The sequence below is a fragment of the Macrosteles quadrilineatus genome, unplaced genomic scaffold, assembly GCF_028750875.1.
Source record: "Macrosteles quadrilineatus isolate MER2022 unplaced genomic scaffold, UCM_ALF_1.0 Scaffold_8__2_contigs__length_117827958, whole genome shotgun sequence".
NCBI lineage: Eukaryota > Metazoa > Arthropoda > Insecta > Hemiptera > Cicadellidae > Macrosteles > Macrosteles quadrilineatus.
Genome location: NW_026542601.1, coordinates 105,637,518 through 105,709,606, shown reverse-complemented (window position 1 = coordinate 105,709,606; position 72,089 = coordinate 105,637,518). Strand labels below are relative to the sequence as shown.

The window sequence follows — 72,089 nt, the reverse complement described above, 5'->3', positions numbered from 1 at the left end:
TACGTTCAATTCTTCTGTAGAGGATGACAGATTAATTAAATTATACATAGTAAAATACTAGGATGTTCAAATTATTTTTTTAAAGCAATCTTTGTAATCTTCGATTTGTTTTAGAGCAATATAATTTCTTTTAACTAACAGCTGGTTAAAATATAAACTATGGAACTATGAGGTTATTTTATTTACTCTTATTTTGTCATTAATTATAGGAAATAAGTAAGATTAGTAGAGATAATTAGACCACAGTTTAAAATACTGTAGTTTAGACCTAAATTAATTAAACCACAGTACAAATCGAGGCTCTGTACACGAGTCTTAATGAAAAAGGATAAATGCAAATTATTTTACTGCTCTACTTTTCAAGGAAAGAATAGAAAAATAACAATGTTTACATGTTTTAATTCTTCATGGTAGCTTTTTGTTTACAATTAATGTTTGTCTGCTTTAACTTTGTATGGATTAGGCCCGGAAATATTTATGTCATAAAAAGAAGATCAAGAATAATCAGCAATCACGATTTTAAATTAACACCACAACCTCAGCCGGGTTTTATACAAAGATAAACAGATGGATGACATAGATTGAACACAACGTCAACATTGACCTAGGATACTGCAATTAGACAAACCATCCTTTTATGAAATCGTGTTCAGTTGTGGTTACGTTTGGGGGTGCCTATATCAGCGCCCCCAAACGTGAAAATATCACTTTTATTTCAACTATGAATATATTACCGTTTATTTATATTCCTGCCATGTGACCAGGGGCCCATTTCATAATAAAGTACAAACTAATATTATTAGTGAATCAGCTGATCGCCCAATGCAAATCTAATGGAAATTACAAGTTACAAGTTGTAACTTGTAACTTGTAGTTTATTATGAAATGGGCCCCTGTTCTTTTTTTTTTCAAATGAATGTTATTTGAACCAAACAGCTGTTTCAAAACAAACTGTTATTGTTTTTACTTTTCTTTGTTTACATTTATTTATTTAGCAATTAATGCAGTGAAATTGATATAAAGGATAGGTGTGACGATTAGTTTTGATGTTAGGACACCAAAGTTAAACTATGTTTACTGTGAATTTTATTGGATATTATCGTTTTATTTTAGGTCGTTTCTATTCAGACCTACTGGAAATTGTGTATAGTAGTTGTATTGTGGGGATAATAACTATGGAAGAGGCAGGTATGCTATGGAAGGTGGTATCGTTGACTAGGTCTATACACTTCTCAATTTACTATTTGTATTAATAGTCAAAGCTATTACTCTCTCTACTGAAGGCTACTTATAATCAGCGTGTGGCTGTGCGAATCGGCTGCAAATCTCACTTCAACGCTTTTCACATCGTAAAAATGTCAGAATTGCTGTTTTATTGTAAAATTATCGGATTTAAAATGCATATCGTATAGGCCTATGATGGAATAAAACCATATTTTGGTCACACAACATTTGTTTACAAGATGATTTTTCACATTAAAACTGCAAGAAACTTCGTCTTTATATGTGTAAACTAGCTGATCTGAATTGTACACGGTTTTAACTGACTACTGAATTCCCGTACGTAGGACGGGCTAACACCTCGTTATAATAAATATAATTCAAGGCATCATAAGGCATGAAACCCACCTTTTATTCCACCATGGAATGTTATGTACGATGGTTTTGGTATGGTTTTAAAGAAATTTGCATTGAAATATCATCGCTGTTATCTCTTGTTCTTTGAAAATGTTTAGTTCTAACGTAGGCCTATTATTTCAATGTAAGCAAGAACAATCAATTTAATACTATCCCAAATCTTCAGAATTCAACTCGAAATATAGTGAATTTGAAAACTTTGCTTACGTGTAAATTAAAGACACATTTGGCATACGTAATTGAAAAAAAATCATTACTTTGGGATGGGAAATACATTACTACTAGACATTGTCTAATTCATATTATTGTCAACATTGTAAAGTGTCATCTAAAATATAGGCCTAAGTATTAAATTCAATTAAGGATTCACCTATGCCTGCTGCTAATCACAAATCGTTCTAAGTTATCATTGTTGCAACTAACTTCAAATTTAGATTTAACTTCACGTAAAAGTTGCAGGACAACTTGTGATTTTAGTCATTCTTTAAATAATTAAAGGGTTAAGTCGTATGACAAGTTTTAAAAAGTAAAAGGTATTGTAGTAAACAATATCAAATACTTAGACTGAGCTGTAAGTAACAATTATTACATCAAGATCCGAGGAAAGCTTCATTCTCAACTGTTGGAGCCAAGATCTGAAACTTTGTGTCCAATTACTTTCTGCTCAACAAGTTCCTGTAACTTGCCACTTCCTTGACTGACCTTCAGAGTTCAAGTATTGTGGTCTTTATGAATATCCCATAATCGATAGCTACCAAAACTATATAAACTTTAACAAAACCAATATTTAAACACCTAATACAATTAACAAAATTGCCGGCTTAATTTGCTATGCTATGGGAAACGACATAGTTTACAGTGACAAACGTTTTGTTAAAACTATCATCTCAGGTTCACGTGAAAAATAGTTCCTTATTGGTTGGTAAAACTCGATTCATCACAGCATAACATAAAGTACACATATTTATGTACACATGGCTAAACATAATATGAGTATCATAATTTTGTCCAGGGATAATTTGTGTGTAGTTATTTAAGGTGACATTTTTTTACTCTTCAGGGAACGGGGAAATATAATTTGTATTCGGAAATCGCAGGTGTCTAGATGGAATGAGTTATGAAATAAAGGCACATGTTACAAGTATAATACCCGCGAATGAAGAGACTATTTCAAAATAAGTTTACAATTAGTTCAATTCAAAATATCTAATACATCAATTTTTTGTTATACGACAGAACTGCTTGGACATCTGTATGGTTTCTATTCCGCTTTTATATAGCAAAGAAATTTAAGATACAATTTTAGAAATCTGTGGAATTTTTACACAAGTTAAAATATACCATCTAATCAACATAACAATATTTGACATATAGTTTGATAAAGATAAACCATCCACAACCAAATATTCTACTTACAGGTTCGATCTATTGTTGTAGGAACTGAAACACAATTTGGAGGGAAATTGAAAGTAAGGAGGGAAATTGGAAGGGTAGGTTTGACGTAGTGTTTGTGGAAGGACCGGGGTGTATTGTACTTCCCAACCCCTTCCTTATCTGGCCTGACAATTGATAGCATATTGATATAGGGTGTTGAAATTGTGCAGTATATACCCAAATACATTAAGAGTGTAAGTATTAACAAATAGTTAAATATTTGATTGTATTCTTGTTGTATAAGTGGTTGTTTTTTTCTCATTTTCACCATTAGGAAATAACATCACATAACTTGTGCCCATAACACCCATAAAAGAAATATTTCAAGTTACGTGCAGCCAAACTATAATTAAGTAATGTATTTTTAACCCATTAGGTCATGGAATCGACATATTATCTATTTTAAATTATAAATAGCCATTATTGTGTATCTCCTGTTTCGTTTGTTTTCCCCCACAGTAACAATGATAGTGTTTTATGGGACTTAATCTTTTTAAAGGAAAGACCTTTTCTTCAGGTTCACAACTCTTATTAACCAAGTCAAAGATGATTATCAGACTGCAAGCAGCCTTTTCCAAGACATGTCTTCCATCAGCGCAAATTAATTCAATTGACTCACTGAAGGAGAAAAGCTTTTATCACGAGCATTCACTTCTTCTCTTTGATTTGTATTGTTACCTTTTTCTTGTAGTGTAACAGTATAAAATATGTAATAATGAACTTAAATAAAACTTAAACTGAATTATATTAAGCACTATCATTGTTTAAATCAATTTTATACATAAGACTTTTTATAAAAAATAATGCCACAAAGGATGGAAAATATTCCTCTCAGTTTTTACCTTGAGGTCTGTCACACATAATAGGGTAACCGCCTCCACATACATACAGTTTCAAAAATATTTAGTAAACATATTATTGAGAATTACGTTCTATCACAGTAAATATAGATGGACAAATGTTTTGATTGAGGTGCTAGTAAATAGCAAACATGCGTAGAAAATGCATAATACTATGTTCGTACAACGAATTTGTAAGAAATATAATATATTCTTCTGTGAATGCCCTAAATCTAACATTTAATGTGATCCATGGTTAGGTACCTTTATTTTTAGAATTGTGTAAGTGAATAAGTTGTTTTTTGGGGGGGATGGTTAGATTCAGACCATTATTATTTGGGTTTATGAGCCTAAGACAACCATTTTTTGTGATTTAAGAAAGACATCAAAATATATTACCTGCTAGTAAAAAACCCAATGAAGGTATATTAGGTAATTACATATCACTATGAACCGAATTCTTACAAAATAAACACCGTCACAGATACTTTAAGAGATTTTACAAATTAAGAAATGTTGTCTAAAATGAGTTTTCAAATTACCAAACACTAACTCAGTGAAACAAAAACTAAGCTTGAACACTGGCAATGTCAGTATAATTCTTTTACGTTAAAATGTGAATAAGATTGTATTTAAAGAAGTTAATTGCCTATAGATTGAGGGTCGTTATGTTTAAGAGCGTTGAGACACTTTCAGTTAAACAGCTTCAACTCAAACTTTACTAAGAATATAATTTCGAACTTTTAATTATTACGATCCAAATCAGCATCAACTCAGAAAACAGCTGCTACTTCTCTTGCTGCCATAATTTAAATTTATATGACAAGTCTAATCATTACAGCCAACTTAGAACGGCTTTGCTTCTTTTTTTACGAAACTGACATTCTTTTAATTCATGCACATGAATTTGTTGGTAAGTGAGCCTAAACTAGGACTATCTTTTTAGTAATAATAGACCTATAAAGTGGACATTGAACATATTTGTATTCTGTTCGTTTGTATTTATAACATACCGGTACTATATATTTCCAATAAGTAAGTTGTACAATAAAGGTGATCTAATTGAAGGGAATCCATTTAACTATTATTTCATAGCTTGGAGGGGCATATTAAAATACAAGTTATGTGCGTTTTACATTTAAATACAAGTAGAAATAAATATAGACTTTTATTTTATTCAGTAAAACTAAGATGATTTTGCCCAATGGCACCAATAATACTTTTTGACTTCCAGCATAGTAGGCCTACTTATATTCTTGCTCAAAAGAAACTTAGAAATTAAGGAAATGTCAATAGATGGTCTAAAAAAAGTCATGAATTAAATAACCTTAAATTAAACAGGTGAAAGTCATTGCACAAACTTTTGACACATTTACAAAGGTTCTAACTGGCAAAAGAAACTTTGGAGCTTTTCAGTAAAAATCCTTTTTTCGCTGCCTACTTACATTTTAAAACACAATATTGCGAATGGATAAATGGTAAAGCGCTAAAAGGATTGAATTAAAAAGAGCATTAAACGTGTATACAGAGAACGACTATTGGTTGCTGTTGAGATGAAGGCAAACAATTTGATAGCTGAAAACATACAACAGATTGCAGCACAAACAACAAACACGATCGTGTTGTCTGCCCTTCATTGCTTGATTTAGAGCTTCAAATTAATTATCTGTGTTATAGGGTAAGCCGTGTGACTTTATTTGTTGCCTGAAAAAACTTACAATAGTTTTGTAAACAGAGTATTTGTAACAAAATGATAAATTTAAATCTTAATAGATTCACACAATCTTAAAAGATGGAATAATGGCTTTCCATGTGTCGTGTACAGAAAGAAAATTATTGGTACCCCTCTTAAGTTTTATCTTCAGAAATTTTAATGCCTCCTTATATACTTATTGTTATTCTTCATGTGATCTCTTTTGTACGTCCTAAGTATCCTTTCAGTCTAACTTTCAGTGAAGTAAAATAAAGTATTCATGAATTCTGAGCACAAATATCTAAAAGTGTTGAAAACAATTAATTTAGAAACTAGTTATCAGATTGGGATACAGGAATAATGTCCTATTAGGCTATAAAAATAAAACTATTGTAATGTGTTGTTTACACTAATCTTGTTTGACATGCTGTTTCGTCATTTGGTATGATGGTTTGGATTTTTTAGGAGAGATGCGACTATAAGACTTTCCAGGAGACGACGTGCTCCGGATAAGGAGTGTGAGGTTGTTCCTCTGGACCACTCTTCCTGTCGTAGGTCCAACTGGGTGAAGGAATTTTTGCAACCACTGGGACATTACCCACCCAAGGGAAACACCACGGGAGCACTCTTATCTACAGTGGCTTTAGAAGTTCCTTGCGGTTCTTCTAGACTATACCACAGTAACAGAATGAGAGTGACGCGAACTGTCTTAACAGTAGGACAAAACTTCGCGATCTGAAGTTTCCAATATCATGGTTTGGATCAAAAACATTTTTCCCTTTTCTTCGTGAGGTGCTTTTGGCTCTGCGATTGAACCCAGACAGAACATTTGGATGTGGTCTTCCCGGTCCGATGGCTTGACATGGCCTCGATCTTTTCAACCAATCAAAGGACAGGCCTACACAAGCTAAAAAAAGTCTTGTAGTGGTTTTACAATGTTATGAAACAACAATGCTATGTTTTAACAATCACTATCAAAATCATTGACTACCTCAATTACTAATAAAACATTACCTTAAAGGGTTTTCAAACGCTGATTTTTTTTCAAAGTTTGCGATAATTATCTATTACTTATTTACTACGCAAGCAGGTTTTTTGTGACAATTACTCCTCCGAAACTACTGAACCGATTGACATGTTTTTGGTGTCATTGGAAAGAGCGTAACGTGAAGTTGTGCAGGAAACTTTTATTTTAGGTAAATAATTAGAGAGTGAGGCCCTGGGGCCCTTTAATGTTTCGTATCTATGCACAAGATTCAAGGAAAAAAATTTATAAAACTCCAGCTGTTGTCAGAAAGTGAGAAGAAGAACATATGTTAATTGTAAACAGTCAATAAGTTTGCTAATTTAATAGTTTGCTACAAACATTTACTGACTTGGTTGAAATGAAATATTTACTATTTAAATTTGGGTTAGCGTAAATATTACAATGGGAAAAACGAGAAAGATTGGATAAATCTATAAGTATAAAAGAGGATGTTTGTATATATATATATATATATATATATTTGTTTGGCAGTGATAAACTCAGACACCGCTGAACCGATTGCCACGAAACTTGGTACATACGTGTAGAATTTCATGGAATAGGTTTATACACCATCAATTTCGTGATCCGTCCAATCGGCTCCGCCCCAGTGGCTCTGGAGTTTCCCATGTTAACCTTATGAGAAATGGAATTAATGAATCTTAACAGCTGTTTCAATTAAACAAGTTGGTTCTGATACTATGATGTTCAATAGCATTAAAGTTACAAGGATTACCAACAGGGTGCAGCACTATTATTTATTTTACATTTATGACAACAGCTAATTTGCAACCAAAAGGTGAGTGAGCATAGCGAACGAACTTCAACCTGGAGGCGAGTTAGCGTAGTGAACGAGCTAACCTGAAGGCAAGTGAGCGTAGCGAATGAGCTAACCTGAAGGCAAGTGAGCGCAACGAACGAGCTCCAACCTAAAGGTGAGTGAGCGTAGCGAACGAGCTCCAACCTGGAGGCGAGTTAGCGTAGTGAACGAGCTAACCTGAAGGCAAGTGAGCGTAGCGAATGAGCTAACCTGAAGGCAAGTGAGCGCAACGAACGAGCTCCAACCTAAAGGTGATTGAGCGTAGCGAACGAGCTCCAACCTAAAGGTGAGTGAGCGTAGCGAACGAACTTCAACCAGGACGTGATTGAGCCATGCGAACGAGATCATCTTGAAAATTAAGAAGTTAAACGGGGCAAAGCCCGCGGGTTACAGCTAGTTATATACTAAAAATAAAACTGAATTAACACTGTGCTGCATTTCTAAGAAATCATTGAAAGAGCCAATTTGCAAACTTTGGAAATATAGGAACATTTTTACATAACATTTTTATTGATAATCGATATTATGGACAATCTAATGCGGCTATAAGCAAGGCTGTTTGTAGAAAACACTAAAATACAAGACCAGCTTTTGAAAAATATAAAAAAATATATAAGAAATGTTGATTGTATGTACTGTTATGTACATCTTTGAGTATTTCTATAACCTTTGAGTCGAACCTTTTAAAGTCATCAGAAATTATGACTGTTATTTGTTTTAAAATAACGCCTGTAATACTTAGAAATCGCTCGAATTTGAGCAACAGGGACACTAGTTTAGAATAAATTGTCAATAACATTGAATAAAATGAATTATTAATTATTAAAGGATGTGCTATTCTTCGCTATAAAGTAAGTTTTTCTGTGTTGTATATTGTATGTATATTGTATCAACATGAAATACAATTTTACTTGTTTTAGGCTGTGGCATTGTCAAAGATAGTTAAATAAAGCATAATTAGTCAAACTCCATCTGCAATATACAATATTGAATCAATCAAAGTACACACAAACACAAAAGTGAAACACGAACATCACAGAGGAGTAGAATTCTCCTAATACCAATGTTGAGGTTGACAGTGGTATTATGCTCGATAAGTTAACATACAGGTACAACGGATGGTTTTGGAACAAATTTAACGTCAAATTAAACCAATTCCGTACAAATATGGAGACAAAATGTCAGACAATATCGTAGAAATATTTCTTACGTTCATCATGTTAAACTGGCAAAAATATAACTACTGTTTTGTTATATTAATTTTAATTTTCTATTCACTTTTACCATTGTTTTGCCTTCCTTTTTTACAGAATTATATGGTTAGCATGAAATGAATCAGCATTAGACCATTTCTCATCTCAGTTGTAGCCAGAAACTTTTAAACATTTTAAAGGATATTTTTCAAAGCACCGGTAACAAAATGCGTGTATTGAAGCGTATAATACTTCTTCTCTATCTTGCCTTCCACAGCGACTATCTATTCCATTTATCTTTACCTCAAGGCCTGGACGTCAACGTGTTTGAGCTATGTATCGGAGGAAATTGACAGTAAAGAGGGAAATGGTAAAGGATTGTTGGTAAAGAGTTGAGGAAATATATTCCTCCTTCCCTTATACAATCTCCTCTTGCTGTCCAAACGGACATACATAAGTCCCGATGCGGGTATAAACAAAGTAAATAATGCCACTGTCTGTTCTCAAATAACTCAAATATAATTTTATGACTTAGTAAATCTGTTTTATATTTAACGCGTTGATATAAATAAAAACTCCAATAATTTTCAGAATGTATAACATCATCTTTACTAGCACCTTAGTGGGATTCTAAAAAATACTATTATACTAGGGGAAACCCGTCGAAATCGACGGTTACTTTCAAGGCTTACGTTAATTCGTCTAACTGCGTTAAATTTGGTGAAATATACATATTTTAAGCATTTAGAATTCTTTAAAGAGTAATAAGTGTAAAAACAATAATGATATTAATTGCGTTAGTTTCCGTCTCTGGTTGATCATTCAATGATTAAAATATTTCCCATACCGTACGTCATCGGAGTTATTATTAGTATGTTATATGAAATCTCTTCCTTATCCTTTGGAAGAACATTTATATAGTATTAAAATTGTATTCGTGGGTCTTTTGTAGTTAAACACTTCTGAGATTTCATCAGTGTAATATGATTTTATTTGAAAAGAAAATTTTTTGGGACGAAATATTCTAACTTCAAAGGGAGGTGTATCCATTACAGTGTAAGATTGATTTTTCCTTCGTCACGTGGCGTCAGTTCATATCGTACTTCTGTGCCAATGAATGAACCCTCAAGCATCGTTTTGAGAAATTGACTGTGGGGTTACTGTTAAAGCTGGAATTCCTTGAAATGGGTCTCAGCCTTATCAATAACATAAAGTTGTCAAAATAATCTCTCTACGGAATGTTTAAAGGCTTCTGGGGCAGAGCCCTAAGTGATTTTGCTTAGTTTTTCTTTTGATAACTCATCTACAGACCAAGACCTTTCTTTGGACACCCCTACCAAGTTCCTACACCCAGCCGATCTCTCAAATTAGTGGGGACAAAGTTTCCAATTAAATATTTCAATTCCCCCATGTTAACCTTATGGGAGAAAATCCAACTTTGATGGCCTGTGGGGCAAAGCCCGAGGATTTTTATTACAGGGATTGGTGAAAGGGGGCGTCTACACAAAAAATACTTTATTTTGACACGTTGTTTGTAAAAATCCGTCCATTATTAACGGAGGAGTAGTGTTTTGTAGAAATCACCTTCACGTATTACATATAAGGATATCAAAAAAGTTAATTGTAACGTTTTATAACTTTATACTTAATACATCCTGTCTTCGAAGACACTATAGTGAACTCAATAGACATAAATAAGCATTTTAAAAATCCCTTGTGCTCTGTTATATGTGTGTTATAAAATATGGCAATAGTTTTATTTTATAACAAGACTAGCTGTACCCGCGGGCTTTGCCCCGTTTTACTTCATAAGTGAGCTCGTTCGCATGGCTCAATCACGTCCTGGTTGAAGTTCGTTCGCTACGCTCACTCACCTTTAGAATGGAGCTCGTTCGCTGCGCTCACTTGCCTTCAGGTTAGCTCGTTCGCTACGCTAACTCGCCTCCAGGATGAAGTTCCTTCGCTACGCTCACTCACCTTTTGGTTGCAAATTAGCTGTTGTCATAGATAAAAAAAAAAATAATAGTGCTGCACCCTGTTGGTAATCCTTGTAAGTTTTTAATGCTTTTGCATATCATAGAATCAACTTTTTAGTTGAAACAGCTGACTAAATTATTTATTCCCTTTTAATATGAATACTCATAAGGTTGACATGGGGAACTATAGAGCCACTGGGGCGGAGCCCGAAAGGATTTTTGAGATAAGAATATGCCTATATGTTTATCGGGAATGTGAGCTATGATCATGCCAAATTTCAGCAAAATCCGTCCAGTGGTTAATGCGTTTACTTGTTACAAACATACATCCATACATACATCCATACATCCAAACTTTCTCATTTATAATATTAGTAGGATTAGAAAGTGAGTCATTACATATTTGAGACCATGTTTGAAGTAAGAGATTAACTATCGAGCACTTTAAATGGTCAAGAATATGTAAGGCCCAACTTTCACTCGTGTTTTGAACGTTACTTTTCGCTACAATACAAAGATTACCTACTTTCTTGAACATTACAAAACTAATAGAAAATGTATTTTAATCGGTATATTTGCCTTTTTTACAGAAAGAGGCAATGAATTTTTCGTATAGAGACTTAGAAACAGATGTACATAATATATTTTCTGTCTAGAGACTTTAGATAAGGATGCCTTGCGTTTTTTGTCTGAGTCCAAAAAATTAAAAAAAAATCCGAAAAGAACTAATTGCATTTACAAATTATTGAACAAAAATAATTATCTTTGTTAACTTGAATACAACGTACACGTCTTTGCACTTAAATGTAAGTGTAGGTAGAATTAAGTGATTTATATTTCATTTTTAATTATTTTCTTATGTTAAATTACTATAATATCATTAAAACACAGCTCTCAATGCAATACCACTGGCATGAACCTTAATGTTTGTGGTTCCAAGTTGAATTCCCCACAATTAACTTTGAGGTTCGTATTTCTCTATTGTGGTGTTCTCCTATTTCTTGGTTGATTAAATTGATTGCAACAGGAATGTCATTGGTTGAGCTTTGAAACCCTTTGACTCAAATTGATCCTAGAGTAAGAATGTTGCATTTATGTAACGGTGTATATTTAAAGGTTAACCTGGCAAATGTAGTCTTTGTAATAATATTATAAGTGTATGTATTTATTTTCTTAAGCCTTACTCTATTTCTGTACGGTATAATTATAACGACACTGATCGTTATGTTTGAAACCCGTGTAGACAACTTTATTATTTATTGAAAACTTAATAATTTGTATATATAGTTACTGAAAGCTTTACCCCAACTTCATAGATGATAAAATACACAATACATCAATTCTTCAACTACGAAATATTTATTTGTGTTACCAGTGCGCAAAGTAGCACTTTGCTGCACTTGTGAGAAATATTTACTCACGAGACGCTGGTGAATTTCTTAGTTTTTCGCAAAGACACTTTGCACCCGCGTTACACACAATATTTTTCCTGCAGTTACTAAAAGTATATAAATGATGGGTAAGTATACAGGAAAATTACGCATTTTCACAAATTAACATATCCAAGAATCCAAGACTAAATGAAATTGTCTCTCAAACAAATAAAAACCTAAATGAAATTTTACAAACATAATGAATCAAAATCTGACATTTATTTTTCCTTTGTAATGTCTTTTCTTCTTTTGTTAACAGTCAACAAAAGGTTATAGGTTAATTTAAGTCCAAAGCCAGTTAATAGATTTACTAGTGTTGCCAGCTTGTTTTTAAGCCTACACGTATTACGTGCCTAATACATGCACACTATTTTGTGTGGTTTGGTTGTAATACTGGAGTGCGGAAAGTAAAATGAGTGCGAGAAAATTAAATGAGCGCGGGAAATAAAGTAAATGCAGGAATCAGCTACAGTACTTTGTATGTGCATCAGTGCAAGAAATTTCGCTTTGCCATGTACTTTTAGAAAATAGCAATTAGCTACAAAAACCGATAACGAGAAAAATAATGTTTTCCATATGTTTAGATTTGTTTATTTTAAAAATAGATTTCAGACAAAACTGTTATAATTAGTCACAACACAAAAATAATTATTTTAAGGGATGATCGGGAATTTTGAAATTGGATTTACGGTCAATATTATACATTTATCCATGTTTTTTGTTGTTGTTTGCATTATGTTCTAAGTAATTTAAGTTTAGTAGTGCTATAAAATAAAATAAAATCTATCTGGGTGAGAAGTTGAAGCTGATTCCGATCGTGATATAATTAAAAGTTTGAAATTAAATTCTTAGTCAAGTTGAAGTTTAAGTAGACTATGAAAAAGTCTTTAATTAAACATAACATTTTTTTACTATAGCCAATTCACTTCTTTAAAGTGTTGTAGTCTACTTCTTGTTATTCGGTGGATACTTAAAAATTCATACCTAAAAAAATAAATACAAAAGTATATAAGTAAGTAATATATCCGTATGCAATATATTAGTATTTAGACAAGATGTGTGGTTTTTAGAAGTAGATTTTTTGAACCTAAAATTCAGTTAAAAGTAATATAATTTGGCCCTTTTCTTATTTAGAAAACTTGTACCCGATTTACCTTAAAATATGGTAGTTTAGTAAAAATAAATAGCAAAAAGGTAAAAATATTAATATTACACAAATGTGATACTTTACATAATATAAAGTGGTTTAAATACCTGCATAAAAGTTATCCACAATGTTGCTCACGGCTAAATACAGAACTGACACTCAGATATTCTTAATCTATATGGGATTTACTTTTAATGTTTTGATGTCTTACAAGTGCAATGGTGAAAATAGATTTATTAACAATGATTCACTTATGGTGCTAAATACAATTAAATTGTATCCAGGACATCAACTGCTGTCTTAATGATGTGCAAACTCTACAATAGAACAATGTGATGTGACAGCTTTTCTATGGTTAGAGTCAGGTGTCACCAAAGCTATTGTAACCAGAGGGGTTGGCAGGTTCATTGTTTGTTTAGGTTTAGATGATTTTTACTCCTCTAGACTACAGACAAATCGGTCCTATCACTTTTGTAGCTGGCATGCCATTTGCGACCTACAACGCGTATAAATACATATATTAAAGTAGTTTGAACACAGACAACAATGAAAACTAATCGAAATTATTATAAAATGGTCTAGTAAAATAACTTTGGCAATGTCATTGCATACATTCTTATTGTATAATGTTTGTATTTATACAAATGTTAGCTTTACAATTTATCAAACACATTATAGATTGAGGCTCAATTTAGTCAGTTGAGTTCATATTTGTTTCAGTTTTAAATACGATTTCATTAAAGGTATACAACACCACACATACTAAAGCTGATTGTCTTGTTTGCAGTAAACATATTTTTAAAATATGTCTTATTGTAAAAGACAATTGAAAATACACTTTACCTATTCACTAAAGATTCAATTACTTCACACTTTATCGCATTACCTGTACCAAGTCATTCCCGAACAAAGTAAAAGTTTAAAAAACAATCAATCACAAAATAGACTATTAACGTGCGTTGCAGCATTGTTGATAGATTGAGAAACACTCGAATGTTTGATGAATAGATAGAATTGTAAACAACCATTAGCATTTATCAAAAGAAGGTGAATTATTCATCAGATTTTTGTAATGTATAAATTCAATTTTTTTTTTACCAACCGAAATCTTATAGCATTTATTTAGTTTAGTTACCACAGTTATTCAGTAAGAGGCCCAATCAAATCAGTATCTCAAGCAGGTTTAGTTACTCAACAGCTGCTTAGACAATGTGTAGACAACAATGTTGACTCACGTTATATTGTCTGATCTTTGAAGTGTGAATGAACACGTTACAAACTTGACTTGGTCCTTTGTCATACGTAACTGCTAGACTACTCTACTGGATTTTAGCATAGCATTCACGTCTAATATACAAAACTTACTTGCCTTTTATATGCTGTTGATATTGCAAATTGCAATGTTTGATTAAATATTAATTTGTAAATCAATCGAAAGTAAATATAATAATAATTTGTTTATTGTAGTCGATCAAATACATTGTATTACAAACGATACATATCTTAATATTTGTGAAAAACACAATGTTACATTTTGTCAGGTTGAAAATATTTCTAATATATTTTTACACTAGTGACTGATTTTTTCCCGCGTTATTTCCTGGAATATAGACATTCCAGAGTTCATGAAATCGTCGATAGAGTACAGCACTTTGGACACGAAAAGGAGCTTTAACCGAGATTTTGTAATTGGTTTTTTGTTTCGGCATGTTTGATGCTGGCAGAAAGTTTGTTGATGATTGTTATACCATTCTGCGATGGCAAAGCTCAAACGCCACACTTATATGCTGCAGTCCGGTAACCATCCCTGCCCCTTCCTGTGATGATTCAAACATAAACATTTGAAGATTTCTTTTATTTGATTTTTACGAATGGTGGTTGCAAAAATAGACTGAACACTGAAAGTAAACAAGGGGGTTTTAAAATTATCGAACTTTCTTTTGATTCGTCTAAAGAATGCATTGGTCTTTTCTGAATTAATAAATTATGTATTTGGCTTTTAAATAAGAGTGAATAGTATCAATCTGCAATGTTCTACAAATTTGCAAGTATGAGTCATAAGGATGAATTGTATCATGAGGAGTTTTATTAAATGTACAGTATATGGTATACACCTATATTATTATATTATTTTATGTAATCATACTTTCACTCAAGTTATATCACGGGTGTTTTCAAGTTTTAGAACTCATTACATTCACGTAGCACGTCCAAGTATAACTTACATTTCACGGTACGTTCACCACTGGGAGTGCTTCATCTTACACTGGACTTACTACATTTTACTCCTCATTTTTTTATCTTTATTTTATATCACTGGGTGCTTGAAGGTGTCTGTAGAATTTATAACCTTACAATATTTTTTTGTGAAATGTGAAAAACAAATGTATAAACGTGATCATAGACACCATTGTACCACAATTAATTTAAGTTGTTTGGATAAACTATCCAAAAGTTTGTGTACACATTTTAATAAAGGGTTATTGCATTCATCCTACCTTAGAATTCTGGTTGATTAATTTCTTTGTGTAATTGATTTGAAAAATCCACAAATGTACACAATGATGTGCTTCGCGTTAAAATTATGTACACAACGAGAAGGAAAGGGAAATAATGTGTTGGTTACATTACGAGAATCTCGTGTTATTCCTGTAATTTATTACGCACATCAGTTGATGAGGCAACCTTATTGTCTCTCTTTTATCAAAATGTCCTTTGTTTTTCATATTTCGTCACGCTACAAGCAACTACATTAGGGCTAAGACAAACCAGATATATAACAAAAACTTATAGTAATTCACCAAAAATGTGTCTGAAATAAACATTTATAATTGTGTTTTTAGATATTTATTACGTGATTGAGGATTTATGCCTATTCAAATTTATCTACTTAATTATTTTTACGAAAATATATTGAAATATATTTGGTGTTACAAATTTAGAAGTCATGCCTTAGTAACAATGTGCAGACATCGTTGAATTTGTCGTTGTGAATAGACTATTGAGTTTTTTGATGATAATCACGCATAATTAATTTTTGATCAGCAGAAAGATTGACATTACGACCACACATAATGAAATGAAAGATGTTTATCATTTGGTGTAAACATATTCTAGTCAATCACGTTCTGTTTATGATCTAGTTCAAGAAATGTTATTATAAATAAATAAAGAAACTTTGCTTTGCTAAATTATATTAATTCCTCCGCTATTTACAAATCAAAAAGTAATAAATTAAATCAATTTTCCCCAGATGTTGTCTATGTGTGTTAAAGGATTGAATATTTATTAATGTTTATACCTTGATGTGAGTTACAAGTAACATAGTTAAAGTCCATACAAGTATTTATTTTTGGATACAACTTAAAATATACTCCTTGGTTTGGATAGAGATGTTAAGATTAGATCTTGAATAAAAAGAACAAGTTTATTAATGGAACAAAGTTTCAAATGTGTCACTGTTGTGATCTCAGAACAACCCTTGTAAGTGATCACAACAGCGACACATTTTAACATTTTGTTTAATTAATAAACCTGTTTTTTTTTTCAAACTCAAAAGGAATACTCAATTTTCCGCCCATTTACAATTAAATAACGTTTCAAAGGAGGACATTCTCCGAAGGCTATGTTGAACCAAGCAGAGATATTTATTGACCATTTTTATTTACCATCTAGTTGGAGCGCGTTTTACTAACTATATTATACAGACGTCCTCTTTGGTAAATCAGATACAAAACTGATTCTTTGCATCTGTAAATGTCATGAAAATCAACCGCCTACATTTACTCTGAAGGTATGGTGCATAACGTAACATATATAAAAGGATATGCATATATACAATAGTATAATATAATATAATACAGTACTCATGTTAGATAACCAATAAAACAAATAAATGATTCAACAACTAATAGTCATTTAGAAATAGGCAATTAAATTTTAAAGTGTCATCAAAGTGAAGATTGCGGGGAAGTTTTTAGTTAAGATGTTTTTTAATAAATTATAATATCCAGACGGATTAAGTTTGGAAACTACTATCCCATTAAGAACATCTTACGTACTTAAGATAGTCAGTCATAGTAAACTAGTGGAGCTGTAAGTTAACAATTACATCAAGATCCGAGGAAAGCTTCATTCTCAACTGTTGAAGCCAAGATCTGAAACTTTGTGTCCAATTACTTTCTGCTCAACAAGTTTTAACAACTAGTCACTTCCTTGACTGACCTTAGAGTTATTGTGTTATGGGCTCGATGCTAATTCCAAGATGTTGTATGTCAAATAAAACAATCCAATCAGATACAATAACTCGTCCTCTAGTTATATAACCAAACAGTAAAGCATACATCATTTAATTAACCCTTAAATAATACAAAGAAAATTAGTAATACGCATTATTATTGATTATCAGGACAAAAATTCAACCTTCATTTAACCTTTTTTTGTTACAGGAGGGTTCAATGTAACTCACATTGAAACATAATATTCATTGTTTTGTTGTATATATTACATAATTAAAGATACAGCTTACATTTCCTCTATATATAATATTCCATATTACCTATTTATTTAAACTTACTAGCAAAGAATCCTTTGACTACATTTAAAATATTTATTGTAGTGTTCAATAATAAAGACACCTTATTTCACAAAGATTTTATTGAAATTATGATACAAAGACAACCTTATTTTACCCGGGTCAAAGTGATTTAAATAAGGGATGGTCAATGAAATTCCATCTTCAATATACAAGTTGAATCTACCAAAGTACAGACAACCACAAAAGTTAAACACGAACATCACAGAGGAGTAGGGTTCTGATTTATAATACCAATGTTGAGGTTGATGACAGTGTTGTCATGCCCGAGTATTAAGTAACATAGATGGTTGAGAGGAGCAATATTTAAAGACAATTTGGTACAAACATGTCACGTTTATCAATATTATCTTCACCTGGATTAAAATATGAATAAGCTGTAATTTTTCGAGACATGTTTTAATATTAGGTTCTTTGGTTTTATACCGACCACACCGATATATTGACTTCCAAATAAGATTTTAATTAATTTAAATAACAAAATCTTAACATAACCTAACCTAACCTAAGGTTTTATCAACGCCAGATTAAGTGTGGTCGGTATAATACTAAAGTACTAAAAATATTATATAGGACTTTCTAACAACTTTTACCATTGTGCTACAACCTACTTTACAGCACACACTGTACTAGAACATCTGACTACAGAAGTTTGATCATAAATTAAGTAAAATAACAGAGCAAAAATAATAAATTAAAGTCCATATGTAATACAAATATTTTATGTATTGTATTTTATTTTGGCAGATATTAGTTTATATATACTGACTAATTTAAATAATATGTTTATTAGTGTTCGTAAATTAAATGTCCAACTGGGAGAAAAGTAGCAGCTGCATTCTGTGTTTGAGCTGATTCGGATCGTAATAATTAAAAGTTCGAAATTACATTCTTAGACGAGTTGAAGTTTAAGTGGATCTTGAAACAGTCTTTAATTAAACATGAGGCCTTCATAAACTCTGTGAGTGAACTTCATTTTTATCTAGTGTTATTTACTAAGTGAAAATAAAATCATACTACAGCGTGTCTTTTTTCAATATCAAATTAGTACTCGAATTTGGAAAACCTATTACATCTTATGGGTTGATTCATAAACATATTCTTAGCTATTTTGCTATGCTATTATAAGTTATGTTTTGTGTACGTGCAAAAATACTTTCAATGTAACATTCATGTAGCTTTTTGAACACAAAATCACTTACACTAATCTTCGGTTTAACGTTAACACTTCTTATCAACAGTTGTTACCTACTTTGATTTTAACCATTGATTGCTGAAGCTTAGTGCTGTCAAACGAACGGGTCGTTAAAATAGCTTTGTTACTGACGTTAGATAAATCATTATCTAGGACTATATTTTAAAATTCTAATGATCTAGGTTAGCGACTAGCGAGGTAATTTTTGAAAAAAAAAACCATTTCCAATTTGCAAAGTTACAGACATTGCTAAGAATCTAACAGGCAACTTACAACTAATACATATGAATGTTTTCCAAAATTTTTTTTTTTTTTTTTTTTTTTTTTTTTTTTCTGGAGGAAAAAATTTTATTACAATAGAAATTTTACAAAAAAGAGTAGAGAACTGTAAAATTAGAAATTAACAATTAATTTTTAAACAAAAAAATTTGGAATCCCAGCTCCATCTTCAAATTCTCTCGCTGACCGCCATTTCTTTCTTGTTCTCCTCAAACACATACTGGTTGACCTTAAAACAGCACAAATTGTTCTTGATCTTATCCAACTTATTACTAAACTGTATGGTTTTTTCCACTTCTCTGATAGTTTTTCAGCCATAACCCTTAAAAACATTTGGAACTCATTCCCAAAAATTCCGTCGACACTTGTAACAAGAGGAGTAAACGATGCATGTCGTTGTTCACAAGCTTTAGTATATTTTCGTTTTTTTTCTTCTTCAGCTTTCTTAATAACTTGTTGATGAGGGATGGAGACATAAGATGGAGCATCAGTGTCAACGACACGAACATCAAACAATGCCTCCATCTGAGTCTCCCATACGCCTCTACAAGCTAGATCAGCTTTTAGTGCAGGTTCGTTGAGATGACTGCCTTCTGCTATCAAGGGCTCTTTAATGCAGTTTCCCCAAGCTTGTTCCATCATGCTACCTATTGTGTCTCTTACTTCATTGTGTCTTTTTATTATCAGACCTCCATTTCGACATTTTAGAGCATGCTCTGTATTGAACTCGTTTCCGCATCCTTCACATTTTAATGGGAGGTTTATTGGTGTTTTCCCATAACGTAGAGCAAGGGCATCTCTAAATTCTTGTGGGGACATGTCCAGATTAAGTTTCTTCAGAGGCAAGCATGATAGCCAGCATCCATGTTTTGCTCTAGGTCCTGCATTGCGCATAATAATTTTCTGCCGTTTTTCTGAGAAAGTTTCCAAATGCTGACTGAATAATTCTTCTTCCATGGATTTCTTTACTTCTTTACATGACTTAATCGATAAATTTAGGGCATATTCATGTGAATCAAAACAAAATTTAGTTTTCTCTTTTAAACAAGATGTAAGAATTTTGCATCCATCTTGAGATGATTTAAACATATAATTTGACTGCTTTGTTGGGTCTATTATTCCTATTCCTCCCTTTTTTACTGGTAAATGTAGAATCTCACATTCCTCATTGCTTACTTCTGAACAAAATAGATTTGGAAAAAAAGATGTCCTAATTGCTTGTTGTATAGGTAAATACGTTTCAGATTTAGTTTCAACTACCCTTTGAAAAAAAGTCCATTCCATTTGTGAAGATTTAGTCACTACAGTGTAGGCAGATTGTGGATATTTCTTTGCAATATTTGCCAGATTGTCAATGTTTTGGGTCCATAAACCAATTTTTTCAGAAATGTGTTTATTTTTTTCCTCTTCAGAACCTATATATCCACCAAGAAATTGGCTACCCTTACAAATTTTCATACCTGATATTTTCTTTTTAAATTGTTTGGAAATATTATCATGATTAAAAATTAATTTTGTTTTATTAACTTGAGGAAAGTACCCATATTTTGGACCTAATTTTGAGAGCTTTTCCCACCATTCCACAACATCATCAAGGGAGCCTTGACAAGAAGAGTCATCTGCATACCAAACTTGAGATGTGTTTGGCATTCTTTTTAGTTCTTGTATTAATGGAAGTGTTGCCAGACCGTATAAAATCATTGATAGTGGATCTCCTTGGGTAACTCCTTCTTGACTATATAATCTTTGATTACTTCCTTGTAAAATTAAATCTGAACTACATTGGTAAGTATTATAAATGAATCTTGCAGCCCTTGGCCATTGGACTCTTGCTTGCCATAAAGCATGAATTCTGTTTATTTTGTTGAAGGCATTATCTGCGTCTACCAGGATCATACACCATTCTTTGTTGGTATTACTATGTTCACTATATTGCTTTCGCATGAAATGTATTCCTCCTTCTATACCAGATTTTAGACCTCCACAAAGTTGATCTGTACCTAATGCTTGTTTTGCATCATCGCCAAAAGCTAAAATAATGCATTTGGCCAGAATGCGTCTGAGACATTCTCCTATTCCAATGGGCCTCACACCTGGACATTTGTCAATTGCAATAAGTCTATTTGCCATCAGAGCTCTTATAGTGTGCCATGGTACTACTTCTCCATTTAATTTCATCGCCAAGGTGGCTATGGCTGTTCTTAAATAAGTACTCTTTTGTCCATGACGCAATAAGAAATCTGTCCAATTTTCGGATGAACTTCCTCCTGGACCTCCACTACCATGAAGTTTTCTTGCTATCTTTTCTACATGTTCTGCTGTTATTTCTGCATTTTCAAGCTTTGGAATTTGGTCCATGCCATCTGGTAATTTAAGCAAATTAATGTCAGGAATTATAGCATTTGGGTGTTTTTCTTTCAATACATCATAAACAGTGTACGAGGTATTATCAATAGTTTCTTCTGGATTAAGTAAACCACCTATATTCTTTTTATTTATCTGTCTTGAGGCTTCCTTTATTTTACCTTTTTGAACTAATTTATTAAAATAAGAGTCTTTTAACTGTTCATATTCGTCAGAGTCAAGCTCATATTTTGTTTTCTTTAAAGATTTATCACATCGAATGGCCTCATTAATGAGTTTGTCAAATTGATTATTCTGCCATTCATCTAGTCTTCTTTCAATTAATCTTCTTATATCCTTAGCTTTTTTAATCATTTTGTCTCTTTGAAGGATAATTGCTATAAAACAAATCACTCTCTCAGATATCTCTTTTCCTTTTGCCAACAGTAATATTTCATCTGCAAGTATTTGAATAAAGTTGTTTCCTATTGATCCATTTGGTAACTCATATTGCATCCTTTTCAGTGAAATAATCTTTTCCCATCTATCATTCCATTCAGATGATTTATGATTTTGGGCTTGTGGTTGGTCATTTCCAAAAGATTTTATTAAGACATCAAGAGGATGTTTGTCAAATGATTTTCTATTAGAAGACTTGTTAGGATCATAGTTTGTTATTGATGAGTGTTTTTTCTTAAAGTGTTGTTGGAGCCTATTATTATTTTTGAAACTTGTATTGCATTCAGTACACCTATATAGATCATCTGTCAAATCTTCTATGATATTAACGTTATCCTCTTTGATGGCCCATGCTTTGGATTTTGCTAAAAGTAGATCAAAGTGTCCTGAAGTTGGATTACCAGACAATAATAAATTTACCACTGGTACTGATATCTGTTTGCCATTTTGAGAGGAAATTACAATGGGAGGTTGTCTCATAGCCATTGTTCTTGTGCATTTTTGTGGTTGTATGGGTTGTAGGTAAATGTGAAAACTAACTTGATATAGTTGGGCCAAAGCAAAACATTCCACAGACGTGGCAAAAGTGCCATTTTCTCCCATCAATTTTATGTATTCATCTTTTTCTGAGGATCCAAATTCATCTAATATAAACATTTTAGCTGATTCCCAGTGTTGATCTAAATATCTAACAGTTTCATTTCTTAATTTAGTAAAGCTATTCTGATTGCCAAATAAGAATACACTTACAGCACGAAATAAGCAGTTTCCATCTTTTTCAACCTTGAAGATTGTAAAATATTGTGCAGGAATCATTCTTGGTTACTTCTGTTTATAGGTTAGGATAAAATATTTCTTTCATTTTTATCCATATTCTTCTTAAAGATAAAGTAATTTACATGATTCAAATTTAGAAATATTATGTTTAGTAAAATAAATATACTATAGAGCTAATAACAAACTGATAATTAATAAATTTCTTAAAATAATTTAGAGTGAAAAAATTTCAATGTTTTGTTTATCACAGTACAGATGATACTACTTAAAATTGATAACAATTTAAAAGGATAACATGGAGTGTATGGATTTGTAGAGGATATCCAATTAACGCAGCCAGTGACCTTGCTTAGACAGTGGACATGATTACCCCAGGACAGGATTAGGATAGTATCCCTCAGGACAATTCTCCTGTAGGGCCTCAGGACTTATGGGAGTCCCACTAAAGCCTCTACTCTAATTAGGTCCCTCGTGGTTACTCATTCCTTCTAACCTTAAAATGTATATTTTTACCTTTTACACGAATGATGGAATTCAACGACGGTCATTTAAGCATATTTTACACTTTTTAATGAACTATACCGTATCAATTTGTAATAAGTATCTACAGAGAAAAGTATAACACCTGATAAAATATATAAGAAATATTTATGGTCCGAAAATTGTCCTAAAGTTTTTCCAACATATTTGTAGGTTAGTATTTATGTTATAATCAAAATAATAATAATAAGAAAATAATCAATAATCAAAATAAGCGTCAGTTTTTGCAAGTAGGAGTTAAATTAGGTCCTAAGTACTGTATATTTTTGTCAAAATATTTTTTTGGCTTATTTGGGATTATAACTTATTTCACAAAAACAGGTAGAGGTTGTTTTTGTGTATGGAAAACCTACATGCATCTTTGGGATTCGTTATCAATGTGATTCTTGTACAAAATTAACGATTTTTGTAGTTTTCAACCCACTTACAGGCTTTTAACGAATAAATCAAGGAGTTTCATAATGTCTAAGTATTGTACAGTAATATTTTGTGTATATTAGATGCACCAGGTGTATAAGTTTGAATGCATGGGAAAATAAACTTGAAAACTGCATTGCCTGGATTCAGCTCTCTAAGTAAAAGTCAAGAAATTAGTTAAAAAAATAACAGTGACCAACCCAACCCGAATGTCCAAGACAGATTTGTCGATACTGTAAGTCATCCTGATGAGACACTTTTGTTTTGTCTCCTCAAACTAAGTTCAAACGCAAATCTCTGTCTTAAACAGAGTATTTATTGAAAATAAAACCACCCAGTCATCATTAGCGTATTTTAAACAACGCTTTGACGATGTTTCCCATGAATTTCTCAGAGAAGAGTGAAAATGAAATCTATATAATTAATACGCCACATGAAACTTTGTCGGTTGAACTCCTCCGACATTTCATAACCGATTTTATCCCTTGACGTCTCATTGGAAAGAGCGTGTCGTGTAGATTTGCAAACTGACCTTACATTTTTGAAAAAATCCCTTGGGCTCTGCTCCAATGGCTGTTTAAGTCTCCATGTTATCCTTATGAAGAACATAATTGTTTACATTTTGATCAGCTGTATAATTTATTTGCTGTTATGCATTTTTCAATTCAAAGTCTTTTAAACTCATTGGATATTATGATGACTTTGATTTGTTTTTAAATAACTACTTTTCTTCTTTGCAATTGCTTGATTTCGAGCAACGTGTTTACTAGTAATTGATTAAAACCACATTCACCAATATACTGTAGAACATAAAATGGGGGAAAATATTTACTGAAACTCCCTAACTTTTGTATCTCTACGTTGTATCACGAGGTGTTCAAAAATTTCGGAACTCATTACATTCACGTATCACGTCTGAGTATAACTTACATTTCACGGTACGTTCACCACTGGGAGTGCTTAATCTTACACTGGACTCACTACATTTTACCTCATTACTTAATATTACGTTGTACGGCAGGGCTTAAAAAAGTAATTAATTCCCTATCATTGTTGTCAAATATGAAATCAACAACTAAATACAGCACACAACCACCAAATAAATTAACTACTATAAACTAATTAACCATAAAACTAAATTAATTAAATTACCTAACTAATTATTTAACTAAATTAACTATACATATAACTATCTAACTTGGTCATTAATCAACTATAGACATATTTTGTGGAAAGTAACATCATAAGCTTCATGTTTGAGTTTAACCTGACTTAAATCATAAATTTCACTATTATATAGTCTACGAATATTTAAGTTAAACCTCATATATATGTCATTATATATTTAAAGCATTATAGAAGTAGTATTGTAGCAGTTTGAATGCAAACTTGTCATTGTTAGAATGTAAAATCTTAACTATTTAAAAATCTGATTTACCAATAGTAATTTTTTAAGGTATATTAAAAAAAAATTGGAATATTTTTAAATATTTAAATTAATAAATTTTAAAAATATTTTTAAACATTTAAAAATTTATTTAAAAATACTAGGTCGCGTGTATGCTTGCTAATAGAAAATAATAATGTAATCAATATTGACATATTTTTGACATTTCTAAAGTTTGTTTACGACATAAAATATGAAACATTCTTAATACTAAATACCCCCGCTGCAGCAAACCTGCCGACTAAGCGAATTTCCCTTTGTCTGAATTGATTTTCAGTTAAATAAATTTTAATAACATTAGGTTTAACGAGTACCTAGGTTTGCTGCTACAAGGAAACTAATAAAGTGTGTTTTTGAGTAAAATATTGATTGCTTAGTACAAAATAAATAAATTTGCCAAATTGGATAAAAAAATATCCATAAACAAGCAAACTACAACATTTGACAATATTCTCCATAAGAATAACATGGTAATTTTAAATTTACAATTTTTTTAATTTTCTCGGTAACTAATAATCGAACAAAAATACTTTTATATACAAAATTATTTGTTTTTTTAAGCTCTCTAAAAAGGTCTTAAGAGGAATCGGGAAATTTTGTGTTTTGAGGGTTAAAAGTGAGAAAAACCAATTTTTACCCCATAACACCCCCCGTAAAGCCCCGTTCCCATGGTCCGATCGTGCTGGTTCGCGAACTCATTCAAGTTTATCCCACTTTACACCTTTAAACCAAATTTCATCAAAATCGGACAAAAATTACTCAAGTTATCGCGTTCACGGACGTATATATATATATAAATCTATATATTCTATATATATATACATATATAAAAATTTGAACGAATGGTGTTTTTGGCCTCTGGGGCCATCAAAATGAAAAAGTAAATCGGTCTCGGGTCTAGGTCTTACCGTGCCACCTACGGTAATAGCTACTTCCCTATAGGGAAATTCGCTAAAACCTAAATAACTGACAATCCAAATTAAAAACTATATTTGGGACTAAAGGCAAGGTGGTAGCGGATTTTTATCCCCCTGGAATTTTACCCACTTGGCAAACGTGACGTCACAAACCAGGGGGTAAAATTCCGGCCGCGAACTTTTGAGTTTCGCGACATCAGCTCGATGGATTAAACGCGGAATTAAACATATATTTTCACAGTTGTGAATTTAATCAGAACACATCAAATTATAAAAACCTGAAGTAGATTTTAACCCCCGGAATTTTACCCCCGGAATTTTACCCCCCGGAATTTTACCTCCGGAATTTTACCCCCTGGCGAGACATATAAATTAGTGAGAATGATTAATTATCTTCATTCTCTTTTAATTTAAAAGTAAGCATTTTATTATTAAGTAGCCTATCTTAATTTATTTGTAACATCAACTAATCGAACAGGTTTTTTATTTTAATTTTGAGAATCGAGTATCAGGATTCGATCTTTGAAGCCAACTGTTGATTAATATGACGTATAAACAAACATCAGAATGGTAATTAATTTGAAGATTTCTTTAACGATTTATTATACAACCGTGGTAAAACAATGTTTTTCATTTGTATTGTGACAATAACAAAATATGCCTTATTGTTTCTTTACGAATAAATGTTCACTCAATTATCATTTAAATGAGCTACTCAGTTTATTTTACATACTTATTAACCAACAGTTGGCCCTAAACGCAAATCCCGAACTTCAAAATTAAACAGCGAATTCTGTTTACTTAGTTGAGATTACAAAATAAATAAATAAAGATAGGCGACTAAATAATGAAATGACAATGAATTAAAAACAGAAATAAGAAAATCTATCATTCAATTTCTAAAATTGGCCAGGGGGTAAAATTCCGGGGTTAAAAATCCGGGGGTATAATTCCGGGGGGTAAAAATCCGGAGGTAAAATTCCGGGGGTAAAAATCCGGGGTTAAAAATCCGGCCCGTACATCTTCAGTGGTCTAAACGCTAGTTATATGGACAGGGGGTAAAATTCCGGTTTTTATCGCTAATCTAATTAATCACGCTCTGGCTATTTTCATTAGACTTCCAAATCCACGGGGGTAAAATTCCGGCCGCGAACAAACTTTTGGCCACTCAGCTTACTACGTCATAGTGACGTCAGCTTTGCCCAGGGGGTAAAATTCCAGGGGGATAAAATTCCGGCGACCCAAGACAAGATACGCTACCCCAGCAGTATTAGCAAATATTGTTTTCTTATTCTTCACAGGTCACTTGTGGCAAACAAGTTGGCCAAGTTGTAAGTTAACAATTACATCAAGATCCGAGGAAATCTTCATTCTCAACTGTTGAAGCCAAGATCTGAAACTTTGTGTCCAATTTCTTTATGTTCAACAAGTTTCTGTAACTTGTCACTTCCTTTTGAGTTATTGTTTCGTGAACTAAATAACAACAATCAGTGATTGAGAATTGAGATATTCACAGAGTAGACGGTTTGTTTCATATAGTTTGAGTATTGTTTAGTTTGTCATGGTTAGCTTTGAGGAATACGTTTTATTTTATAAACATAGTGGTTTACAATAGAAGTATATTTATGTTGTATAATAAAATACCCTCTATCTGTCCTAATGTCCGACATAGTCGTACTTTATGACTTTAAGTACGTATATAAATTAATATTTTTGGGGGTTCTGCTATAGTTATAATACCCCCGCCGCAGCAAACCTGCCGACTAAGCGAATTTCCATCTGTCGAATTGATTTTCAGTTAAATATATTTTAATAACATTAGGTTTAACGGGTACCTAGGTTTGCTGCTACAAGGAAACTAATAGTGTGTTTTTGAGTAAAATATTGATAGCTTAGTGCAAAAAAAAAAAAATTTCCAAGTTTGATCAAAATATATCCATAAACAAGCAAACTACAACATTTGACAATATTCTCCATAAGAATAACATGGGAATTTTAAATTTACAATTTTTTTAATTTTCTCCGTTACTAATAATCGAACAAAAATACTTTTACATACTAAACTATTTGTTTTTTTAAGCTCTTTAAAAAGGTCTAAAGAGAAATCGGGAAAATTTGTGTTTTGAGGGTCAAAAGTGAGAAAAACCAATTTTTACCCCATAAAACCCCCCGTAAAGCCCCGTTCCCATGGTCCGATCGTGCTGGTTTGCGAACTCATTCAATATTATCCCGCTTTACACCTTTAAACCAAATTTCATCAAAATCGGACAAAAATTACTCAAGTTATCGCGTTCACGGACGTATATATATAAGTCTATATATATATATACATATATAAAAATTTGAACGAATGGTGTTTTTGGCCTCTGGGGACATCAAAATGAAAAAGTAAATCGGTCCCGGGTCTAGGTCTTACCGTGCCACCTACGGTAATAGCTACTTCCCTATAGGGAAATTCGCTAAAAGTAGGGTACTATCTTTCTCTAAAAAAGTCTATTGATACTTTATTGATATCTAGATAAAAATATCAAACCTGGCATGTTTGGAAACATATAAATTTGTATGAAACACTAAGGTTGGCAAAACTGGTTTTGCAAATGTATTTTAATTGGGATTATTTTCCATTATTATAAACTCCCATGTGTAGGTTGGTATCTTAGGAATTCGGTAATACTATGGTTACCATGGACATTTGGTAAGATATTTTCCAAAAGAATATATTTGTAACGTCTCATATGTAGGGCACATTGACCTAAGGGCTCAAACTTTCAGTTTGCTCCATAATCAATTGGCGCGAAAAGAAAAATGCATTTGGAAACATTACTCTATTGATTACAAAAGAGTGATTTATCGAGCCGGGTTCAACTTTGTTGAAAGAAAATGTTCTTCTTAGTCTTGTATATTCTCAAAGGTTATTTGTTACATTTCCTATCAAACCAAATTACTTAATGCAATATTAGTTTCTTAGTTTTATGGATTTTAAGTTTCTAAAAATTCTAGTTTTTTATATACTTTAATCTTTCCTAATCATATCTTTGATATTTCTAAATGGTGAGGTATAACAGTATGTTATTTTTTTATAGCATTGATACATAAAATATTACATTTAGTGAGGGTGCCTAAAGCAATCTATTATTAATTAAAATATAAATGATTAAAACAACAAGTTCCAAATATGCATGCATGTTCATGTACTAATTGTTGTCATCAAAGTATTATCTGTAGCCTGGTGATGGGTTGAGAACCTAAATCTTGAAAATAGTTTTTTACTGTTGTAATAGTATTTACATAGAGGAAAATCTTGGTATAATGTTACCAAGTTTTTGAAGATAAAGCTCTCTCCGGGGTTAACGCAGCACAAGTTATATTTGGACGTTAGAATGGAATGAGTTCTGGAATTCGGGGACACAGCTTAATTGTGATAGAGTGCGTTGTCCAGGGCAGAATTTGTCAATTAGATTTAAATTAGTTTTGAAAATATTTCTTACTTACCACAACTTATAATTACAATCTTGTTACTTTTCATTGTTCTTTTACGTGTTGGATTCAGTTGATAACAGTTAATATTTCTTTGGCAAATTATTGTGAATTAAACGATAACTTAAATAACCCATATGACAGTGGCTATTACTTTTTAACATTTACTAAAAATTACACTATTTTTCTCAAAATATTACAAAAGTCCACATTGACATTTAATCTAAATTGCACAGTGAATATATAATGTTTATTTACACAACGAAGGCATTAGAATCGCATTTTTCTTACAGGTAATATATTGAACCTGTTGTAGACATTGAAACACAATTGAAGAAGGAAATCGAAAGTAAGGAGGGAAATTGGAAGGGTAGTTTTGACTTAGTGTTTGTGGTGGCACTTCTCAACCCCTTCCTTATCTGGTCTGACAATTGATAGCCTTATCATTGATATAGGGTGTTGAAATCGTAACTAATATGCCTGTTCACAAAGGAGCATTTCATAACAGATTTAGCAGTTCATGATGTTCGTGTTCCTTATAAATTTGGTATTGTGATATTTTCTTAACTTAAATAGTGTTGAGGAGTTATTCAGTAAGTTATTCTGTATAGCCCATTATAGTATTTTCAGTTTAACCCATGAAATTTTGTATCTGTATGTCCAATCCATTCGTAATTCCTTTTGACGTACTGTACAGTCATGTATTATTTCCAAACAAATTTTATCTTCCCTTGCTATCATACCAAACATTAATGAGTTTGATTATATTATGAAAAATAATAAGTTAATCTCCATTACAAAGGATTATATGCATGGCACTGTCAGAAAATGTCTTAGAAATAAGGTTTTAACTAAAGATAAATTAAACAACATGAATGAAATCTGTTTCTTTATAGACACGAATTTAACATGTAGTTTTAAAATTAAGAACAGGTTGAAACAACATATTCCTTAGGGTTACATATTAATATACAGTCTGGATTTTTGAAAAAAAAATTCAAAGAATAACCTATTTGGATAAATATGAATATATATTTGGACGTAAACGAATATTTTTACAAACGACCAAGGCAATCTTTAACAGCACCCTACCGCAGGAGCTGACTTTTTAAGTTATGTGTAAAAACATTATATGCTTAAGCTATATCACAATGTAAATGAAATTTAAATACCGTTACAAAACCTTTAAAACTTTCACAATGCTACAATTTATGTCCTGCCAATGCCTACCTATAATGGGTTTTCATGTGATGTTGAATTTTCTGGATGTAAAACCATTTCTGCAAAGATGATCAGACTTTTAGAGTTGCTGCCTTTTCCAAGACATGTAATCCATTCTTTCAAAGTAATTCAATTGACTCGTTGGATGAAAGCTTTTATCACGGTGTATTCAAGTTTTCTGTTTGATTCATATTGTCTTATCTGCTTATTATAGAGAAACATTAGTTAACCTTTAAAATATGAATTTGCAAATACATCATTTAAACAAATATTGATAAAAATGATAACACTAGGTACTTATGTTAAAACCATTTAAAAGATAACTTGGTGAAAGAAAATGTTACGTTGCATTGGCAGCTCTTAGGACAAAAAACTTTTTTCGGGACAAAATACGTAAATATAATACATTTAAGTGTGGATCGGAAATGTAAAGTCAAGGTAAGATTTGACATCAACTTGTACTTTAATTGAACTTATATTTACTTCTAATTTAAATTGCCATTTGGAGGAATGCCTTTAAAGGTATCGATGTATTACGGAACTCAATTTATTAAATTAGTTCACCGGTAACTATAAATAAAATCATTTAAATTTAAAATAAAACACGTTCTATTTAATTTCTGACTATAATTACAATATATTGTTGCACATAGATTGTAATTATTTAGCTCGTAATTGTGATTATAATTTTCATTATCTAAGCAATAGTTTACTATATATTTTGAAGTACTAATTGCTTGCTCTATGTCTGAGTAATTCTCACTATTTAAGTTAATGTGTTGTTTTCTACAAAAACCATCGTTTATTTGTATATTCAATATTATTTACACAGAAGCTGAATAACTTAGAATGCAACTGTTTGAAATACTCCTTATATTGGAAACCTTGGATTTCCGTACAATCGTTAATGCTTCAGTCGATAAAAAGACTGGATGTTGTTCAGAGTGTCATTGTTAGAGAGGTTAAAAGGTTGTCGAGTGCGGCAGACTAAGTGACAAGCCACGCTCGGCTCTCGACCAATCAGAAGCCAGCTCTCGACTTCTCCGCCAATCAGAGCGTAGCTGACTCAGCGCGGCTCTTCATCCTCAATAGCTCTTCAGTCTCGGCTCCGCAATCTTGCAGATGATGGTGCTACACTGAATGTTATGTAGAATAAACAAGTTCATGTCTTATTCAGCATATATTTTATTTAGTTGGTGTAAGTCCCTTTTTAATTGGTTTAAGATTTAGATATTCATTAAACGGACAAATCTAAACAAGCGTAAAGGCTAATTATGTTATGTTAATTATAAACCCAATAGAAGAACTAAATCATAACAAAGTAAACTGCACTACAGATATTGAACAAATCGAAAACACAACCAATACACCATCTCTTTCAAAATTTAAATGCATATCAGAAGATAAACTAAAGAAACTTTTTACCCATATCAAGTCCAACAATGCTGCGGGCTACGATGAAATCACGGGAAAGCTGCTTAGGTACTGCAGAGAAGAAGTAACGGAACCTTTACTCCATATAATCAACACCTCACTCAACAAAAATCAAATACCTAAAAACTTAAAAATATCTAAGATTTACCCAAAATTTAAAAAAGGAGACAAAGAAAATCCTGGAAATTATAGGCCCATATCCAACTTACCAACAATATCCAAACTATTAGAAAGAGAAATATACGACCAAATCATAAATCACCTAGAAACAAACAACCTACTCACAAACTGTCAACATGGCTTCCGGAAGAAACGAGGAACAAACACCGCAATTGCAGAACTCTGCGAAGACATAACAAGTATTTGGGAAGACAGAAAAAATTCATCGGGACTTTTCTTAGACCTACAAAAAGCGTTCGACTCATTGGACTGGGATATACTTCTACAAAAGCTAAAAAAAGTACATATTGAAGGAGAAGCATTGGCACTAATAAAAAACTATCTTGACCATAGGTACCAATATGTTGAAACCGATCAGCAAGTGAACAACATAATTATAACAACCAAATCACCACTTAAACAGAATACAAAAGGCATTCCTCAAGGCTCCATACTTGGCCCACTTTTCTTCCTGATATATATTAATGATGTACCGGAAAAATTATCAAAAGAATTCAAATGTATTCTATTTGCAGATGATACCACCATAATAATACCTACAGATAGAAATAAAAATAACCAACAACTCATAACCACAGCAGTAGAACAAGCAACAACAATATGCAACAACCTAAATTTAAAACTTAATACCAGTAAAACTACACACATAAATTTCAAACCAAGCAACAACCTAGAAGATCAAAGCGACTGGACCAACATCAGTATCACAACGCAAGAAACAACTAAATTCCTGGGAATAATTGTTGATAAAAATTTATCCTGGCAGCAACACATCGAACATCTGTGTAAAAAACTGGCCTCTGCACACTATGGCATCAAACGAATTCGCACCATAACCGACGAAGAAACCTCCAGAATAGCCTACTTCTCGCTTTTTGCTTCTCACCTGAGTTACGGAATTGCAACATGGGGATCATCATCTGCAAACAATATGGACAAACTACTTATCCTACAAAAGATAGTACTACGGACGATATGCAGGACACACTATCTGGAACATTGTAGACCCTTATTCATCCAGCTCAAAATCCCCACCGTTTTCTCACAATACATCCTAGAAACCATTCTCCTAGCAAAAAAATCCAATCCAACACTCCGGTCACATTATCATAATCACAACACCAGACACAAAAACAATATAAACCTGCCACAACACAGACTAAAAAAATTCAGCAACACCCCAACATACACAGGATCTAAATACATAAATCTTCTGCCAGAAAAAATTAAAAACATTTCAAATCATACCACATTTGTAAAGACACTAAAAAACTACCTTATAAACAAACCATATTACTCAACAAAGGAATACATACAAGAACACACCTATACACACCTACACTGGGCTAGCTGAAAGGCTGCCAAGAAGATGAAGAAGGAGAAATTTTGACGACTCCCCGATCTGAGGATTGTGGTGAAGAAAGAAGAGGTAAAAGGTAAAAGGTAAAAGGTGTTAGTCATGTTTTTAGGTTAAATAATGAAAATTGCGATGACATTGTTGTTAAATCATGATTACATACCTATAAGTATAGAAACCCATTAAAATAAAAAATATTGGACGTGTCTAAGAAATATAATGAAAATCTAACTTTTTTTAAGTAAATCGTCTCAAACAATGAAGTGTTAAATTATCATGTGAGACAAAGGTTTTTTACGCTTTACTGTGCATCGCCTATATTAGTTATCTACTACTTAGCTGTAGTGTAAACTTTAAAGATAATTTGTACAAACACTTAATGTGACCTGAATTTTGTACAAGCCTCTAACAAGAATTATGTATATCTTAAGTATTTTCTTTAATCGACAAATTTACAGGAAATCTGCTTGGAAAGGAAAAGTTATTTAAAACCGAATCCCAAAAGATATAATGATAACCGTTTGAATTTGGAATCAATAAATACTCTATTTGAGAGAGAGATTTGTGTTTGAAATAATTTTGAAAAGTCAAAACAAAAGCGTCTCGTCAGGTTGTCTTACAGTATCGACAAATCTGTCTTGGACATTCCAGTTGTTTTGATTATGGCTACTCTTTTGGTAGTTCCTTGGCTTTACCATAGTGATCGCATAAGTGTTCATATCCCCATTAACGTTTTATAATGTTGTATTAATTCAATTTGTATACTCTTACAATGATCCCACTAAGATCGTATGGACATGTTTTTGTCCCTACAAGAGTGTTAAAACTATCTTAAATCAATTCTATAACCGAAAAAACCCTTTCAAAAAACCTGCAGCTCTTTTGGTCAAATTAAAATCATCCCCGTAATAAAATATTCATTGCCGAAAAAAGATTCTATTTAATCCTTTAAGCTTGGATTCAATCCAAGTGCCTTATAGCGACTTAAATTAAAAACAAATAAAAAACTAAAGCCCATAATAACTATTGTCACTACATAAATATCTAGACAAGAAAAAAGTCGGCAGAATAAAAAAAACCTTTGGAAATCTCTGTGAACATCTCTATGTACATTATACAACATATACAGAAATGTTAAAACAATACATCTTATTCAAACCCAAATAAACTAAATAATATTAATTGACCATTAAGAAATTATCGTTAGTTGAAAAAAGTAATTTATTGTAATTTTAATAGTAGCTGTCGAATTTGGGCAAGTAGGACCAGCTCATGACTAGTATGAACAATTAAAATACAAATCTAAAGTAAGTACCTTTAGCCGCCACTAGAGACCTAATTAGAGGAGATGCTTTAGTAGACTCCCTCAGGTCCTGGGGTCCCACAGGAAGATTAGCCTGAGGGATACTATCCTAATACTGTCATTGGTAATTATGTCTACTGCCTTAGGTATGTCACTGACTTCATTAATTGAATATCACGTAGAAACACGGAATAATTGTTTAAGACAAATCATGTTAGACAAACCTTTCCGATAACACTCTTGACAATCATGTTCACAATGTTCACAGGTTATCTTAACTGGATATACAGATCCCAATACATTTTAAGGCTTTAACAACAAATACGCCCTCCTAATACTATGACTGCAGGATGTCTTGTTTGTATATGGTATGAAAACCTGGAAATTCCTTAATGAAAAAGTATCTTTATACCATTTTTGGTTCTTTGGATACGGAGTGTCTCCACATAACATTTACAAATCCTAATTTATGTCTAAGAATTTTTTTAAAGAATACTATCTAACTCTGAAATATAACAATGCTAAAAATAACGCGAAAGATTTAACAACATTTAGTAACGAGACTACAAGATCGCACCACTCATCCTACACTCATCTCCATTCCTAATTGGTTTTATACCTAATTTAGTTTGGTCGATATTTAAGTTGAATGTATTAATTATTATGTAAATTTCATTGTGATTTAGCCTCCGGATAACCAATATTTCAATAAAGTGGTTTAAATACCTGCATAAAAGTTATCCACAATGTTGCTCACGGCACGATGTTCTGTATTTACGATGACATTAATTATATTTTTTTTTTTTACTAAGAAATCTTAAAAGTAGCACATTTAGTAATGTGATTAGCGCGCAGGACGTTTTCTAAGCGGCCGAACTATAGTCTTCGCCAGGTACATTTTCTTGACACTTCTTTGAATGTCTTGTACTTTGCAACGCTGAATAATTCTTTACCAATAAATCTAACTATCGACGATTGATGACGATTTTAACAATTACAATGCAACATTAAATATAATTCATAGAGATTAAGAAGTTTCAGTTTAATCTGACTAATATTTCTGATATGCCTCATTATAATGTATGAGGTTTATTTCTCAGTTGAGGTAACACAACATGTAAGGGCCGGATCAAGAGAACCCCAAACCTTCACCTCAATGTTGATGTTGGTTTTACATTAACGTGATCCCCCTCGCAACCTCAACATCAAAATATCTTCCCGCTAATCCAATAAATATGATACTTTTGCTATAATTCTCATACATTCGTTGGAAGAATTGTATAAAAATTCTAGTTAACAGAACTTGCTCAAATTATACTTAACATTATGATAGTATGGGAAAGAATGGTCATTGTTGCGTGTTTTTTTTCTTATGATTGGTTGAACTTCTTTTAAGCCTACCGTAAAATCTCTAGTCTAAAAAACATCTTTAGATTAATAACCGTAACAGATTGAATCTTTCGTAGAATCAGTTTGTTTCATGATGACGGTTACCGGACTGCAGCATATAAGTGTGGCGTTTGAGCTTTGCCATCGCAGAATGGTATAACAATCATCAACAAACTTTCTGCCAGCATCAAAAATGCTGAAAAAAACTATTACAAAATCTCGATTAAAGCTCCTTTTGGTGTCCAAAGTGCTGTACTCTATCGACGATTTCATGAACTCTGGAATGTCTATATTCTAGGAAATACCGCGGAAAACTTTCAGGCACTGGTGTAAAAAAAAAACTGTATGGACTTTTTCGAAATATTTTCAACCTGACTAAATGTAAATAATAACTTGTATTGTGTTTTTTTCACAAATATTATTCAATGTGACGTTTGAAATACAATGTATTTTGTTAACTATTATGAACAAATTATTATTATTATTATTATATTTACTTTTGTTTGATTTGCAAATGAGAATTTAATCAAACATGGCAATTTGCAATATCAACAGCATATAAAAGGCAAGTAAGTTTTGTATATTAGACGTGAATGCTATGCTAAAATCCAGTAGAGTAGTCTAGCAGTTACGTATGACAAAGGACCAAGTCAAGTTTATAACGTGTTCATTCACACTTCAAAGATCAGACAATATAACGTGAGTCAACATTGTTGTCTACACATTGTCTAAGCAGCTGTTGAGTAACTAAACCTGTTTGAGGTACTGATTTGATTGGGCCTCTTACTGAATAACTGTGGTAACTAAACTAAATAAATGCTAAAACATTTCGGTTGGCACAAAAATATTTGAATTTATACATTACAAAAATCCGATGAATGATTAACCTTCTTTTGTTAAATGCTAATGGTTGTTTACAATTCTATCTATTCATCAAACATTCGAGTGTTTCTCAATCTATCAACAATGCTGCAACGCACGTTAATAGTCTATTTTGTGATTGATTGTTGTTTAAACGTTTACTTTGTTCGGGAATGACTTGGTACAGGTAATGCGTTAAGTGTGAAGGAATTGAATCTGTAGTGAATAGGTTAGGTGTATTTTCAATTATATTTTACATTAAGACATATTTCAAGAGTATGTTTACTGCAAACAACACAATAAACTTTAGTATGTGTGGTGTTGTATAAATTTAAAAATATTGTATTTAAAATTTAAACAACCATGTACTCAACTGACTAAATTGAGCCTCAACCCATAATGTGTTCGATAAATTGTAAGGCTAATATTTGTATTTACTATAAATACAGACATCATACAATAAGAATGTTTGTAATGACATTGCCAAAGTTTTTTTTACTAGCCTATTTTATAACTGTTTCAGTTGGTTTTCATTGTTGTCTGTGTTAATATATTTATACGCGATGTAGGTCGCAAATGGCGCATGCCAGCCACAAAAGTGATAGGACCAATTTGTCTGTAGTTTAGATAGGAATGAAAGTAATCTAAACCTAAACAATGAACCTGCCAACCGCTCTGGTTACAATAGCTTTGGGGACACCTGACTCTGACCATACACTCTGACCAGCTGTCAGAGTTTGCACATAGGCCTAGTTAAAACATTAGTTAATGTCACCCGTCCTGGATACAATTTAAATGTACTTAACACCATAAGTGAATCATCGTTAATAAATCTATTTTCACTATTGCACTTGTAAGAAATCAAACCATTAAAAATAAATGTCAACTACATTAAGAATATCTAAGTGTGAGTTCTGTATTTACGATGGCATTAATTATAATTTTTTTTAACTAAGAAATCTCAAAAGTAGCAAATTAAGTAATTTGATGCATCAACTATTTAGTCTTCTCCAGTAACATTTACTTGATACTTCTTTGAATGTCTTCTACTTTGCAACGCTGAATGTAACTCTCTTTTACTATAAATTCTTTACCAATAAATCTAACGATCGACAATTGATGACGATTTTAACAATTACAATGCAACATTAAAAATAATTCATAGTGATTAAGTAGTTTCAGTTTAAGATAATCGGCCTAATCTTTCTGATGTATTGCGCTCATTATAATGTATGAGGTTTATTTCTCAGGTGATGCAACACAACATGTAAAGGCCGGATCAAGAGAACTCCAAACCTTCGCCTCAATGTTGATGTTGGTTTTACATTAACGTGATCCCCCTCGCAACCTCAACATCAAAATATCTTCCCGCTAATCCAATATAAATATGATAATTTTGCTATAATTCTCATATATTCGTTGGAAGAATTGTATAAAAATTCTAGTTAACAGAACTTGATCTAATAATACTTAACATTATGATAGTATGGGAAAGAATGGTCATTGTTGCGTGTTTTTTTCTTATGATTTGTTGTACTTACTTTTAGCCTACCGTAAAATCTCTAGTCTAAAAAACATCTTTAGATTAATGACCGTAACAAATTGAATCTAGCATAGAATCAATCGTTTCATGAAAAAACCAGAAATTTTCGGGTTTGAAAACAACCATCTGGTTACTTACCGATTTATATTGATTGTCAATTATCAACCATTGATTGTAAAGGATGCGTTTAGATGATATGATGTGTGTATCTTTGTCTGGCTAAGATCAGCTGTTTTATTATTTAGGATCATTTATTTTAAGTCCAATGATCATGAACAGCTGGTCTAGTTTCGAACCATCAAAAAGCGCATTACTTTTCTCGAAATCGATCCGACAACCTTTTAGTTGCTAGGTGCGCACTATAAGCCATTGACTATATAAAAATATAGTCAATATTATATTGGGTTATAGTCAATGCTATAACCCAGCTAGTTTAGTAGGCCTGCTGTAACCACCACAGGCAATCTTTAATGTATTCTCAATTTCTATTTCATGCTCTCTTATACAATTCTTTGGAAATAAATTGCCAAAAATACAAAATCGTAGCAAAATAATCGTTCCGTTATACACCACCACTTTAGATCGCAAAGCTGTATTCACTATTATAGTCTACACGTATACAAATGAATAACTTATTTACCATAGTATGATTTTGTGGTCCATGTGTTAAATATTGATTTATAATTATATTTACTAACATTTTCAACATATAATATCTCTTGAATGAACCCTGAGTGCTGACTCGGTATTAGCAGCGCCAACATATGACTCATGACGTCATATCCCATCCCCAGTGTGATATAGGGAGGTGGAAATGTCCTACTGAGAACATATGTTTTATTCGTCGTGTGATAACCTTGGGAAATCAAACTAATAAATCTTTTGAACATTGAAAATCGCTCAATAATTTGTAATTTAACTCCAAAAATTATTTTGAAATTCCAACAATGAAGATGTAGTAGACGTTTTCATTATTTTCATAGCAGCAAGTTATACTTGTGAGCCAATTAATTGTCGTCCTAAGACCCACTTACAGTTCTCTGCATTAATCTTTCCCTAAATATACCAAAACAGTTTTTCTCTACTGCTTCATTTAGAAATTTATTGATTTGGATTATATTTTTACAATGCAATACTCTAGTAAACGTCTTTAATAGGAATTTTATGGAAGGGTCATTGAAAAATTGTTGTGATAATAGCTTTAGTTAATTTTGTAGCCTGCATCTTTAATCCCTTGGTAGAAGACAACATGGCACTTTCTTCTAATAACTAATTACTGAATTACTCAAGTCAAACCGACCAAAGACGTATTTTACAGCGCCATCTAAATAGTGTATCCACAGGATCAATGACAAAAAGTCTAAATTGTACTAACTATAAATACAATCGGCTCATATTCAGTGGTGAGGTTAAATCAGTCACAGTTGGTACTCCTGGAGATGACCAATTAACTGCAACATTGCAGACAACCTCACAACACTGTTGCTAATTACTTGACTAAAGTGATTAGCTTTGACACTGAGCTGTCTGTGTCATAGTTGTGTCACAATGAGCTCAAGTGTCACCAACAATTAGAAGCTGTATTGTGTATAATCAAGTAGCAAACTCCTGTGTGAATTGGTAACAATCAAGCAGCTACTTGATGATTGCTTAAAGGTAATTAGGTTAAAGTTTAACTGCAATGAATTGATAACTATATTCCTGGAACAGATTTACGTATTTATAAACGTATCCATTTAAAGATTTGGCTGTATCAGTGGTTGTTTGAGGAACATTCATTGTACACTTGTTTAAATAAAACAGAGCCAGTCTTAAACAATTAAGCGTAAAACATTTAAAAAGGTTTATTTTAAGTGCTACATTAAACAAGAATAGTATATTTCGTAGTCGAGAACTTAAAAGCTATCTCGAGCCAGCAAAACCATTTTGGTCCGTGGTACGAACGCTATTATTCACCACAATAATAATGCACACTGATAGTCAACACAACCACAACTTTAAGGTTATGTGAAGAAATAATTTGAGGAATCAGCAAAAATAATAATAAATAATTGTTAGGCAGCGGTGACAATAAAACAATTCAATTGCAACGCTATGGATACTGATTGTGTATTTAATGTACATTCATGTTTTAAGAAAGTAAGCGGGCAGCTGATTTTTCTGCCCTAGGGATGTAAACACCTGCTCGGTCCCCAAATGACGATGACAGCTGGCATTGCCAGCAAAACGTAACTTTCAGCCACCAATTAACGTGCAAAACAGCTACAAACATCATAGTGTGGTTAAAAAGATTGTATTTAGTATCTCAGGAAAAATACTAATATTAACTAAGGTTATGTAATAGATTGTGCGTGACTAATGGATTCATTTTTAAATACAGTGATTTTTACAAAAGTTTTACAAAAGTTATACAATAAACAACGTTTGGTTGAACAAATTAATCGCTTGATTGGCTTGGAAATATACATCACATTACATCATTTTACTACTAATTTTGTTATCGGTTTATTTTTTATTTACATTTAATTTGTTTGCATTGTACCGAACTTATTGAACCGCTTAATACTTTATAGGCAAGTTAAATGAAATTGTATACTGGCCTTTATATATATTTTAGCATTATAAGCTAATTTGTATGGCAAACTTGTCTATTGGCTTGTCAAACATTTCCAACGTATTGAAATTTAAGAGATTGTATATGGTTATCTTAGGCTAAGTTAGGTTAGATTAGGTTAGGTTAAAAATATGGTTACACATATGGTTACCCATATGGTTAAAAACCCAAAAGTAAGTATATGAATACAATCATTGCAATAAAAGAGCACTGCTTGATTAACGAAAGCCAAATACTCTAACCCCCCCTCCTATTCTCACCACATACAAAACCGTCATTACCTAATGGACGGGGAACAATCCCTTCATCTACATACATCAGACCTGCTTGCTTTAGTCTTTTTCAGTGTAACGCCACATATTAGAGTTCACAACAAACACACAAGGAAAACATAACAATTGACAAACAAATTTTGTTGTCGAATGGTCAATATATTTTATTAAGCTTCATCTTATTTATTAGTAGTAGCTTTTACCGGTCCTTGCTTTGCAGCAAGCTATGTACGTTTAGTTACAACTCGATTAAAGCTGCTGCAAAGATATCTAGCTGCAGTATTAGAATTTTAAGGTTTCTTTTTTTATAAATATGTACATTATAATAGAATATATTATATCCTCTTAGAACTTTGGAACTTCACAGAGTACAATCTTAGGTTGGTTTATAAAAAGTGATTATTCCTACACTCATCTATATGGTATGTAATTTATGTTTCTGTAAAACTTTCAGCTAACTAAGTTCAGTGGTTTTACATGATAAAGTGTTGATGACTTAAATTTTTACAAGTTTTTTTTTATTTGTAGTTGTGAAAAAAAGGAAGGTAATCTTATGTCCCTGATGAAAGAACCAATATTAGCAATATTTTATCCTAATTTTAGTGAAAGTCTATATATTAATAGGCAAGAATGTTTTTTAAAACCATTTTTCTCAGCTCGTGTGCATCGCAGTGAAAATCTACGCATACTGTTAGAAAGATATTTTTCTCTAGATGTGCAGAATCCCTTTATAAACTAAAATAGGCTCAAAAACAAAAATTAATTTGAAATTTGAAAAAAAATTACATTGACCTTATGGGCTGCCATGCTGGTGACGAAATAACAATGCAATATACACATAAAATCAAAACAAATTAAATAAATTCCAATCACATGTTTTATTTATAGCGTGGGGTGAAAATAGAGAAGTCGGTAGGCCTACATTACATATTTTTGGGCGAGTTTTTGATCACTGGACGACCTCTAGATTACATTAAATTACACAAATTATAATATGATAGATTAGATAGATTTGTTCTAATCTTTTATATTCTCTCTACTCTTACATAGCAATACAAAAACTACGGATTCTATACAATTGCATGCAGCCATCATTTTAAAAGCTAAGTGTTTCAATTTCACGTTACGGAAATTTTTGTCAGATACGTTATCAAAATTTGATTTCCGTCGCTCCATCAGACTCCCAAGGCACAATGGCGATTCTCCAGAAAGATACAACTTGCTGTTAAAGTTGTTTCTACATTGAAAGTAACCACAAGAAGGTGGTCAGTGAAGCGTATAGCCACATAATACTTGAAATTGACTAATACCATAGAACAATGTCTTGAAAATAGAAAACACGTATCAATAAGTTGAATTTCCTAAACTTGTTTTTACAATGCCTTGAAGGTGGTAATAATATTTGATAATTCGTAAAAAGTATACATTTAACCACAGTAACTCAGTAGCTTTCCAAACGGTAAAACTCAAGTAGTTGATCTGTTATTTTCTTATATTAACAATTTTCATATAATTTCGCACAAGATAATTATAAGTCTCAGTTATATGTTCAAATGTTTTTTTATGTTTTTTTTATTTTTATTTGTGGCCTAACTCTGTCTTTTAAAATAAAAATACAAACTGTATCACGAATGTTAATTCAATTATGGCTCGAAATGTATTTTGATTTCAAGAAACGAATACTTAGCAGTTCTATAAAACACACGATGATTTTAACTTTTAAAACTTAAATTACGGTGCCATAATTAAAAATTAATTGAGAACAAATTATTTTGATAGTTTAAAAAAAGTTATACAGAGAAATGTCCTGTTTTTTATTTATGAAAGATAATAACTAATCCAGTTATAAGCCTCTCAGTCGGAGAGGAACTTGAATAGAGAATAATTATCAGACGGACTGCATTAATATTCATCGCTTGACATGAATAACTGGATCAGCCGGAAGTAATTAGATGATTACGTCTATAAATACGATATCCAAATTATAATAAATTTTTGTTTTGTTAAACATACTTTAGTAATGCAATATTTAATTCCTAGATGACCTTAAAAACCGGTTAATCTGTTTACAAATAAGTTTGTACAACTTTTTTCTTCATAGATCTTTACAACAGCTGTTATGTGACGTAATAGATTAATCACGTGACCTGGTGACGTCACTTACATGATCATTTGTCACAAGGAGTATTTGTCCTGATTGGCTCTGCTCTTTCGGAAGATATAAGTCAAAATTGTATAGTGTTTCCTGTTCGTATAGTGTATTTATGGTTAATTCTGTTTTGTATTAAATGTGTTATGCAACCTTTAAATAGTGTACACTTGCAGGACCATTTATGACTAACGATGTCCATTAATGGTTAAATGATGAATATATGTTTCCTAAATCTCTGAACGTCCTACTTACTACTCATTCGTCCATAAAAAAAAGTTGAATATAATTAACAAAAGTGAAACTTAAATTTGAGTTGAAATTAGATTTTATAATCTGTCCTGGAGTAAAAGGTATTCGTAAGAGGGTCATGTACTCTCTGAGGTTGGACATAGATATAATACAGTAGATGAAACACTGTGGATATGTTTTTTTAAAGTTATCGTTATAACTTACATTATGTAACAAACAATTTAAACAATAATGACTGGACAAGTTTTTTCTGACACACTAAAACCGAGAGCTTACAGTTACTAAATGAGGAAGCAAACTGAAAGATTTTGTCAAATAATAATTAACATCATTTACTATTTATGCACAAGAAACTCTGTTATTTGGTTGACAGAAATACTAAACTTTTATTTTTATATTCATCATTGATGTTACATATTGTGTACTACATATTGTGATCTAATATTATACATTTTGAATAATTATAAAACAATTCCACGGTTATTTTATCGAATGAAAACTTAGACGTTTATCTGTTGTTTACCAAGTTATTAATTAGGTTTAGCGTCATCGTCGTAGCGACTGGAGGATTAATTTCTCTGATAACTGTCCTCCCTGTTATTTATGTATCTGTTATTTTCTTGTGATATTAATTCCCCCTTTACAATTTGCACTTTAATTATATAGTTTAGTAGTATTCTAGTAAAACCATACTGCTTCATTGTCTATGAAACTTAAAAAATGTAATGGCATTTTTACTCCATATTTTGTTATTAGAGATACAACTGTTTTAATAAAAAGTGTGTTAATAGATCATGGTTCGTTCAAAAACATGGTTATTGGAATTATTTTAATTTTATGAAATGTTATTCACTGAAAAGTGTTTTGATTAAATAAACAGTCGTACATTAATATGATCGATAGGATTATGACTCCCTAATCATCAAACATATACACTATTTGCACAATAAAAGAAACCACGCATTTTATATTGAATCTATATTGGAAATGGACGAAAATTATGATTCATGAAATAAGTTTCAAAGTTTGTGTATAGTTTTTAGACAGGATTATTTGGGTAAGAAATAAGATATGGATATGGCCTACTTGGTACCTCCAACTGACTGTATGTATTGAAATAATATTTGTTACTCCGCGGAAAAAAACACTAAGATGTACAACAGTTTTTCAAGTATTTTATTATAAGTATGTGCTTCAGCATGTACAAGAAGTACCTATGTAAGATCTGATAAAAAAACCTGAGAAAATTCGATTTATCTTTCAAAATATTATCTTTAAACGTGTAAGTGACTTTATAATAAAATTAAAGTAAAGCTATGTCGAAAAATTCCGACTGGTAACAGCTAGTGTTTGTAAAGCTCTTACATATTTTTTTATTTTTCACAGATAAATAAAGTTTTCATTTTTTTATGAAACTTTTTTAGTTACAGAGAAACTTTTCAAAGCTTGTTTTGAATAATAAATGGCATAATGTTATTTTATGTACCTGTTTACATCTATTAGGGTCTGAATGAAATAGAAAATAAAACTTCAAGCAGTATAAAACTAAAACTGTAGTTTTACGTTCGCAGTTTGATATTACTGAGATATTATTTAAAGTAAACTAAAATTCATTATATTATATTAAAAGACAATTGATCATTCACCTAACATATGTGTAGTACTGGTTAAAATATACTTATCCTTCAAAAATGAACCAATATAATAACTTGTTGCCTTAAACGAATACTTTGCAACGGAATAAGAACAAAGTGGGAAGTAATCCATTCTTATTTTTTTATTCTTTTGACTTAGGAAATGCGGTAAATGATCTTATGGGTACCTGGTACTGTACACTTAATGAGTATATGTGAGAATCTGAGTACATGAGTGTGTTTAAGGTGCTGGTGTGAGATTTTTAAATTTATTTAGCACCTTTTGGTTTAAATGAATTTATAAACCATGTTCATCGTGTTTATGGCAGTAACATATTTTTATCCTTATAACGAGATTATATTTCCTAAAACCCAATGGAGAAAGAAATATCCTAGTGGGAATAATTTCCACGCCCGAAGTAGCATTCGTAAACAAGTGGAGGATAAAATTAATTATTTGACAAATTGTAAAAACATATACTGTATTTCATTTTACGATTTGGATAGTTTTCACCCAAAGTACGGCTTCTGTGAAACCGTTAAGTCACTTAAACTGGTCCGAGTCATTTCTCACTAAGTGACACCAACAGAAGTTTTTGTTGTTGTCGATCATTAATTTTTATCAGGACCATTATGTGTATTGGTATTGATAGTTTTTTTTTTTCAGACAACAAAACGAAATTTTACTTTACAATACTTAGTGGTACTCAATTTTGTTTCTCCTGGGGAATAGTAACTATACTGCAGTCGTGTTTTTCATTTACAAACTTTTAATATATCGTCTAACAATTGTGATTCATTGTTTCAATGGCTTTATTATGATTTGTTCATTTTAACACTTTTGGTGACACAGGAAAATTCAACGGTAGCAAACAACAGCTGATATATTATACAGGGTGATGAACTCAAGGAGGCCACATCTAAGGTGCCTAATAAAATACACAGTTTTCCACTTTTCAAGTTTGTCGCCATTTTGGAAAATGGCCGCCATTTAAAAAAAAACCAAATTAATATTTTTAACGAATGTTATGGTCTTTATGGAATGTGGATACAATATTAAGACTTATTTGACTTATTTACTCTTCGCATTTTCGCTATAAACCTACTTGTTTATGAGCTATATGATGTCATTTTTCCATAGGCTGTAACTCCTAAACGAGTGGGTTTTTCGAAAAAATGTCATAAATAAAAAAGTTTTTAAATTTCATGTTCTATCCGAAAACATGATAAAATATAAGGGTGTTCCATAAGAAATTTCAAAGTTGGCCGCTATTTTGGAAAATGGCGGCTGAATTTCAAAAAAAATAAAATAATATTTTTAACTGCCACAAAACATAAAGGAATGTCCCCTATTTAAAGTTTTCTCTAATTCTTACCGTTTTCGATATCCTAATGGTGGCCTCCTTGAGTTGATCACCCTGTATATGTAAGACAACATTATATAAGACATTGTAATGCTTGTTAATCTGTCAGCTTAAATATGTCTACTAAATAATTAAACATGTGGTTTATCACACGGGAAAAAGGTGTATTTTTCACCCTTCCTAATTTTATTTTGTTTTCACTTAGTGGCTAAACATGAGCATCAATTGAAAAGGGTCACTAAGGCCCTATAGTATCATGAAACATATAGCCTCACTTAAGTGTAACTTTATTACTGTAATTACGATTTATTTACAATTTACGTCAATTAGTGAAATCACTGAATTGTACTTATCAGTGACTATATGGATCAGCTGTAAATTTATTATTTCCCTATTTATAACAAAACCTGTTGATTTGATTATTAAAATGTTAATTCTCACTCTATTCATACCTTAATAGTCGTATTTGTAAATTGTGAATAACGTATTGATCAGAATCTGAATCCATCAACAGCGCAATCTGTCAACCTCTGATCACAACCAATGACTGTGACAAACAAAGATAAATGAAGGTTGACTCCCTTTTCCATCATTCTTCGCATTTCTTCATTAGATATTCTTACAAATGTAGAAATAGCGTTTAAATGCGTTTTTAAGGAAGAGGTAACATCCGATAGCTGAGAGCTCGTAGTACCACTCGCAGAAATATTTAGCTGATTGCACTAACACATTTACCTGAGTAGGCCTATATCTTATTGCTATTATCAAAATTATATTTAATTTGCCTGCGCGAGTAGTAGTGTTAAGAACGCACACCCTTAGATATGTTTACTTGATTCAAAACCCAGACGAAACATTGCTCAAAAGGAAGGATAACTGTGCGACATATAGAGTAGGTCTACTATGACTATCCGCAATACTATCCTGATAATTTGACCAATTCGAAAATTACAAGGTAAAAATGTGGTTCGGATTCCACTATGTAGGTTCCTTGGTTGCTATTGGCTGATTGGGCTATTAATTAACAGTCGTGTCTAAGGAACATTCGGCCTTAGTCAGTAACAAGTTTCTCTCATCCTACATTCATCTCCATTCATACTTGGCTTAAAATACCTACCTTCATATGGTCGCCATTTAAGTTTAACGAATTAAAGTATTAATATAATATAACCAATATTAGATACCTGGTATACTTCACAGATTTTTAAGGATTCTTCATAATTATTGCCAGAGAAAGTAGAGTTAAATACTTAAGTAATAATATTTTTCACAAAGAATAACTACCATTGTATTACGTTTCCTAAATGTATGTTACTTATACATTTGCCTACATTTGCCAATACTACTATACTGCAGAAGAACCAAGACTGCATGACTCTAAGGTAGTTTTACATTTAGACTTGTCTCTATATTCATAATCATCACACTGGATTAATATTATCTGGAGATCTTACTAAAATATAGTTAATTTATGTTATGTTATATTTTATACCGGGTGTCCCACACAAAGGTCCCTATTTTTGAATTAATATATTAGACACACCGAACACTCTACAAACCTGAAACTCAACCATCCTAACATACACATATGTAAAAGAAATACCCCTGAGTATCAGTTAAAGCTGACACATTAGGACAAAATGGCGGGATAACAAAATAGGTTTATCTTTAAAATATGATTGCTGATTTTAATGTTTTTTCCGCCTTTTGTTTGGATCAGTCAGAACTAATTGAGGCTCGGGGCAATACCTTTACATATGTTTTAGTCACGACGTATAATCGGTTTATTATATTGCTGATTAAGTTATATGAGTTAATGAATACATTTTATTAACTCACAAAAAAAACCACAATATTTAAATCAGATACCGAGCAGAAATCAGATAAGGAGCTTTTTATAATTTAATTGTACATTATGTATGATGTTTAACTATCAAGCTGTCTTCGCTTGAGTTTTATGCGTGGATTTAACATTTACTAGTGAGAATGTCTTATATTTAGACTACAACTGGTTGCTTTTATTTTCCATGTAACATTTCTTGATCGGAGTATCAAAGTATCAATGCTAGAATGCATCCTATTACATTAGTGTAGACGCATCTACATGCAATATAATTCTCCCTCAGATCTTCCATTTATATTACCTCTGTCAATAATCAGATCAGGATATGTTTGAGTTGTATTAGTAATGATACATTCAAATCCTTCCACAGTGTATACACTGATAAATTTGAACAAAAATATTGATTCATTACTCGCTGTGTGTTACTTTTTAGGTATATTATTTAGTTTATTTTACTACGAATTGTGATTTTCGTACAGTACAATGTTTGTAATAGTAATGCTTACTATGGATGGGTAGCTGAGTGGTTATAGCGCTCGCCTAGTATTCAAAAGGTTGCCGGTTCAATCCCGAGAAAAGTGTAAAGCATTTTGATCTTTCGAAACTGGACCCAGTAAATAATAGAGATCGATGGTAAATGGTCATGACTAATCAAACAGCTGTTCTTAGTCAGTAATTAACTAAAAGTAAATAATAGAGATCGATGGTAAATGGTCATGGCTAATCAAACAGCTGATCTTAGTCAGTAACAAAGCTACACAGATCATATCAATCCAATCTGCACTCATCCTTCACTTATACTGTATTTGGGTTAAATACGCACAAATGTAGCGTTCCCTTCTCAAATGATAACCATAATTATTGATAAAAAGTTAAGTATTGTTGTCAGCTTTAAAAATTAGGTTTACAAATATTTTATTCCATTGTTGTGATTTTGATGGGGACAGGTTACACAGGTTAATAAACATGTATACATTAAATACCGTTAGCTTTTTATAAGAACTATGAACCTCACCTACTCTTGCGGATTTTAACATAAAAGTATTTTTTATCAAATCCTTATCGACGAATTTAGAGGAACTTCTGCAATTCGAAGGGGAACTCGCATTTTTATTTGTTCTGACTTTTCCATATTTTCTGCAATCAATTTGATCTTCAGGATGATTATCGAGTTAGTCCGGTGAGTAAAAGTTTTAAGTATTAATAAATTTTACCTAGAGTTAAAGTTTGGCCGCTTCGTTTGAAACAACTACATTTTTACCGTCTTTCCCTTGAGTTTACACTTTCTTTTCTTTTTCTTGAATATTGGAGTGTTTTCTACGGTTTTGAAAGGTAATCTTTGAGTCACATTTTTTTAAAGTCGTCAGAAATTATGACTGTTATTCGTTTTAAAATAACGCCTGTAATACTTAGCAATTGGTCGAATTCAAGCAACAGGTACACTAGTTAAGAATAACGTGCTATTACTTTTTTATTTATTATTTAGTTCATTGTAGATTTGCTTTTTATTGTACACATCCTCAAAGTTAATTTTTAAACACACAAAAAACTAAACAAACCCTTATAATAATATCATAACTATTCTATTATGATTGGAACATATCATGTTAAAAGAGTCTAAACAAAATATCCAATACGTGAAAATTTTTAACATGTATTCACATGTGTTCAAAATATAATATGTTTGTACACACCACAAAACAAAGACGTTGTGCGAATTTTGTTATGGAATTACTGAAAGACTAAAACACGTTTTGAAGTGGTAAGATTGTTACCGAAGCGTGTATTAAACGTGATACTGAACTGAATACTCAATTGACTTGCAAAAGGTCGAACGTGAAGTGAAAACGCTGAAAACACCAATTGGGGTATCTGAGTAGTAATAATCAACGAAACAGGGGTCAATCATCTATTGGCGTCACCGAAATGACATCATAAAAATTTAAGAAAAAGAAATTATAATGCTCTTTATTACAAGTAAGTTAAAAAATTATCTTTTGCCAAATAGTATAACAGGTTGTGTAATTAAAGTGACTATAGTTGCCTATTTTAAAAATAAAATGTGATTCTCCTTTATGTTTTGTCACTTATTTAATTAAGTATAGCCTACGGTATAATTCACTAATGGATATTTTGAGGCCAAAGAAAAAAATTTTAGTAGTCAAAAACATATTTTTCAGCTTATAAAATTTTCATGAACATATAAGGCCTAGGCCCATTCAGTTTTATAAATCGATTTGTTGTGAAATGAATAAAATGTAGTATCTTAATAGGTATTTGTTTACAGAATAGAGATTTTCTTAGCCTATTACTATTTTATTGCTTAGAAAAATACTGCCAAAGTAGATAAAATACAAAACATGAACTTAATACCAAATACTGCTCTCATAAAACACTAATGATTTTCCCCGAACAAAGCTCGGTCCCCAGGTTATCTACGGTATCAATCAGTATGACACAAGAACTGTCAATAAACTCCAAGGAGAGGAGAACTACTCAATGTCAACATGTCTCAACACATACATATCACCAGGGAGGCCGTGTATACACTGAGGTCTTCACTTCTATCTATGATGTCAATAAGTATGACACAAGAACTGTCAATAACCTCCAAGGAGAGGAGAGCTACTCAATGTCAACATGTATCAACACATACATATCACCAGGGAGGCCGTGTATACACTTAGGTCTTCACTTCTATCTATGATGTCAATTAGTATGACACAAGAACTGTCAATAACCTCCAAGGAGAGGAGAGCTACTCAATGTCAACATGTCTCAACACATACATATCACCAGGGAGGCCGTGTATACACTGAGGTCTTCACTTCTATCTATGATGTCAATTAGTATGACACAAGAACTGTCAATAACCTCCAAGGAGAGGAGAGCTACTCAATGTCAACATGTCTCAACACATACATATCACCAGGGAGGCAGTGTATACACTGAGGTCTTCACTTCTATCTATGATGTCAATTAGTATGACACAAGAACTGTCAATAACCTCCAAGAAGAGGAGAGCTACTCAATGTCAACATGTCTCGACACATACATATCACCAGGGAGGCCGTGTATACACTGAGGTCTTCACTTCTATCTATGATGTCAATTAGTATGACACAAGAACTGTCAATAACCTCCAAGAAGAGGAGAGCTACTCAATGTCAACATGTCTCAACACATACATATCACCAGGGAGGCCGTGTATACACTGAGGTCTTCACTTCTATCTATGATGCCAATTAGTATGACACAAGAACTGTCAATAACCTCCAAGGAGAGGAGAGCTACTCAATGTCAACATGTCTCAACACATACATATCACCAGGGAGGCCGTGTATACACTGAGGTCCTCACTTCTATCTATGATGTCAATTAGTATGACACAAGAACTGCCAATAACCTCCAAGGAGAGGAGAGCTACTCAATGTCAACATGTCTCAACACATACATATCACCAGGGAGGCCGTGTATACACGGAGGTCCTCACTTCTATCTATGATGTCAATTAGTATGACACAAGAACTGTCAATAACCTCCAAGGAGAGGAGAGCTACTCAATGTCAACATGTCTCAACACATACATATCACCAGGGAGGCAGTGTATACACTGAGGTCTTCACTTCTATCTATGATGTCAATTAGTATGACACAAGAACTGTCAATAACCTCCAAGGAGAGGAGAACTACTCAATGTCAACATGTCTCAACACATACATATCACCAGGGAGGCCGTGTATACACTGAGGTCTTCACTTCTATCTATGATGTCAATTAGTATGACACAAGAACTGTCGATAACCTCCAAGGAGAGGAGAACTACTCAATGTCAACATGTCTCAACACATACATATCACCAGGGAGGCCGTGGATACACTGAGGTCCTCACTTCTATCTATGATGTCAATTAGTATGACACAAGAACTGTCAATAACCTCCAAGGAGAGGAGAACTACTCAATGTCAACATGTCTCAACACATACATATCACCAGGGAGGCCGTGTATACACTGAGGTCTTCACTTCTATCTATGATGTCAATTAGTATGACACAAGAACTGTCAATAACCTCCAAGGAGAGGAGAACTACTCAATGTCAACATGTCTCAACACATACATATCACCAGGGAGGCCGTGTATACACTGAGGTCTTCACTTCTATCTATGATGTCAATTAGTATGACACAAGAACTGTCAATAACCTCCAAGGAGAGGAGAGCTACTCAATGTCAACATGTCTCAACACATACATATCACCAGGGAGGCCGTGTATACACTGAGGTCTTCACTTCTATCTATGATGTCAATTAGTATGACACAAGAACTGTCAATAACCTCCAAGGAGAGGAGAGCTACTCAATGTCAACATGTCTCAACACATACATATCACCAGGGAGGCCGTGTATACACTGAGGTCTTCACTTCTATCTATGATGTCAATTAGTATGACACAAGAACTGTCAATAACCTCCAAGGAGAGGAGAGCTACTCAATGTCAACATGTCTCAACACATACATATCACCAGGGAGGCCGTGTATACACTGAGGTCTTCACTTCTATCTATGATGTCAATTAGTATGACACAAGAACTGTCAATAACCTCCAAAGAGAGGAGAACTACTCAATGTCAACATGTCTCAACACATACATATCACCAGGGAGGCCGTGTATACACTGAGGTCCTCACTTCTATCTATGATGTCAATTAGTATGACACAAGAACTGTCAATAACCTCCAAGGAGAGGAGAACTACTCAATGTCAACATGTCTCAACACATACATATCACCAGGGAGGCCGTGTATACACTGAGGTCTTCACTTCTATCTATGATGTCAATTAGTATGACACAAGAACTGTCAATAACCTCCAAGGAGAGGAGAGCTACTCAATGTCAACATGTCTCAACACATACATATCACCAGGGAGGCTGTGTATACACTGAGGTCTTCACTTCTATCTATGATGTCAATTAGTATGACACAAGAACTGTCAATAACCTCCAAGGAGAGGAGAGCTACTCAATGTCAACATGTCTCAACACATACATATCACCAGGGAGGCCGTGTATACACTGAGGTCTTCACTTCTATCTATTATGTCAATTAGTATGACACAAGAACTGTCAATAACCTCCAAGGAGAGGAGAGCTACTCAATGTCAACATGTCTCGACACATACATATCACCAGGGAGGCCATGTATTCACTGAGGTCTTCACTTCTATTTATGATGTCAATTAGTATGACACAAGAACTGTCAATAACCTCCAAGGAGAGGAGAGCTACTCAATGTCAACATGTCTCGACACATACATATCACCAGGGAGGCCATGTATTCACTGAGGTCTTCACTTCTATTTATGATGTCAATTAGTATGACACAAGAACTGTTAATAACCTCTAATCACCAGGGAGGACACGTTAATATATGATTTGAAACCTATAGACACAAGCTATTCATAAATTGAATATAAAGTAATAAGTTAAATACAATATTCACAATTAATTTTTTATTGAATATTATTTTAATTTGATTGAGACGATTTTCCCCTTTTTTGAACCTAAGTCAGAAGAAATATTCTAATCTACATATCTACATTAGAAAATATTCAAATTTCGAATATTCCACGATTTTGTGTTTTTGATGAGACGAAGCACCTACTAGAATAACTTGATAACCAGTGGCTTATTGCAGCACATATTGAGTAAGAGTAAGACACACACCTCACTGGGGGACATAAATCTTAGTAAATCTCTAGCTTTGGCATTACTCTGAGAAGATTCACTTACAGCTGGTTCAAAACTTGTTTCTCCATACATTTTTTGTCTGATTAAATTTTATTAGTGTTTTTAGTTTTTGTTCTTACTACGAATTAGCTTCAACAATCAGCAACTGATGTATTAATATTGCTACCTTTCCATTCAAAATCACATCAATGATAATTTTACCACTGTAAAATGTAGAGGTTTATGATGATTATAATTGTCATTGATTATGAATTTTAAGTGTTTATTAACTCTTTGAGGACACTCTTTGTCACATTCTTGCTACGCCAATTAGAGTAAAAAGTGCATTTAACATCGTTTTCTATTGGACACCATTCATGCTTATACCCAATAGGAAAAAGAGTATCAAGAGAAAACAAAGAGAAAGCTATATGGTATTCCTATATAAATATTACGTGTTGCTATCAAAATAACGTAAAGCATACTGAATCACAAACTATATACTGCATATTGTATAATATAAACACGACCGTTCTGTAGCTGTGTTTTATTGTATTTGTGTGAACTCAATTGGAATACTGAACAGTCCAATTACTTTTTTCTTAAACTATAAAATATTCGTAAAATCTAGAGGAGACAACAGACGACACTACAGTGGAATACCTAGTTTTGTGGTGAATATGGTCTCCTCCGGCAGTTTTAATTATTAAGTTTGGGTACCTACGGATTCTATTATGGATATCAGATTCCATGTCTTTGGGGATATTTTACTTAACTTCAATACATATAAAAACCGTTGTATTAATGTTTTATAATTTTCAAACAGCAGCGTATTATGCTACCTATAATTTAGTTAGGGACAAAAAACATTTTTGTTTGGAAACTGTTTAATTTTTATACTTTCTCTTTGCAACTGACTGTTTTTTGCACTTCAGTATATAGGGGTAGTTCTAATAATAAATGCAAGTGTACTTTTCAGTGTTTTGAAAAAAAATTCTTCATCATTTCTTTCATTCATCATAAGTTTTCACCTTTTATGTATTTCACTATTAAGTTAATTTTTAATTTTTCTTATAAAATAAGCTATATCCGTCTCAGGAAGCATTTTTTGAGTTAATTAATTTTAAGTAATTTTGAATTCGTATCTTAAAGGGAGAAGTTGAGTTTAAATATTTTAGTTTTATTTAGTTTTTTCATTCCTTTTTTTTTATTTCATTTTTTAAAGATGCATCCTTCAATTTCACAGTATGCTTGTTCGGATGAGTCTTAAAAATTAGATGCGTTTATTGTACAGTTCAACAATATTGTAAAATTTAAAATTTGTATGTATTAAAACATATGTTTTGTTTAGAATTCACTTTTGTATTCCAAAACTATGTTCAAGTATTCGAAGTGTATAACATTGGACGAAACACATTTCTTGTCCAATCCCATAACACAAATCAGCTGTTATTGCCTTTTCATTCTCCAAACGGAGATTTTATTGAACTCCCCGTGATTTGTTGTCCTTGCAAACTTTACAAATCGCACTGGTTGGATAACTATGTTTATTTTAAAGTACCATGATATCTCTTAAAAAAATACTTACATGTATCAAAGTAGACCTAAGTATTTGGATGTTGTAAAACTCACTTTGTTAAAGTTATTATTGTTTTGTGCTATATATTCCTTATTCCTAGGCAAATCAATATTTTCGAAACTGTCGAGAATGATGAGCAAACACTAGTTCTAAATTGAACGTAAAAGTTTGACACCTCATTAATACTCAAACAGGAAAACAACTCATTAACATTTCGGTTGTAAAATCCGTGTTGAGGAATGCACTTGAAACTAAAACAAAGAGAAACTAAACACATTTGTTTTGAAAATGGACATTTTGTTTGAAAAGTGATAGAGAAATGCTTAAGCTGCTAAAATGTTGCTCTATAAAGATGTCTTTATACAAGACATTTTAAATTATTTAAAATGGGTAAAAGGTTTTAGTAAATTTTAAGTGTTCCATTTTTTAATCTTGATTATTTATTTCGGATAAGGATGATTGTTCAATGTGGATTAACATATAAATGTAGATAAAATATACATTCATATCTAGGTTATACATTTGTTTGATGGTTGGTTGCGTATTGGTTTTGGCCCTATAAGATTCAAACCTTAGATGACATTATACTTAGATACGATTCTGGCTAAATGTTACTTGGAAAACTAGTGGGAGTCAAACTTGATTCTAGCTTCAGTTGATTCCGTAATTGTCTAAAAACTAGACTAGGTGATTTAGAGTCCACACTAAATTCTCTAGATGAGCAATAATTAGTTTTATTGGTTCAAAAGACACTGAGCCCTAGTAAATCATAATTTAAAACTATATATTTTTTGTTCAATGTCTTGACAGTAAGATTCCCTTAATTTACCTTTTAGTTCGTATTTTCTAGTCTACATCATACCATTTATCTTGGATACTGAAGTATAAATTCTTGAAATAAAATACATGTGGCCAGGGATTTGTCTATAGAGAGAATTTTTTAAAAGAATTATCTCGGAAGGCGTTGTTCTATAAAACCTGTGCTTTCTCTTTTAGCGATTCATTGTATGGTAATTGACGAGTTGTAGAGTTTTTGTGACTTAAGATTGACTCTAGTTAGTGGCATGTCAAATTTCATTTATTCATTTTATAGTTTATTTTAAATTAATTATTGGAAAGCCTATATTTTTATTCTCTTACAAGGATTGAAAATACAACCATATCGTACTAAAGTTTCTCGATTTCGTTAATTTGACAAATAAACTGAAGCAACGATACGCAAATTTAGTCAAGGCTAGTATCGCAGGAGTGGATTTATTAATCAACAAAAGATGTGTCTTCCATCAACACATGGCACTAAGTGACATATCCGTTTTATTTTGCTGGTTATATTTAAGTTTGAATGGTAGTATATTGTAACCAAGGTTGTAAATTTGGTGAATATAGTTTCCACATATTTAACTTTGTCTTTATTTTATCTCTTATAATTATTGTAATTATGTATTTACTATACTTATTTTTTTAAGGTAAAATTTTCAACAAAAAAAGGATGAAAAAGTGGTCCACTAAAAGCATCTTACGTTATTACAACTGCACAGCAATTAACACTTTACATTCTTGCAAGGGTTAAGCCGGGTATTTCCCGCCATTTTGTCGCCTGATCATTTCCGTATCCGTGTCTTTGTCAGAGGCTTTAGAGGTCTTTGTCGCCTAGTAGTCATTATCCCCTGATACTATGTGACGTCATAGGAGTCTTCCTCAAAGACCTCTAAATTGCTGCATTTTACGTTTTTGTCACTGAATATGCAACAATGAAAAAGACGAGTCGAGTTTTATTTTATCTGTCAATCCCTTAGATTTAGGGAATGTATTGTAACATAAATGATCTAATACAATTTATTAAATTTGAACGATTAATTAAATAAAAGTTTGATAAGTTTAACTATTTAAATTAAACATCTTTTTTGGAGATACTGTAGATGCATGGTTGAAATAGCAATCGTTACGTTTTAATAACTTAATAATATCCGATTACGCTGTAAAATATATTATGCAAAATATTTGTTAAACATTCTGAATTTTGTATTTATTAGTTTTGAAGTGTAAAAATGTTAACGGTGTTATATAATTTAGATTCATTTGTTAATTTTATGTGATTTTTAATTTTTTATCAACTTAAGTTTATTAGGTACAATTGTATTGGACCCAAAGAAACCGGTAAAGCTACTCAATTTATAAGCGCTTTAGGAACAGAAACGGTACAATAAACCAATTGGTCAGCACCACATATTGATTCAGACCACCTACTACAATGATTTTTAAAGTATCTACTGCGTTTTTGTCTATCCTTTAAACCTTTAAACATTTCAGATGGTTTATTATTGCTGATCAACTCATTACTTCATTGTTCATATACAAATTATGATGATCCCTTGTGCAACGACTACTAGAGTTGAAGTATTTTTTTTTCTAGTTTTTTATGCAAGCAAGATAGATTTTTAAGTAAAATTAGGGCATATAGAAAGTAGGTATAGGTACGAGCGTCCATCAATTTGGGGGGGGCCTCTATAATACCCCACGTCAACAAATTCTTTTTCGATTTTAAGTGATGAAATATATTTACAAAGGAAATTTAGGTACAAAATGTGTAAACTCCACCATTTTGGACCGAATTTTTTACATTTCCAGACCACCGTCTTAACCTGGGATTATTCATCAACTCCAGCTGCCCACCTATAGAATAATTTGATGGACACCTAAGGGTTCAGGATAGGTAGACCTTTCTGTATTTTAACTAAGTTCAGAGCAATATTTAACTTTTTAACCTCCCTTAAACCAGCAAATACCATCTTATTTAACTGATATTTCCACCGTAATTTGCCATTACGTTACATTTTCACATAACCTATTTGTAACTAAATCCACTCACATTTACAAACAGTTTCTCCTGATCAGCTGACTCCTTGTAAACATGATCTTCTAATGTAATGTGTGGCAAGGATCGACAAACATTGTCTCAACAAAGACAACTTGCTGGGGTTTCTTGGTCAATCCACTTACAAAATTATGTTTAATGTTTTCTCTTTTTATTTTGTAAACTGTAATTGTTATTTCTCAGTTATGATCGATGATGTTTGTTGTTTCAATTGTGATTTGTTTTTAATATTTGTAAACACATTTTATGAAAAAAAACAACGATGGCAAATTATTATTTAACCAACAAGACAACAGTGATTCAAAAGTAACATAATTATTGACTATGGTAAAAAGACAAAGAAGATTTTTTTATTTCAAATAAATGTGGTATGTACAGCAACATACAAATTTGCTTAAAACGTTAATTTAACAAACCCTCACCATATGATAACTAATTTTACCGTGCATTTTTCAACTAAAACCATATTCATGGTTCCTAATGGTTTAGCTGAGCCTGTCTGAAAGATTTTCCTATAGAAGTTTTTTAAAGGTAATGTAAATAAGAAGTGACTGTAAATCGACACAATTTGAATTATTAACCGGTGTTTGGGAGACAAAGATTCCCTCCATTGGTTGTTTTACTCTGATTAATATCTAAGCGGATTGTATCAGTTTCTAGGGAGAAGTAATTTACCAAAGTCTGTTAGAGACAGCGCCATATTTCTGTTTCCAGATAATATTTATCCTTATGTCTGCGTAAATGTATTGCAATGCTTTATTAACTGCCAAGCCGATCGTTTATTATTTTATATTTGATTTTGTTAGCGATCTTGAATGGAAAAACCTATTTTTATGTTCGTAACTAAATTAGTATTGTCTGTTTATAGCCAGAGTAATCTATGCAGGTGATAAACCTGACTAGCTTTAAAACTAGGTCAATAAAATAACATGTGATCACAGAAGTAATTTTACTTTCATTTCTTTACTTATCTTTTTGCCTAATTTTGATCCACCAGTGTTTTACCAAATTATTTAGAAAAAATATTGTAGGCCTAGCCAGAAAACACAGCTCTTTGTTTGTTGTGCAAACCATATATTTTTTTATCTGTTTATCTCTTTTAGTAGGCCTAATGGAAATTAAGAATTATCTTTAATTTTGAATCATTGAATTGCTAATGTCATTGGTTTGTAGGTATTTTTCTGGACATTTTTAGTGAATTTAGGGAATAACCTATTTCCGTAGGTAAGACATTTATATGAAAGACAGTAAGGACTGGGCCCAGGGCCAATTTACTTTTTTGTTTTGATATCCCCAGAGGCTATACATACACAGAATTTATGTAGGTTTATGACATACACATACCAAGTTATAATACACTGTAAGGTGTTTTACAAACACGGATAGAACATTTTGATTAGTTTCTTAATCCATCAACCGAAACTTCATCTGTCACCCTCTGGCCACAACCAATGACTGTGACAAACTAAGATAAATGAAGGTTGACTCCCTTAATACGTTAAGGGTCAACGTAGTGGTTGCTGCAAAGCTATTAAATTGCTCAAGTTCAACACTCTGAATTTGATCGAAAAAATCTTTTTTCAATTATGTTTGATTTTCTGTCTGTTGATATTTAGTATTCGAGTTGTTTTTTTAGAGATTCAGTCCAAACGCTACCACTCTACGATTAAGGACCATGAAAAATCCTTAGATGTAGTATCGCTTGGTTTTGATTATTAGGGATAACTTAGCAATAGCTTTCTGCTATACCCATGACCAACATTGGTCGATCAACATGTTTTCACAACATGTACTAGATATAAAATAAATAGGAATAAATTTTTTCATCCCTTATTTATCCTGCACTTTAAATATGTACGAGAATATGTAATGTCACACTTTCACTCGTGTTTTGAACGTTACTTTTCGCTGTACTACAATGAATAATATTTTGTTTTACAAAACAAACCTTAGAATATGTCATTAATACTGTTAGGAAAATTAATTTAATAGAATTTGTTTATACCATATTTAAATAGGTTAGTTTATATTTAAAGTTAAAATCAACATGGATTATACTATTTTGGTAGTTGCAAATATAAACAGCCGACAAAACAATAAAAAAGTTTATTTGTTTTTGTCAGCATATATAGCAAATATAGCAAACAATGTTATTATTATGAATTTTCAAAGGTGATAAACATATTAAGAAAACAGTTCATTTCACAGTAGTGTAGCGAAAAACACATTTTATTTTCATATAATACTTAAGATTAAATTGTAATTTTCGTAAGTGGTATGACAACTTCTAATGCACATTGTTCAACACGGACACCGGTTTCCTCGGGCGTGATGGTTTATTCACACTCTAATTTGTTTTCCAAATGAGACAGATTTTCCACCCTTGTCTCTCTAAATCGACATTTTATGTTTAAAACTTATCGGTTGGAATGTTTTCTTTTAATTTGTAAATAGTAAAGTAGTTTTGTAGTGTTTAGTGAACATTAGTTTCTGACCATCAAGTTGCACCTTAGGGAATCATTTTCTTTAGTGAGAGGTTATTTTTATGTTGTTTTGTTGATTAAATTTTGCAGTGAAAAAATATGCAAAGAGTTTTTAAATAATTTCTGACATTACCAAAGACGTTCTCAAGTATTTAGTAGTTTATTGTGTGACACTTTTTCACAATATAGAAAACTCCCTTATTATAATAATTAAATTGATAATTACTGTTAATGTACTGTAAAATGTTTATTAGTACTTGTGGATATATTCCAGGAAGTTAACAATCATTATGTTTGAATTAGAAACCCGTCAAATTTCAAATTAGTAAAATTGTTAGATGTCGGGTCAAACTAGAGGTTTTAATTTTGAAACATACTAAACCAATTAATGATCTACAATTAGGATGTGGGAGGTGTTCATTTATGTAACAGAATTGTATGCATACCTAATGATACAAAACAAAAGTATTACTTAGGTTTCACTATTCCAGCTCTGTGGTTATACAGTTATGAATGTAAATGTCAGCGAGGTCTATGAATAGGTAATAATGATAACCTGGCCTCGTACTTCCTATTCATCAACCCCACAACTCCAATGAATGTCCTGCGACACTTGTGTTGTGAATCTTGACTGGATGGATTTATAACATCTACATTAACAGCAAAGTTTGAAATATGTTAAAACTCTTTTAAAAATCTCCTCTTAGTTTTAGAACCTGGAAACTTATGTTTTATGGTGTTTACTTATTACCTCCTTTAGGGTTTTCAATTTTAACTAAAACCTATACACAGAGTAGATTGAACCACGTTTGTTTTGCTTCAATTTTTTTTTTTTTTTTTTTTTTTTGAATGGCCAGTTTACTCTATGCAGCCTATAGTAAATGTTTAAACAAATTAACTTTCCAACAATAGCCATTAATCAATAAACTACGGTTATTGTTAACCATAGTTCTATTACATTAGTCAAACCTGATCTAAAGAGTTTTACCTGATCTGTTTTATTTAACAGTTTAGGTTTTTTATGTTTAGTCAACCCACAAGGAGTTACTTCTCTAAGGGGGGGGCAATAATTAACAAGGTGATTTCTTAGAAGAAATATTGAAAAAAAAGTATTGTTCATTACTGCACGTTTAAGGTTTAGTTACCTTATCAACTACTATATTATTTAATCAGGATATTTTCATAAACACGAGACTATGCAAGAATAGAACAAAAATATGTTGCTATTTTTTAAAGTGATTAGTTTTGTTCATGTAAGTATAATAAAAAATAATATTGCTATTCCATAATAGATTTTGAGAAATAAAATCATATTTATATTGGGGTAGAAATTGTGAATTGAAATTGTATGCTCGGGAAAGTTTGTTTGTAAATGTATGAATTCTTAGCATATTTTTAAAGTCATTGCAGCAGTTAGTATCTTCAGCTATAGGAGGACGAAATAGTTCTGAAGCAATTATGTCTCCCTCTGATAGTTATAATTGAGTTTGGATCCTCGACTATTTCTTGGATTTTAGATTTGACCCTAAAAATATCCCTCTTTTATTAGGTGGCTTCAAAAACTACTTTACAGATTTTACAACCTGTAAAAATATGTTTCCATTCAAAACTAGAAAATGTTTTTAGTACTTACAACTTAATGGAATTAACAACGAAATAAAAAGTTAAATTACAATGAAAACGTTTTAAGTGCCTAAATTATCTTGTGGTTGTAAAAGAGATAAGGTTGAAATTAATTACTCCAAAACAACGCATGGCCTCCATATTTAACACTTGATAAACGTACAGAGATAGTACAGAGTAAGGGTCTTATCAGATTCTACTTCTTAAATAAATTCATACCAAGATAAGTATTCTAATGTTTGTTTTTTAAAGTCTTCATAAAAGTCGTAATCTTACATTCTTTGTATATTTATGGCTGTTGTAAAATCAAATGATCGTAACATACATTTCTTGTGGCTACTTGGTATTTATATATCGTAATTCTAATTATATACTATTCTTTCTAACGTGAGCTTGAAGTAAAAAGAAATTGATTTCGGTATGTCGCCGTAAGGAAGCACCTGACAGAATAACTTGATAACCTGTGGCTTATTGCAGCACATATTGAAGTAAGAGAGTAAGACACACACCTTACTTGGGAACATAAATCTTAGTAAATCTAGAGCTTTGGTATTACTCTGAAAAAGATTCACTTACTGCTGGTTCAAAACTTTTTTCCTAATTTGTTATAGTTAAGATTTGACATTAATCTTATTCAATAATATCTACGGAATGAAATATATAGTTTTTATTCATAATCTTAGGCTGTAATAAACTTTAAGCAAAAAAGTAAAAACATGTTGAGTCAGAAAAAGATTTAGTGGGTCATGAATCTAAATCATTTATAGGTAACTCTATACCTATTTAGGTCAATATATACATGACTGAAACTGCATTGAGTATAATCATTGACTATTGCATACTGTCAAAGCTATAATCTTACGTTAAATTTTTTTTATTAAATTGTGTTCTTGGTGTCCATGTTTAGTCAAACAACCTGGGTACGATTACAAACAAAGACCACATCAAAGACAATCTTAAACAAGATTCGTCTAACTTGTAATTCATTTTGGAAGCATATTGAAATGTTTTATTTTAAACTATCTTATGCGTTGTTGTGATTTCAAGAAAGTTAATCATTATAATTAATTATTAAAACATGTAAACAATATAATTTGTTCACAGTTTCCAAAACGTCCTATTAATAAAATAGCTTAGCTTTTAAAAACTGGTAACAACCATAGGTTGATACATCTACGGTCACAGAACCTATATGTGTATTATAAAGGGTGCGCCAAAAAAACCTGACGGTTTCTGTTTTGTAATAAGTCAGCTGTTATACTAGCTAGAGACCTCATTGTTGTAGTGAACGATTGCTTATGTTATGCCATTTTTAGGTTATGTTTGGTAAAACATCACGTCGTCAAAAGAAAGCTACTGTCTAGTGTGGTGCAGTGTGGTGTGGCACTGTTTGGAGTCATCGGACCATATGTTTTTGAGGACGAAAGTGGGAACACCCCCCCCTGTCACTGTGAACTCGGAACGCTATTTGGAAATACTGAGGGGGTTTTTGGTTCCACAACTGCGGATGCTATGAGGGATAGACTAGACATGACTAACACGTGGTTTCAACAGGACGGCGCAACTTGTCATACAGTAAATTGTTCAATGTCAGTTTTGCGTGAACTCTTTGCCGGTAAAGTGATCTCTTGGTTTGGTGATGTGCTGTGGTCAGCTCGATTCCCAGACTTAATTTTGTGTGACTGTTGGTTGTGGGGATACTTAAAAAGCAAAATGTTTGTTTCGAAATTTCAAACCATCCCTGAACTCAAGCAGTGTATCAGGGAAGAGATTGCTTCTATTCATCAGGCGAAGGTGACTGCAAATATGCAAAAAAATTGGAAGCCTGTGTTTAGGAGAAGGCGATATAAACTAAGTGACATAATTTTTCATAAATGAAAATGGCATAGTAGTGTGTACAATATAACGTTATTTAATACATGAAATTGTAGTTTGTTCTTGAGTTATTTAGTATTAAAACCGTCTGGTTATTTTGGCGCACCCATTAAATATTGAAACCTAGTTTCATTTGTGTGTAGTCTCTAATCACTTAAACATAATAAGAGGCTAATTTACCTTAAGAGAGTCAAAGGGTAAATTAACCAATTGTTAAAAAAAAACCGTGTTCTAGTAAAGTTCATGAGCTTTAAAACAAGTCTCTAATTACATAATTGTAAGAATGTCTTGTAAGAACCTTATAGACATGTTGTGAGTGATTATTTTATAAGATCAAACAGAAAATAATTTTAGACAGAGAACTTTACTCTGTAGTACTATTATACAAGTAATTAGGTTACTAAACTCACCAGTAACTTCTAAAACTATATAACACTTGGCAAATCTAATGTAGCCAGCAGAGGCCGACATAGTTCTCTGGCAATTATGGATTCCTTCAGTACCGTAGTTATAATTAGGTTTAGGTCCCTACCGAAGCTATCTTGGGTTTCAGATTCTAATACAAATATTTCCAACACCTAACTATAATATGTTAACAATTAGGGCAGGTCAAATACATAGTATTCTTAATGATTTGTGTACACATTTGTGTCAAATTCGTCAAATCTAAGGTTAGCTTTTAAGTTTATATGATTAAATTTTGAGTTTTATATCTTATACAATTTTAATTAATTATTTCATAGTATAACACACATTAATTAAAACGATTGCATTGGCATTAGTCCTAAGGTATGGTCTAATTTGGCTTGTTGCATGTAACATTTAGAATACAAATATATTCTGTTTGTTCGAGTTTTGTTGTCAGCTGTATTTCGTATGGGCAAGCATATTAATATGAAATGAACAACATATGGACATCTGGCATCATATGGGAGATTAACTTGCTTATCAGCTATTTTTACTTTCCCTCCCTATACAGAGAATATGAATTAAGTATTGTTTTCGTCTAAAACTTTTTGAGTTTTGGGGATATCTGTTTTGGGTCCCCCTGAACCCGAAAAAATAGTTTTCCAAGTGATGTCTGTGTGTGTGGATATGTGAGCTTGGACTACACCTGTGGTCCTATTTCGACAAGTATGGTATGTGGGTTATCCATGTGGGTATCCACGTGGTATGTGGGTGGTAACCGTGGTATATCTAAAAGGATTTTTTAATTATTTTGAAAATTATTAATTTTATATGGTCCCCCATAAAAATTCCAAAATGTTGGAAAATTGGATTTTTTTATTTAAATTTAGATTGTTATAGGATTTTTTAAATTCAAACTCACAGGTACAACCTCTAATAATGTAAAAAATATGGTTTCATATGTTATTGCAGTTTTTGTGATTTCCTTATCAAATATCATATTTACTCCCAAAGGTTTTCATAAGGGTTTTTGACAAACTAATGGGAGAAAGTATGTGTCAGATTTCTGAAGTAGCTAATTTTCTTTTGTTTCTCTTATTTGTTGACATCAACCACAATATATTTAACCTTAAACTCGGGTTTTCCTCAGGTTCCTATGTCCGGCAATAGCGTATCAAATACTATTTACCAACAATGTTTTATTGCTATCATTACATAAACTAACAAAATTTTCATAAAACACTGTCGTACAAATATTTTTGTATAGGAAATAATTGTTGTAACAAGTGCAATCGCATTGAGTGTACATCTACTTTTGTATAAAAAAAAACACCTAAAATATGTCACTTTGGTTATGCTACATATTGTTAAACATCAATGATTTTTTTAATATTTACCACAAAAGAACTAAAACAATTTATTTCCGTAATATCATGTGACAAACCAATTAGTGCTTGGGATCTTTCTTGCAACGGTTAAGCCGGGTATTTCCCGTCATTTTGTCGCCTGATCATTTCCGTATCCGTGTCTTTGTCAGAGGCTTTAGAGGTCTTTGTCGCCTGGTAGTCATTATCCTCTGATACTGTGTGACGTCATATGAGTCTTTCTCAAAGACCTCTAAATTGCTGCCTTTTACAGCTGTCTTTGGATTTATCGACAATGAGAGACAGAGGGTCTAAAGATTAGGTGAATGACTCTTTGAAATGAATTAATAATGGGTTTAACATAAAACGTATTTTTAATATTATCAATAGCCTACATCACAAAATGTATGATAGATACACTGAGTAAGGACCGTTTTGCATTTTTACAATAACTTTATTCGTATTGTATTTTGTTCTGGTGTGTTTTTTTACTTGACATTTACGAGTAATTATAATTTTTAAGCACATATGCTATCCTAATTGTTTTATCTATAAAATGTCTTATGTCACCAAATGCGAAGTGAATGACTTCACCTTAATTCTGTTGATTTTTCAATTAACTACACGTGAAACCCTAAACGAAACAACCTCAATTTTTCTTAATAATTGCAAAGAATTGTTTTCACTTTAACCACAATTCACAACGGTTTATATGGGTAACCCAATATTGAAATTTTCAAACTATCCTTGGTTTAAATTATAAAGTTAAGGGAAATTCGCCAATGGTTCATTGACTTTAAACCATTTTCATGCAATAAACTTATATTTCCAAACGATAAGACGCGTCTGTGTAAGAATTAATTATCATTAACTGAGCTTAATGCTATAATACAGTACTTCCTTAGTAAAATTAAGGAAGGTGGATTTCTCAATAAAATTATAAATTATATTTGGTGACCTAAAGTTTCGGTAAAGACACCAAAATGTGAATACAGGCGAACGCTATTAGATATACAGCATTTGTATTTATGTTTGTATTTGGATTTCATATTAAATATTATTTATTAACATAAGCATGTTTTTTATATAACGAACTACAATGAAAATTAAACTATTTCAAGTGTTATACATATGAATGGTACGTTACTTAATCCACAGTTTCTGGCGGTGTCAGTTGATGATAAATATCTTTTCTGGACAATTTTAGAGATTTAGTGCCTCTACTGAAACTGTAGCTTGCGACCACAGAAACCTGTTATAAAATATTTTCTCTTCTTACAGTTTTCTAATGTATTTTTCTAATTGCTGTTTTTCTTATACTTTTACAAATATTTAAAGGATAAAATACAATATACAAGAAAGAAATGGTTTACAAAATATTTTTAAGGTTTTATGTAATTAACTTATAAACAAAAGTATCAAATATCAAAAGCTTGGTATGAAACCAATAAATTTGTGAAATCTGATCAAAATATATCCATAAACAAGGAAACTACAACGGTACACTTATGAATAATTAAGAGTTATCTTTTTAATTATCTCCGTAACTAACAATTTTGAGAAAAACTGCATAACTTTAAGTTTTATGGTTGGTTATGGGAGAAAACAATTCTATCCCCCCCTGTTCCCGTAGTCCGATCATTCTGGTTTTCGAACATTTTTGAGCTTACATGTTTGTATACTTACTTGTCCGTAAGGAATGAATTCAAAATCGGATGATCTTTGCTTGAGTTATCTTACTAACAGACACACGATGGTTTTGGCCTCCGGGGACATCATGAACGAAAAAGTAAATCAGTCCTGGTCTTGCCAACGGGAACAGCGTATTTCCTATATGGAAAATTCAATTAAAATGTGAAAACTAATCTTCTCTTGCATCAAAAGGACAAAGATATCTTAAACTAATTTTGACGATTGTATATAACAAGTTTTGAAGATATATTGTTTAATATTTTATATAAAAAGATTTTACATAAACAAATTTAAAAACATAAATTATGTAATCACAAGAGGCAAAGTGCATTCTCCGAATTGTATTTGGTGTATTTTTCTCAGCTATGTTCTTGCATTGGCCGGAAATGTATGTAGCACACACACAATATTTTATGTAGTCCATATCGCAGACAAATGGAATCATCCGGATGGCGTTTTATTGCCAATAACACAGAAGAGTCGTGTACGACAAGGATATATGAAGTTTTGATCGAGACAAGCATACATATAAGTCTAGTGGTATACAGTCCATACCATCGCTTGTCATGTCATTGGTACAAAATCGTACTTTTTGATTATATTGTATGAATTAAATTACTCCATAAATTTTAAATACGAAGAGACCAGTATTGTGCATTTCAATTGGCTTCAAAATTCGTCTCCAAGACATAATGAATAATGCAATCCCCATTTTAACCATCCAATATGAATTTAATCTGAAGAAATAAAATGCAAGAGGATCAAACATGGAAGTGTGATTAGAAAAGGTGTAAAAGCCACTAATCCTAGTTAAGTAAGAGAAGTAATTAATGTAATCTCATTTGCCTCTTTGTAAGCAGTAGACAAACGTTTGCAAAGCTCTATAAACAGCGACTGTGCATTTGTAATACATAGTAAATTAGATGTAATACATAGTAAATGAACGGTAAACGGGGGGTTTTCAGAATTGCTATGAGTGTGTAGCCTAAACTAGCAAATGCACCAGTAAACGTATCCAATACTGACATTTTCAGTTTTATTTTCTTTGTATGTATACAAGACTAACATGTACCTCACCATTTAGCATTGGCATAAGGAAACACTTTGACTGCTAGCAAACTAATTTAGAAAAGAAGTGCTCAATGTATTGAAGCTGAAAATGTTTGTGGCTGAAATTCACATTATTTCAAACAAAATTTTTACAGTTGTCAACATTTTCAAAGAGATTTATCTGAAAAAAATCTTAAAATTATAATTTTTCAAAAAAAAAATTATGTTCCAACTATTAAATTTTGTAAGCCACTGTTTGGAACAAAATAAAAAAAGTATTTGAGGCAATCGCCTCATTTTGGTAAGGCATTTTAAATAGTTAATAGTATAATTTCGCCATGAGTATGATAATATAATATAGAACATTATATAATGTAGAGTATTTGTTTCGTTGGAAAGTATTTATTTATCTTTGTAGATTTCTGTTCGGTTAAAGTAGTGATAAATGTTTATTTATTTTATCTTTAACTAGGAAATGTTTTTTACCTCCATTTATTAAGTCGATGCATAACAACAAATAAAACTAAAACGTAAGAAACACATAGGGGTTTGTACACTAATCCTTTTTTACAATTAAATTAACAATACAACTTGAAAAATTAATAGACAAGCAAAATTAAAAACTTACTTTTATTGCCATATTTATTGAAGTAGCCTATTTTTGGAAACTATAGTACTGTAGATCTCTTATGTTACAATAAATTATTATATTTTTTCCACATTTGTTTTTAGAAGAGCCGTAATCATTTTTGCAAATTTAAGAGGCAATTTTTAATTATGTTTAAAACGTTTAACTTTTTGTTCCATGGTCTTACCAAATGCAGTGTAGTGAGATTTTAATGTCACTTGGACCATCATCCAAGCAGAATATTTTCGTCTAAAGCTGCGGATTTCCCTCGGATTCGTCGTCTAATCACTTCCGTTTGGTCTGCTTTGTTCGCCGGAAATCATTAACTTGCGAGTAGAAGATTTTAAAGTACAATGGCTGATAGTGTATACTTCAACGGCTTCAAATACATCCAACACACATCCAACATTTAACTGCATAAGTGGAAATGGTTCTCGCGTAATTGGAATGTCACCAATTTGAATCTGACAAAAGTAAATCAGCTGTCCTTCGTGTTGGGGGGTTAAACAATGTTAGCCAGTAACAAATGTGTTATCTAATTAATAAACATTCGCTCTTCCTTGGTCTTTACCTTAAAATAGGCACCCTGGTACCATGGCATAATATAAATCTAGCCTAATATAATCAATTAAAATTCCAAAAGATACACAATTTGATATTTTGTTTGCTTCTCGGTAGATTATAATTGGGGTTTTTTAATTAATTTTTTTATGAAGTAAATTCATTAGAACAGTCTACACGAATTTTATTAATTTAGTATTTTCTCTTTACCTTTTATATAAACAATTTGTAACAAAACCCTAGGAATATTTAAAATGTTTAATATTATGTATTGTAATATTTTCTTGGTTATGAATTTCTAAAAGCATTTATTTTTACTTGGTTAGAAAACACACTATTTAATTTCTACAGATATGTATTAAATGCCTTTGTACCTACAAACCAAATACACACCACAATATAGATATATTTGTTTAACATCCATTATTAACATTCAAAAAATGAAATACCAAACGTAAAATCAAATGAAACACTTTATTCTCTATCATAGCTGTTATTTTTTAACGGTAGCCACCTATAGCAGAAAAGGCCTACAAATAAAGAAATATACAACACAAACATTATGAAACAAAATATGATTTCAAACAAAACATTGTGCTTTAAACTAATCAAATTTAAACGCATGAAATGATGCATGTATTCGCACCGAATGACAGATTAGAGAGTCTTCATTTATCTTGGTTTGTCACAGTCATTGATTGTGATCAGAGGTTGACAGATGGCACCAGTGTTGATAGATTGGAAAACTGATCAAAACTCAAATTCACTTTTGTTCATTGGAAAATATGTTGAACTAGCTCATGCGCAAAGGACGAATTTTATAAGAATTTAAAACTTGTTTTCTGAATGAAACAAATAATGTAATACCGAATATTTAAATGAATAAGACTTCTAATTTACAATAAAATTCATTTGTTGATTGTATGTCTATGCCATAATCAGTTAGATACCTCAATCATAGTACAGTTTTCACTCCAAATGGCCTAGGAAACTATAAGTCGATTTTCATCAACTGTTTCGTCTTTTGAATAATATCTGAATGCGGTAAACCATTAAATTGAAATATCAGCTGAAATTACAATCTGTATTTAAAACCGCTGAGAAAGTTCAGCATCCCTGGATATTTGAAAGTGAACTTTATAAATAATTTTAATCCTTGA

At 31.9% G+C, this 72,089-nt stretch overlaps 1 protein-coding gene across 1 annotated transcript; it reads right to left on the bottom strand.

Annotated features, from left to right (window-relative positions):
- Positions 1–19,437: 19,437 nt before the first annotated feature.
- On the bottom strand, positions 19,438–59,945 carry LOC129000640 (uncharacterized). The gene is made up of 13 exons (XM_054427601.1): positions 59,921–59,945; positions 53,979–54,080; positions 53,713–53,814; positions 53,447–53,548; positions 53,181–53,282; positions 52,915–53,016; positions 52,649–52,750; positions 52,383–52,484; positions 52,117–52,218; positions 51,851–51,952; positions 51,585–51,686; positions 21,156–21,361; positions 19,438–19,497 (listed from the first exon to the last, which is right to left on the bottom strand). Exons 1-13 carry the CDS (start codon positions 59,943–59,945, stop codon positions 19,438–19,440), a joined length of 1,311 nt encoding a protein of 436 aa, XP_054283576.1.
- Positions 59,946–72,089: the final 12,144 nt, after the last annotated feature.

Excerpts from the sequence above, each read along its gene's own strand:
- LOC129000640 (XM_054427601.1), bottom strand. The coding sequence starts at position 59,945 with ATGGCGCTGTCTCTAACAGACTTTG. Across the intron at positions 52,485-52,648 it reads CACTGCCTCCCTGGTGATAT|CTCTCCTCTCCTTGGAGGTT; the intron begins GTATGTGTTGAG and ends GACATTGAGTAG. Across the intron at positions 51,687-51,850 it reads CACGGCCTCCCTGGTGATAT|CTCTCCTCTCCTTGGAGGTT; the intron begins GTATGTGTTGAG and ends GACATTGAGTAG.